General features: G+C 35.7%; 2 protein-coding genes across 3 annotated transcripts; one reads left to right on the top strand and one right to left on the bottom strand.

Annotated features, from left to right (window-relative positions):
• Window positions 1–3,287: 3,287 nt before the first annotated feature.
• LOC109086073 (FERM, ARHGEF and pleckstrin domain-containing protein 1-like) lies at window positions 3,288–26,018 on the top strand (the record flags this gene model as incomplete). Its single annotated transcript, XM_042745120.1, has 13 exons — window positions 3,288–3,449; window positions 10,865–10,998; window positions 12,236–12,317; window positions 12,684–12,921; window positions 12,998–13,128; window positions 13,215–13,283; window positions 14,131–14,220; window positions 14,747–14,829; window positions 18,998–19,110; window positions 20,339–20,502; window positions 23,796–23,903; window positions 24,062–24,213; window positions 25,149–26,018. Coding segments are annotated over 13 exons (1,608 nt in total), but the record flags the coding sequence as incomplete, so codon positions are not given.
• Window positions 26,019–27,463: 1,445 nt separating this feature from the next.
• Window positions 27,464–29,329, bottom strand: LOC109086039 (gamma-glutamylaminecyclotransferase B-like). 2 transcript variants are annotated; one of them, XM_019100526.2, is made up of 3 exons: window positions 29,136–29,181; window positions 29,050–29,103; window positions 27,464–28,104 (listed from the first exon to the last, which is right to left on the bottom strand). In XM_019100526.2, exon 3 carries the CDS (start codon window positions 28,069–28,071, stop codon window positions 27,604–27,606), a length of 468 nt encoding a protein of 155 aa, XP_018956071.1. In that variant the 5' UTR covers window positions 28,072–28,104; window positions 29,050–29,103; window positions 29,136–29,181; the 3' UTR covers window positions 27,464–27,603. The 2 variants fall into 2 exon arrangements, with proteins under 2 accessions (XP_018956071.1, XP_018956070.1); XM_019100525.2 differs by lacking the exons at window positions 29,050–29,103; window positions 29,136–29,181 and adding an exon at window positions 29,187–29,329 and having other exon boundaries at window positions 27,465–28,104.
• Window positions 29,330–60,948: the final 31,619 nt, after the last annotated feature.

The raw sequence follows: 60,948 nt of genomic DNA, 5'->3' as shown, positions 1-60,948 counted from the left end.
GTGTTGGCCTGAACACATCTGAAGGTCATTATTCCACTATAATCATAGCGCCACCTGCTGGCAACAGAAAATGTCTTGTTTTACACTAACTTAAACATGCAATGTCCAATCTGCACCAAACTTCAATTATTTTATAGGAGTCTTGTGGTGAAGATATATAGAGGCCAATGTTCAGTTATAATCATAGCGCCACCTGTTGGCAATAGGACACAACATGCTTTATACTAACTCAAACATTCCATGTTCAATCTGCACTAAATTTCATATGCTTGATAAAAGTGCTGGACTGAAGAAATCTACATGACAAAATCCAGTTATAGTCATAGCGCCACCAGCTGGCAGCAGGAAGATTGGCACATATAAATGACTTTGACATATTCCTCTTATATTTACCACATTAAACGCATATTTCTCGCCGTTCGCTGTTTTACAAAAGCCAGCCGGTGGTGGTGAGCCCGGGTGCGAGGGCCCGTTCATCGCTGCTTGCAGCTTTAATTCTCGCCGTTATTTTTTTTCTTCTTCTTCTTCTTCTTCTCCAAAATGAATTGCGAGGGCCCGGGGCCTAAACATGCTCGAAAAGTCCTGAAACTTTGCACACACGCGTCAGACCTGGTGAAAATTTACCTCTGATATAGGTTTCAGAAGAGGGTGTGGCAAAATGGCTCGACAGCGCCACCTATCGTAAAAAAATCAACAGCCCTCGAGCTGTGTTTCACGTACATGCACGAAAATTGGCACACATATGTAAAGCATCAGTACCTACAAAAAAGACTCTTGGAGCAATATCCGAAACCCAACAGGAAGTCGGTTATTTTTAATTTTATGAGCAAAATTTGCATCATTTTTGTCATTTGCATGCCTTGTATTTTAACGAACTCCTCCTAGAGATTTATTCAGATCAACACCAAATTTGGTATGCCTAATCTAAAGGCCTTTGCGATGTTAAATTGCGAAGATCTTGAGTTTTCGTTGAAGGGCGTGTCCGTGGTCGGCCTGACGAATTTCGATGATTCGCCATGAAAAATGAAGTTGCTATAACTCAGACATACATTGTCCAATCTGCCACAAACTTCACATGATTGATAAGACTCCTGACCTGAACAGATTGATATGCCCTTATTCAGTTATAGTCATAGCGCCACCTACTGGCAACAGGAAGTGACATATTTTACACTGTAACAAACTACCCCGAGAAATTTTATGACATGCAATTTTTTTTTTTTCAGTCACTCTATTCTAAAGGCCTGTGCGATGTTAAATTGTGAAGATCTTGAGTTTTTCGTTAAAGGGCGTGTCCATGGCGCCGTCACAAAGTTCGATGTCTCGCCATGGGAATATAAGTTATTGTAACTCAGGCATAAAATGTCCGATCTTGCCCAAACTTCACATGTTCGAAAAGAGTCTTGGCCTGAACACATCTGAAGGTCAATATTCCATTGGGTGTGGCAAAATGCCTCGATAGCGCCACCTATACATTTTCAACGGAGTGCGCCTCGAGCTACGTTTCATGTACATGTACAAAAATCGGTAAACACATGTAACACACCAATACCTACAAAAAAGTCTCTTGGTACGAAATTCGAATCCCAACAGGAAGTCAGTTATTTTGAATTTTCTATGAAAAATTTGTGTAGTTTTTGCCAGTTTTCAGGGGTTGTACTTTAACGAACTCCTCCTAGAGATTTATTCAGATCAACACCAAACTTTGTCAGTGTAATCTAAAGGCCTTTGCGATGTTAAATTGCGAAGATCTTGAGGTTTCGTTTAAGGGTTGTGTCTGTGGCGGCCTACAAATTTCGATGTTTCGCCATGAGAAAGGAAGTTGCTATAATTCAGACATACAATGTCCAATCTGCCCCAACCTTCACATGTTTGAGAAGACTCCTGACCTGAATATATCTACATGCCAATATTCAGATATCGGTATAGCGCCACCTGCTGGCAACAGGAAGTGACATGTTTTACGCCGTAACAAACTACTCCTAGATTTTTTATGACATTTTATAATTTTTTTGGGTCAGTCTAATCTAAAGGCCTTTGCGATGTTAAATTGTGAACATCTTGAGGTTTCATTAAAGGGTGTGGCCATGGCGTCGTGACAAAGTTTGATGTCTCGCCATGGGAATAGAAGTTGTTGTAACTCAGGCATAAGATGTCCGATCTTCCCCAAACTTCACATGTTCGAAAAGAGTCTTGGTCTGAACACATCTGAAGGTCATTATTCCACTATAATCATAGCGCCACCTGCTGACAACAGAAAATGGCTTATTTTACACTAACTTAAACATGCAATGTCCAATCTGCACCAAACTTCGAATATTTGATAAGAGTCATGGCCCTGAAGATATCTAAAGGCCAAGTTAGTTATACTATAGCGCCACCTGTTGGCAATAGGACACAACATGCTTATACCTAACTCAAACCTTCCATGTCCAATCTGCACTAAATTTCATATGACTTGATAAAAAGTGCTGAAATGAAGAAATCTACTATGACAAATCAGTTATAGTCATAGCGCCACTAGCTGCAGCAGGAAGGTTGGCACATTAAATGACTTGCACATATTCTCTTATATTTACCGCATATTAAAGCCTATTTTCTCGCGTTCGCTGTTTTACAAAAGCCACCCTGTGGTGTGAGCCGGGTGCGAGGGCCGTTCATCGCTGCTTGCAGCTTTAATTCAATTTGTATGCTGGCTGTTGTGGCAGAAGGTCACATTTAGAGGTTGATTACATTGTGCTTGAATTAAAGGCACTCTAGACAAATGAAGGTTACAATGAGAAGTGGAAAGGCTGCTTTGAAAGCGTTTTATCATCAGAAGTACCACTGCATTTTGGTCAAGTGTCTCTGTGGACGCCTCAGAATAGGAGACCTAGATAAACTCAACCCAAATTCCATTCTATTTAGGGCAGATTATGTAGCGGTGGAGTGAGCAGCTCAATAAACAGTGAGAGTTTTACTTTACTGAGATCTGTGTGTGTGTGTGTGTGTGTGTGTGTGTGTGTGTTTGCGAGGGTCAAGTTTGGTTTGTTATAGGTGTTGTCTAGTGATTTGCTACTTGCTATCAGTTGTTGGCATGTGATTTAACAGCTTTTTATTGGTCTAAAATGCCCCTTTATGTTTATATTTCTATATTATTTTCTATCAGAAAAGAAAAATGTTATATTTGCTGAAATGTATTAGAAGCCAAAAAATCCTGTTTTGGTTTCATGGCATCTTTAATAGTATAGAAATATCTCCTGTCATTCTTTTGTGAATGTTTAATTTAATTTATGTCCTCGTAATTGTTAATTCAATTCAATTCAATTCAATTCAATTCAATTCAATGTAATTTAATTATTTCTTTCTTCTGCTCACAGAGGTTCCCGACTGATAAAGCGTACTTCATCGCCAAAGAGCTCTTGACCACAGAGAGGACGTATCTGAAGGATCTGGAGGTCATTACTGTGGTAAGACTGTAAATACCCAAGCAATCTCATATAGCCGTTATGTTTACAGGATGATTGTTGTTTTTGTGTCAGCATTAGCTTCACATACACCTTTTCCACCAGCATGAACCAGGTGCTAGTTCAGAGCCAGTGCTATTGCTGGTTTGGAGTTGGTTCAACTGACGAGCCTTATAAAAACCGGTTTGCCTTTCCACGGGCTAGAGAGCCACCACAGAGCCAGGTCTATCTTTCCCAGTAACGCTAGTGCAGCAGTGCCAAACAGAACAGGCTTGTTCGAGATGCATCGGCGCCATGCAGACCGACTGGCGCACGACACCAAATCACAGGAAAAGCAATCCAAAAGCATAGAGAGAGTCGTCTGCTATCCAGTCATTCCCGCGGCACACCAACTGGTCCGCGCAGCCCGAACAAGCCTAAACACACTATCAGCAATGGTGGACATTGCATTCCTATTGATGTTCATGGCTTTGTAAATCTACATCAGCATCCAAACACGGCAAATTCAACGTGTTCGTGTTTAGCTGCTATTTCAAAAATGGTGGTCAAAAGTTTCTGTTCATCTTGTTGGTCACAGTAACCCCGCCCCCAGCCCTTGACGCAAGCAGTTCTTACTTCTAGACAAGCAATGTTTTGGTGCTACTTATATACCACTTTTCCTAGTTCGGAGCTGGTGCTTTGGCTGTCAAAAGACAAAGAACCGATTTGAAACTAGGCTCTGGCTCCAAACCAGCACTCAAACTGCCTTGGTGGAAAGGGGGTAACAGTAAATACCTCAATCTAAGTCTAATTGATTATCTGGGACATTCCAGCTGTGACTTATGCTGTTATTGAAGTTTAATATTAGTTTTTAAATACTCACATATACAGAGACAAGTATAGGCCGCTAACTTTCTCAGTATTTTTTAAACCTTGTTTGGAACCTTGTTGCTAGGCAGTTGCTATGGTACAGTGTTGCTAAGCAGTTGCTTAATTGTTTTTGTGGTTGCTACTAGTGCTGGGCGGTATACCGGTTTACACCGAAAACCGGTGTATATTTTCGTTACGATATTCATTTTTAATATACCGCCATACTGATGTATTTAATTACTCAACGTTCTGAACGTTATGCTGCGCCGCGGCCGCGGCACACTGTTTCAGACGGACCCTTTACAATGTTGCACTTCTAAGCAGCGACAGCGAGGCGTGGTGAGGGTAAACACAGTAGTGCTCTGGTTTTACTTTATAACGCCTGTTTCACACATACTCCGTCTGCAGTGCATATGCGTTGCGTAATTTTTTTTACGCACCCATGTTAACGGATTCCAGCGTTCGTACTGCACGAGGTTGCGGTCCGTCAGTGCGTTCCAGGAGCGGTGCGTCTATTTTTGCTGTGCTGCAGGCGCTGAATTGTGAAAGCGCATTGTTCGCGGGAAAAATGAACATGGATTTACACGGAAATGCAGTCATTTCACAATAAATGTATACTAATTAAAGCTGTTTCACACGCAACACATGGGTTTTTGGCTAGGTTTAAAACAAGAAAAAGTGCACTTTTAGATAAACAAGGAAAACTATATATATATTCACTTTTATGGAGGCAGAAAAACAAAGTTCATTAAGACCCGTGCGATTGCTTGTGATACAGATTTAAATGCAAAAGGCACGAGACTGTTTCTGTCTGTGGTGTTTTAATTTGAAATATTTTAACAAGAAAAGTAGGCTAATTGTTGTGTTTAAATGTTTTGCCGCTTGCTTGAGCAGCTTATTATACAAACCTAGAATTCAAATGCATGAAAAATATGTTGTTTATATTTAATGAGTTAACTAATGTCTATAACTATGAAAGATTGTTACTGTTCTGTGATAAAAGACTCACAATGCTGATAAAAAAAAAAAAAAAAAAAACATAATATATATATATATGTATATGTATATGTATATATATATATATGTATATGTATATGTATATATGTGTGTTTTTTTACATGATATGAAAATAAAAAAATAAACTAATGTTGTGTTTGTGGACTAAACAGCCGCGGATCAGTAGCGGACTGCAAACGCGTCCCACTGCAGACGGAGTATGTGTGAAACAGGCGTTACAGGGAAGATAGATGCTGCAGAACTAGTAGAACATGACACAGAAGAACTTGTGCCAAAAAGAGGAGCCTGGTCTGTTGTTTGGATGGTTTTTGGTTTCCAAAAATCCGACGTCGACCAAACAACCATTTTATGCAAGTGCTGGTGGGCTAAAAGCACGTCTTGGAATATCAGCCAGCAGAAAATGCATTGTACACCTGATTATGCATGAGAAAAAAAAAAAAAACGTCATAAACCGGGAAACCGGCATAATTTAGAAAAAAAACGTGATATAAATTTTTGGTCAAACCGCCCAGCACTAGTTGCTACGGCATTAATAAGCTGTTGCTAGATTGTTTTGAGTTGTTGCTAGAGTGTTGCTAAGCAGTTGCTAAGGTGTTTTTGGTTGCTAGGTGGTAGTTAATGGTTTCTGGTAGTTGTTAGTGCATCTTTAGGCTGTTGCAAAAAATTTTGGTTGTTGAGTAGTCTTGCTCGATGGTTGCTAATTTTTATTATTAGTTGTTAGAGCTAGGGCTGGGTATTGTAAAAAAAAAAAAAAAAAAATAAATGATACCGATATCTTGACTTCGATACCGGTTCCTGAACTATACTTTTTCCGATAACAATTTTATGGGAGCGATGTATAATCCCACTGTTAATCCGACAAAGATCAGCCTGAACCAAGGCCTAAGACCACACCAAGCAGGGGGTAGAACATACAATTTCCAACCAATAGGTGATGCCGCATGGGAAGCCCGTAGCTGGTAGGTGGAGCTAGACCAATGAGCACCTTAGCTTAGGTATTCTAAATTATCATATCTGGCCAGAATAAACAAGCTGCACTAATACAGGACAGACACAACAACAGAAGCAAGGAAGCACCATGCATTTTACATAACAAAAGCACACATATAAAAATGTACATAGGCTGGCACATTGTCAACTGCTATATTCAGTAACAAACTGTGACCCAATTGCAGATAGCAATAAACTAGGAGAATAAGTGAGGTTAGTGACTCACTGAAAGCACTTGAGATGCCAAGAACAGCACATCCAACTTGTAAAACCTGGGGATTCTGTGAGGACCTGTCAGCTGCAAAGCATATGTGACCCTGGACCACAAACCAGTCTTAAAGGGTTACTCCACCCAAAAATGAAAATTTCGTCATTAATCACCAGTGTTAATTTTGGCAGGCGTTTTTGATTTAGTCTTAGTCTTGAGACGAAAATGCTTAATAGTCTTAGTCACATTTTAGTCATTTGAGTCTTTCATAGTTTTAGGCTAGTTTTAGTCTACGAAAAGTCATTGCATTTTAGTCAACTTTTAGTCACTACTTTTAGTCAATAGTTTTAGCCAAACTGTAGTTACCAGAATTTATTTTGGTAGCGATTTTATATGTAGTTTTCAAATTAAAATAATCATTAATTCTTTCTCTCTTCAGACCAAATCAATTAAGCTTATGAGGAATTTGAATCAAGGACTGAATTTGGAAAATCTTGAATAAATTGTGACAATTTTCATTTTTGGGTGAACTTTCTCTTTAAGTGAAAAAGGAGCAACTTATATAAATAGTATATATATATATTTAAAGAAGCACAATAAGACAAATACAATAGAGATACAAATTAAACTCATTTTTCAGATACTGTAGGTTTTACTTAACATGTATACATTTATTTAACATCTTTTGTTGGTTAACATTAATGACAGATAGGTATTTAATTTGGAATGGCTGTCCTTTTAAGACAGAAGGCATGCATGAAATACTGACACACGTTCAGTTTTCACCCACCTGTTCACGTTCACTTAATCCATAACCTACTGTATTTACGTGAGATACTCTACACGATAAACATTTAGACTGCTGTGTGTGTATTTGAGCGTTGAGAACTGATTGCGCGCTGTATATGAGAACTGAGGAAGTGGAGCGTGCGCGCGCGCGAAAGAGAGAACACTTCTATCAGCGTGATTTCGGATGTCTTTTATTAGCTAGATTTTAAGTTAATCGACAACGAATTGTGACTCCGGGGAAAAACGGGACGTCTGGTTACCTTATCCATACCCCTTCGGGTGCTGAGGCCATTGTTTCAGATCGCTAGTTCGCGTTTTTGTAGTCTATGCATCCACTGCGGCTGCTATACTGACTAGATATGCAAACGCCCCTTATCCGATCGCAATCCAATGACAGGGACGCACATTTTGAAAGACAAAAGCCTAAAGAAATGCATTTTGAATGTCTGGTAGTCCTCAAATAACATTATAGTCCAGACTCGTCTAGTTAACGAAAATGCGGCATAAATTTCGTCATAATTTCGTGATCAGATATTATTTTTAGCTCGTCAACGTCTCGTCTTCGTCACAGAAAAAATGTTCGTTAATGAATATTTTTCGCCGTCGTCTTCGTTAACGAAATTAACACTGTTAATCACTTAACCCCATGTCGTTCCAAACCCGTAAAAGCTTTGTTCATCTTCGGAACACAATTTAGGATATTTTGGATGAAAACCGGGAGGCTTTCATCCAGTAGCTAAGGTTTTCTAGGAAAGTGTTTGGACAGTGCTAGGGTTTCTTTCTCTTAGTTTCTTGGGCATTGCTGTGCAGTCCTTAATGTTTTCTGGTGGTTGTTAGGACGCTGTTAGGCTTGTGCAGAGATGTTTCGGGTGTTGCGTAGGGCATTGCCAGGGTGCTTTGGGTGTTTTTTTTTTGAGTGTTTCTTTTTTTTCTTCTTATTTTGGTTGGTTGCTAGGTTTTTAAAAAGTTTTTAGGGTGTTCTGGTTTGTTGCGAGGCAATTGCCTGTAATACATTATGACAACAAGTCTTTTTTATACCATTTTGAAGTCTTTTTTGACCGAAAGTTTATTGTCATTTTTGATGTTTATATCAATTTTTTCTGGAGGTTAAAGAGAAACATTTACACAAAACATAATACAATAATCAGGATGTTTTAGTGTATATTGTTAATTGATCCATTTACAAATGAAAGGTTAGCTTGAGCCTTTAAGATAAGGTGTAGTGGTTGTTGTTCTGTTGTACTGTTTGCCTCCTCCTGTCTGTATGTCTGCTTTGTAACGCATCTCTTTGATGTCTTACAAGGTAGTGGAAAGAAGCAGCAGGGCGATGCATTTACACATCTCATAAATATTTCCTTTTGGCTTCTGGATCTGAGGCTGCTGTTTGGATCCCAGACCACCAAACCCACCCATTCGCCTGCTCGCATTATTACAGCTGCATATGTTTAACAGTTTAAACATCTTCTAGATCTCCACACAGCCATCTGTACTGCTAGTGAGTTGAGCGCCACAACAACACTACAGTGTTCCAGTACACAGTACTTTTTTTGGTCTAGGTGTTTGGGTGGGGAGTTGTTAGGGGGATTTAGGGGGATGCTAGGCCTTTTCTAGATGGTTGCTAGGGTTTTAGGGTATTTTGGATAATCGCCCAAATGTTGCTAGGGTTAATAAGCAGTTTCTAGGGTGTTCTGTATAATCCCCAGCACGTTTCTAGGTGGTTGCTAAGGTTGTTGCTAGGGTGTTAATAAGAAGTTGCTGTGGTGTTTTGGATAATCACTAGCATGTTTCTAGGTGGTCGCTAAGGTTGTTGCTACGGTGTTAATAAGAAGTTGCTGTGGTGCTTTGGATAATCACTAGCATGTTTCTAGGTGGTCGCTAAGGTTGTTGCTAGGGTGTTAATAAGAAGTTGCTGTGGTGTTTTGGATAATCACTAGCATGTTTCTAGGTGGTCGCTAAGGTTGTTGCTAGGGTGTTAATAAGAAGTTGCTGTGGTGTTTTTGGATAATCACTAGCATGTTTCTAGGTGGTCGCTAAGGTTGTTGCTACGGTGTTAATAAGAAGTTGCTGTGGTGCTTTGGATAATCACTAGCATGTTTCTAGGTGGTCGCTAAGGTTGTTGCTAGGGTGTTAATAAGAAGTTGCTGTGGTGTTTTGGATAATCACTAGCATGTTTCTAGGTGGTCGCTAAGGTTGTTGCTAGGGTGTTAATAAGAAGTTGCTGTGGTGTTTTGGATAATCACTAGCATGTTTCTAGGTGGTCGCTAAGGTTGTTGCTAGGGTGTTAATAAGAAGTTGCTGTGGTGTTTTGGATAATCACTAGCATGTTTCTAGGTGGTCGCTATGATAATAAGCGTTTGCTAGGGTTTTCTGAATAATCACCAATATGCTACATTTTTTGTTTGCTTGTTAGAGTGTTAATAAGCATCTGCTAACGTAGTCTGAAGAATGTTGCTAGGTGCCTGCTAAGGTTGCTGCTCAGGTGTTAAAAGCAGTTGCTAAGGTTTTGTGAATAATTGCTAATATGTTGCTAAATGATTGCTAATTTTTTCTGATTGGTTGTTAGGGTGTTAATAGCAGAGCTCTGGTTAATAAGCAGTTGTTTGAGTGTTCTGAATAATTCCCAGTATGTTTTTAGGTGGTTGCTATGGTTATAGTAAACAGTTACTAGGGTGTTCTGTATAATTGTTAGCATGTTTGCAGAGTTTTTTCTTTTCTTTTTAAGTTGGTTCATATACTGTGTACTTAATAAGCATTAGGGCGTTGTGGATAATTACCAGAATGTTGCTAGGTTGTTGCTAAGGTTTTCCAGTTGTTAGTGTGTTCTGGATAATCACCAGCATGTGGTTGCTAATGTTTTTGGCTGGATGCTATGGTTTTAAAAAGCACTTTCTAGGGTGTTGTGGATAATTGTTTACATGTTGCCAGGAGGTTCCTAAGGTTTTTTGTTTGGTTGCTAGGATGTTAATAAGCAGTTTCTAGGGTGTTCTGAGTAGTTGCTAGGTGGAATCTAAGGTTTTTTGATTTGTTGCTAGGGTGTTAAGCAATTCTTAGTATGTTCTGAATAGTTGCTAACATGTTGCTAGGTGGTTGCTAAGGTTTTTGGTTGGTTGCTAATATGTTGCTAAGGATTCTTGGGTGGTTTCTAGGGTGTGTCTTGGTGTAGAATATTTTTTGCATGGACTGAAGTCGCAGTGGATGTTTTGCAGTGTCCAGAACATGAGAATAAAGAGACAAAGAGTCTTTATTCATGGATTCTTCGGCTATCACATCACACAGTCTGTTTGAGATAGTCATCGCACTGTGTCTGCTGATCTCATGTTTGGATCTATATCAAGAAGTCAAATGGTTTTATAGTGTTTGATGTGACGATAGAAAACATCTACAAAAGCTTCAGGGGGTTGATGTGTTCCTCCATTTACTGTAGACAGTTTAAAGGCTCATATCATGGATAATTGATTTTGAATAAGAGTTTGATGAGCTACATTCTTCTACAACTCATCCAGAACATAAATGCTATGAAAATATTATATTCTTATGCTTCTCTTCCCTTTCTGTATGTTTTCAGTCCTTTCAGAAGTCTGTAGGGAAGGATGAAGCCTTTCCGGATTCCTTGAGGAATCTCATATTTGCCAATTTTGAACCGGTGTACAAATTTCACGAGACCTTTCTGAAAGACGTGGAGCAGCGACTGGCTCAGTGGTGTGTATTTCAGTTAAATGTGTTTGTTATATTGGTGTCAGGAATGTGTACCAACTGCTCCAACCATAACAGACACACCTCAATGTGTCATTCAGTATTTTAATACATTGTTTGATGCCTTTTCATCTGCAAGTCAAACAACAGTTACACCAAATCAGATCTAGTTGGTCATAACATGATATGAAATTAACCTCACATGATTGAAATGCCTAGGCCATGTCAACCAGCAAAAAGTCTAATAAAAATAAAAACAGGAAATTATATTTTACATACAGATAATGTGAAAATGACATTATTTTAATAACAGTTAAACATTTTCTGCTACATTTTGGTCCTAACAAAACCCTTTATGTTCATAATATTGCATAATTTGATGCTTGTTTTCTGGTGTCCCCCTCCAGGTTGCAAGATTTGTTTAGTCAACAGTCTTCACAAATTAAGAAATTAAGTTTTTTCTAGTCTCTAGATTGACCAGCATTTATCAACCTTGACCATGATCAATATTATTTGTAAAATAAATTAATATCAATATTTATTGATAGTATTTTTTAAATAATTTTTAAATAATTATTTATATAATATTATAATTTGGCAAATTACTATAGTATATTCGTTTTATATATAAAAAAAAAAAATTAAGTGTATTTATTCTATATTACATTAAAAAAAAAAAAAAATATATATATATATATAGTGTGATTCTATATCTCCATATTATCCAAATTAACATTGTACCATCAGCCACACCTGCCATCTCATGTTTTTTAGAGCATAAGTCATTAGAAATGTTGTAAAAGCATTAAGTCATGGCACACAGAACAAACCTGTAGTATCAGACTATACACATAATGTTGCCTGACAGTAATATTGCAGCTCTGCCGACTTAAATGTTCTCCAGTGCGGCTGTAATGTTTAATTCTGCTCTGTGGGGAGCGGGTTTGGACCCGTGTTAAAGGACGGGATGATAAATGGAGGTTTTTGTGTGTGGTGGCTGGTGTGATGGCTCTTGGTGAGGAGCAGGGAATTGCTCAACAGTGTGATAGATGACACTGAGTTCACTGATGTTCATGTACTCAGTAAGTCTGCATGGTCCGATGTTCAACAGAGACATCTACTGGATGACATAAGAACTTCAGTTCATATATATTATATATATGTGTGTGTATGTATGTATGTATGTGTATATATATATATATATATATAAAAATATGAAATTAATTCTATTCACTGTTCCCAGGGAAGGCAGATCAAACGCACACATCAAAGGAGACTACCAGCGTATTGGAGATGTCATGCTGAAGAATATCCAGGGTTTGAAGGTCAGAACATCTAGATCTTTCTGTGATCCTCTTTGATATCAGTGAGATATGTGTTTTGGACATTGTGTTGTTCTCTAGAGCTTGGCTGTGAGGTATAACATGGGAATATAAAATTGGATATTAAATAGGAAATAAAAATTGTCATCCAAATGTTTGAAAACATCTCTTCAAAATAATAAATGTATATCATTTTTACCGTTGCATTCTTTGAGTATCATCATCGAGTATCATGACACATCAAGATAATGTTTTTTTGGCCATGGTGTGATGGTAAAACTATTGTATTCTTTGAAGTGCCATAATATTATTATTATTTGATGCCACCACCACAGATGAATTAACTCAATGAACTCTTTGGCTTCTCAGCTGCTGACGGCTAATTTTCAGAAGCATTCGGAAGCGTTGCTGGAGCTGGAGAGGATGTGTCGCTCGTCCCGGAAGCTGGAGGGTCTGTGTCGAGACTTTGAGCTGCAGAAGGTCTGTTACCTGCCGCTCAACATCTTCTTCCTGCGGCCGCTGCACCGCCTCATGCACTACAAACAGATCCTCGAGCGACTCTGCAAACACTATCCACCGACACATGACGACTTCAGAGACTCGCGAGGTACTACATCCGACAGCTGCTTCAGCCTTCAATCTCAGTCCTTTAATGATCTAAAGATGCTTTTCGTCTGTTCCAGCTGCGCTTGCTGATGTTTCTGAGATGGTTGTGCAGCTTCACGGCACCCTCATTAAGATGGAGAACTTCCAGAAGCTTCTAGAGCTCAAGAAAGACCTCACTGGCATCGACAATCTTGCACTTCCTGGACGGGTTAGTTCTTGAAATCAAAAATGACTCAATCTTGTTCCTGAATGCTTTGATCTCTCTCGTTGACCTGGTTGTGTCTGTTTTGTCAGGAGTTTATCAGACTTGGTTGTCTCAGCAAACTCTCTGGAAAAGGTCTTCAGCAGAGAATGTTCTTCTTGGTGAGAGCTGCTTGCTTCCATAAACTAGTTACATAGTACTAGACTTCTATCACAGCTAGATGGTTTGTTAGAATTATGACCCATGCAGCATCCTTATTAGAAGTACTGTGGTGGTTTGATTGCTATGATTGCTAAATGTACAGTGAATAGTACAAAAGTACTTCATACTAATGTTTTATTTCATAATTTATTATCCTTTGATTTCTATTATTTGTTGTTGTTGTTTTATTTGATAATTTATTATTTTCTGTTTAATTTCTAGATTTGCAATATTTGTTTTATTTTGTTGTTTTTAATTTTATATTTGTTTTCTTTTAATTTATTTAATCATTTTATCTTTTTTTTATTTGGATTTTTTATTCATTAATATTTTATTTGATCATATTTTTTATTTTATTTAGTTTGTTTTTTAAATTATTCATATTTTAGTTTTTGGATATTTTTAATGTTTTATTTTAATGTTTTTACTATATGTATTTTTTATTTAATAAAATTTATTATTTATGTATTTATTTATTTGTTATGTTTGTTTTTGTTATATTTTGTGTTTTATAAAATTATTTATATATATATATATATATATATATATATATATATATATATTATATATATATATATATATATATATATATATATTGTTTTATTTAATTGTATTATTACTAAAGTATTGATTTTTCTTAAAAAAAAAAAAAAAAACCTACCATGATATTATATTATTTGGAACCGTACTAAAGTATTACTATGATGATCTTGAAAGTGCCTTGGAATGCCAATTTAAGTCAATCATCTTTCTTGATGTTTTTAGGAGAGGTAAAATAATGAACATTTATCTTGAATTTGTTTTCAGTTCAATGATGTTCTGATGTACACGAGTCGAGGGATGACGGCTTCCAATCAGTTCAAAGTGCATGGCCAGCTTCCTCTGTACGGCATGACGGTGGGTAATACTGTATTTGATTCATTTTTGACTTGGACAAACAGTGATGCTTCTTTCAGGTTTATACATATATTATATAACTCTTTTCATTGACAGTACTTTTCGATATACAACAACATTCCCTGTATTTTAGTGCACTCTGACTGTTTGTTTTGGCCACGTTCCCGCTGCCTCCATCTCTAGTTACTAATTGCACATTCACACAAACAGGAGCTCTATTGTTCTGCAGGCCGCAGCTCCAGCGCTTCTCCCAAAATTGCATATTGCATGTAAATGTAATTATCCAGAAACACGCAGCATTCAGATGTTAAATTGTTGTCTTGATGAGGTTTTAATTGAAAAATAATGAATGCTTATATTCAGACCTCAGTACATTAATGATGAGATTAATTTATGCAAAAATTGGTTTTATTTTTCTTCTTTTGACTTTGAGGTGGAATATGTGTGTTTCTGTGTAAAATGCATCCACATGGTCAGCATGTTTCTAACTGATGGGTTAATCTGTCATGTTGGTCTGTTTGTGTAGATCCGTGAAAGTGAGGATGAATGGGGCGTCCCACATTCCTTCACTCTGTTTGGACAGAGACAGTCCGTCGTGGTGGCTGCCAGGTAATTAACATATTCACTAGCTAACATGTTCAGGGTTTAACTGGTTAATTATTACATTGACGGCTGGCTTTATGCTTATCGGTGTCCATGCTGTCTTATGTCCTTGTCTGTCTGAGGAAAAGGGTTAAAATATCAAATGCATGTTCAATGTGCAAATGAAAGATAAAATAAGTTGGCCTACTTTCCTTTTTATTGTGTGCCGTGCTCAAGAAACCCATGGGAGCATCATGATGATTATATAAATTGTGAAACGCAGTTCCAAGGAAATCACATTCAGTATCAGCAGATTATAAAGAGTTATGCAATGTTATTGTTCTGTGATCTAGTGCAGTTGTATTGCAACATTACATAAAAGCTGTTTCAGAAACATTTACTGAAATGAGTTTGAGGAAAATCTATACTGAATGAATACAACAGCAGAAAAAAACAACAACAAAAAAAATAACAACAACAACCGGAAATACTACAGGATATTTTAATGGATAGACCTGTCATTGAATTCTGATAGTACAGACCACAGTTCAAGCCAAAAAGTAACTACAAGCCTTTTTAAAAATACTACTACTACTACTACTAATAATAATAATAATATAGCAGCAGCAGTAGTAGTTGTAGTATTATATGTAATAATATGAATAATAATATTCATAATACTAATAACAATAATAATAGTTATTATTTATTGTTGCTGTTCTATTTATATATTTACATAATTATATATTATTATTTATATTACTATTAATATTAGTAATAATAGTAAACAATTTTAACAATTATTGTTGTTTACTATGATGTATAAATAATAATAATTGTACTACTAATTATAATCAGATAATAATAAGACTTTTTTGTTTTTAACAATAATAATTAATAGCAGAAGTATATTTAATAATATGAATAATAATATTAATATTACTAAATCACCATAATGGTTGCATTTTATTTTACAGTACGTGTACTCCCCTGGTACATACATGGTAAATATCTTGTACCTACAGGCAAATGAGTGGAGACACAAGGTACTTACCTGAAGTGTATGTACATGGTAACAGATAAGAAACACGGCTGTACTTAACATTTGTACATGCATGGTAATTAGTTTGTACATACAGACAAGTCTGGATAATAATGGTCAATAACAGGTAGTGTCAGTACATGGTAACTAAGACACATTACTATACTTACTAATAATATGTTCATGGTAAATATGTAGCACCTACAGAACAATGTGGTATTATGTGGTAACAAACAAGACACACACTGAACTTGCTATTTACGGTACACTTGGTAAGTCCTAACCTTACTTAATAAAAAGAGGACTATTTTTCAGTTGCTTGTGTAGGACTTTTAATGCTAAATTGCTCTCCACAACAGTGCTTACAAAGTTTGAAGAACTGGTAATTCCTGTATAATATTTATGTGAAATGGTGCACTTCATTTTACCGTCCTATTTCCATATGCTTCCTATGTATATACTCGTGTATGTACCTATTAGTTAATGTACAGAGTAAGTTATGCGGTACTCAAGTTGGGGGGTATAAACATGGACCAAGGTACATATTGAGTAATTGATGGTAGATGCCATTGCAGTTTGGAACTTGGTTGGGAACACGGTAGTAACTGTGCAGCACTGCATAGTGTTAATGCTTAGCAGGCACAGTCCTTTTACAAAGGGATTTAGACACATGATAATCAGTTGCAAGTGCTGATGAGTCTGGTAGCTACTATATAATTCCAAAATAAACCTGTCTACATACATAATTATTAGGAATGTACGTCATCAAAAATCCCTATTGGACCAATTATTTAAGAGAATCAGTGTTGTTAAAGATAAGTCAAGTTAACTGCAATGGCATCTACCATCAATTACTCACCAAGTACCTTGGTCCATATTTATACCCCCCAACTTAAGTACCGCATAACTTATTCTGTACATTAACTAATAGGTACATACACAAGTATGTACATTGGAAGTATATGGTAATAGGACGGTAAAATAAAGTGCACCATTTTACATAAACATTACACAGGAATTACCAGTTCTTCAAACTTTGTTAGACTTTACCATGTACAGTAAATACCATTAGTAAGTATCGTAATATGTCTTATTAGTTACCATATACTGACACTACCTGTTAGTGACTGTTATTACTCACACTTGTTGGTAAGTGCTACATATTTACCACGTGTATACCAAGTACAGTAAGTGTCTTGTTTGTTACCACATAATACCACATTTTTCCGTAGGTGCTACTCATTTACCATGTACATATCATTATGTGGCTTATTAGTTACCATATACGGATACTGTAAGGACGTGCCTGTTTATACCCACTTGTCCGTAAGTGCTACATATTCACCGTATATACATTAGTAATTACAGTAAAGTATCTAATTAGTTACCATGTACTGACACTACCTGTTAGTGACCATTATTACCCAGACTTGTCTGTATGTACAAACTAATTACCATGCATGTACGACTGTTAACTAGAGCCGTGTTTCTTATCTGTTACCATGTACATACACTTCAGGTAAGTACCTTGTGTGACCACTCATTTGCCTGTAGGTACAAGATATTTACCATGTATGTACCAGGGGAGTACACGTACTGTAAAATAAAGTGCTTCCGGGCCAGTGGTTCAAATTATTACTTACCCTGCCAACATTTTCACTGGCCCTGCCACAAAAAATTTATAAATAAATAAAATAGTTGCCATTTTCATTGTTTTTGATTTATGTTATCTTGTATTCTAATAAATAAGCTTATATGACACCAATATTTTAGATGCGAATTCAATTTTACAATTCTCGATTTCAATTTCAGCCAAAACTACTAGCCTGACAAATATAAATTTCAATCATTACTAAAGACAGGTGAACAGTCAGTAAATAGGAACAGATGAACAAATTACAAGCAATAGCACAACTGAATATATAGAGCAAAGATACAAAATAAATGATTTACAATTTTATGTTTGTAGGTGTCCAGGTACAGAAATCGAATAATCACATGTAAAATAACATTGCATTTTCTTCACTGTTTCACCTTGATTTTTCATAGCCATTTGAAATGAGTGGTAGGCTTGCCGCGATAGATGGTGCTGACAGTGATACTGGTGTTAAGCCCCAACACTGGTTACGTCACTTGCCCACCGCAGCACCGACCCCCACCGTTGTTTTGATTTTTTTGTAGTAATAAAAATCATTTAGTTCAGTAAAAGAACAGACACTAGCATGTGCAATGTTTGATTTAAATTAGATGGTATAATTTCCAAATTTAAAGCAAAAACAGAATGGTCTGACTTTAGCTTTGTGAAATTATGCTACATAAAAGTCCTGCATGAAACTGAAACAGCAGATGGGCTGAATGAGACGCAGATTCACTCTCTGACAGCAGGTGGCGCTCATGGAACAGCAGCGTTTACCTGGTTACTGCTGTACACAAAGCAGCGCTGTGCATATCACCAATACTTTAAATGCATTATACTGAGCCAAGATAAAAAGGAAATGCCATGTAAACTTTTCTGAAAACAGTCAGTTCCCCTCAGAAACACATCCATATAAAATCCAATATTTAGGATTTTCTTCCTATATTTTGCACAAAGTGAACCGCGATCTTGCTCTGTCTACTACTGTATTTTCTCCTCTTTGCATTCATCTTCAGCGTCGCTAGCCTCTGTTAATGGCCATTTACAGACTAGATATAATATTAACATAATATTTCCACACAAATGACATTTTGACAAAAAAATCATTGCGATGAGTGGAACAGAGGTAGTCTGAAATAAAGCAAAAAATGCCCCGATCAGTGCTCTACTCCACTGTATTAATTAAATATAGGTTTAAATATAGATTAATCATTGTTAAAGCTACGAAGTTACTCGCAAAGATGGGTATTTTGATACACTTTTGTATGTATTTGTTCATTCAAGTGCAAGAAAGATGTGGAAAGATACTTCACTCGGGGCTCGGGCGTCAGAGACGCGTCTCTCTTTGCGCGCGCTGTCTTCTGTGTGAACTGAGTAAAATGAGTACTGAATTACATTTTAGTAAATATTTATTGGTCTACTATGTGCTGTGTCCCTTCCCTGCAGTAATAGTATCACTGTCTTAGCACTTTAATTGACAGTAGCTGCAGTACTAACATCCACAGTTCCCTCCACAGTTCAGCGTCTGAGATGGAGAAGTGGGTGGAGGACATCAAGATGGCCATTGAACTGGCAGACAAATGCAATGGCCCCTCGGCTGAGATCCTGTCCAGCAGTTTCACTGACAGCAGTAAGTCACTGACCGTTTTCATTATCTGATCTGACACAGGCCAGTGCTTACAAAGAGCTTCATGACATAGAAATATATGTTTTATATGAGTAGTGCTTTGATGTTTTGTTGTCTAATGCAATGACATCCGTATGTTTTTGAGTGTGTCATAAGAGCAGTAGTGAACAGTGTATGCACTGGATCTCAGCTTCATGTTTCACAGGTTTCCAGTCCTGCAGTCCTTCAGCAGCTCTTCTTCGTGTCAGTCTGATACACACACATGCTTTTTTCTTCTGCTTTATTCACATTAGCTAAATCTTTTCTCCTTTTTTTCATCATATTGTTCCTGTCATCTAGACATGGAGTTTGAAGTCATTGTGAAGAAACTGTTTCCTCTCTGTTCTCTCTCGTGACCGGATGCATGAGCTCACACCTGATTTCAGTGTATTGATAGATTGTATTGCCTGTCATTGAAGTCAGAAAGATTTTCATAAGGTCAAATATAAGACACAGAGGAGAACGTCTATCTGCTTTATATTGAATGTTTTCATTTTCTGTGAAATATGTTTGTTTGCTTGCTTATTAATTTATTATTATTATTATTATTATTATTATTATTATTACATATATATGGCATACATTATTTATTTACTTTATTTATTGATATTATTAATTTCATATATAAAATTATTATTTTTTATTATCATTATTAGTTTTAATTATTTTAGAATATATTTATATAAAGTTTTATTTCTTTATTATTGTTATTTTAAATAAAAACTCTAAATAACCTTACAAAAATGGATAATTGTAATTTGGTAATACAATGGTATAATGGTAATACAACACTGGTAGTAGTTGGTACTTCCAAAAAAACTAAAAATGCTATATACATAATAATAATAATAATATTAAATAATAATAAATAACATAATAATATTAATCGAACATGGTAGTTTGTTATTACTATGGTATTCATGATAGTTAGGAGTACCATGTAAATTAATTTTAGTACCGTTGTATTACCATATCTGTACCATAGTACATCCAAAAATAGAGAGATGAAATCAGACAGTAATACTATAGTACTTTGATATATGCCATGATTACCATATTTATATACCCCTGATATTGCCATGGGACTCTGCAGTACCTGGAGGAAAAATTTGATTTATAAACATATAACCTATCGATATCACAACCTTTCATTCTTTTCTTGTTAAATGGCTGCTCTTCCCATATTTCCCAGAATCCCCTGAGGAATCTAGCGCTGACCAGGAATCAGAAGATGACCTGAGTGCCTCACGGACATCTCTCGAGCGGCAGACGCCTCACCGTGGTAACACCACGGTTCACGTGTGCTGGCATCGCAACACCAGCGTGTCCATGGTGGATTTTAGCGTAGCGTTAGAGGTACCGGAGCACAGCCGTCCTGTTTCAGAGCTCCAGTCTCTGTGTTTGTGTTTAACCTTCCTCTCTTTCTCTTTCTCTCCTCTGGGAACTGCGACTGTTTTCAAGGCATCACTCGTAATTGGTCCCACATGGAATTTGTGCACCATTCAACATTTTTACGATTATAAATCTGAAATGAAACATGTTAAATAAAGCAGAGAGTTACATTGGTAGCTGAAAGCCTTATCAGATTCAACTCAACTTGAATGTGAAAATAATCACGTACAAGTGTGCAAACACATGAAGCTGAATAAATTATTACAGAATTTACATTCACTGCAGAAAATCCAGTTCTTAATGAGTGTCTCTGTCTAATTATCCAGTTCAAATATCTACAAATCCTTAATACAGGATCATTTTTTACTTTGAGAAGCAGCACCGCATAAGTTAAATTTAGATTCTAAAAGAAATATATATTATTATATTTTACAATTTTGTATTTTATATTTCACTAGTACTGTATTTATATATACATTACTGTTAAAAGTTTGAGGTCTTTGAGATTTTCATGTTTTTGCGCATTAAATAATGCATAATTTATTTGATCAAAAATACAGTAAAAAAAACAGTAATATTTTGAAATATTATTACAATTTAAAATAATTGTTTTCTATTGTAATATTAAATGTAATTTATTCCTGTGATGCAAAGCTGAATTTTAATATGCTGATTTGCTGCTCAAACATGCATTAATGATTATTATCAATGTTATAAACAGTTGTGCTGCTTCATAATTTTTATATAAAAAAAAAAACCTTGATAGATTTTTATTTCAGGATTCTTTGATGGATAGAAAGTTCATATATATATATATATATTATATATATATATATATATATATATATATATATATATATAACATTATTAATATTATTATTATTTTTTTTTTTTTTTACAAAATTACTGACCTCAAAGTTTTAAATATATATATATAATAGATTTACCTTGTTTTAAGGATTTTTAGATGTTTTTAATGGAAAGACTAATTCTAAACTCATTAAGAAGTGTTTGTGCAGTGTTTTTGTGTTTTGTATTAGTTGAGTCTTGAACATTCAGGTTCCTGCTGTCGTCTTCCTCGTGTTGTTTCCTCTTCAGATCTTCAGGCCGTATCATTTCTTCCTCCTCGTTCGGATTCTGTCCTGTCCCAGTGTGTCTCTCATGTCTCTCTCTGTGTTTCTGTGTTTCTCTGTCCTGCGCTGTGTTAGAGGACCCTAGTCCAGTCAGTCGGTCAGAGGCTCCCATTGCGGCCCCACTCAGGGCCCAGGGGCCCGTGTCTCTCTCTCTGGTGTGTTGGTATCGTGTCCAAAGCCTCTGCTTTAGTGAAACCTGCAGGAATAGAGAGGTAAAACATGGACGCTGTATAACGTACCATTTCACTTACAATGATTTGTTTGTTGAGCACAAGAAAAGCTAATTGAAATAAAGCTGGAATAAAACAACAAAAACAAATATTCTTTAAAAATCTAAAAAATGTTTTGACACTGCAACTAACTGAAAATTAGTTTTAAGTATTTAAATTATTATAACTGAAATAAGAAATTAAATATCAGTATCACTATATATATATAAAGCTGAATAATAAATGCTAATATAGTTTTTTTAATTACAATTAATTTATTTAAAAATAAATACTTAAATTACTAAAACTAGAACTGAAATAAGAAGGAATTAAAAGTAAATACATATATTAAAAGATCTAATAAAAATAAAAGTGCATTTAGTAGCAACAATATTTCATTCTATTTTTAATCATAATAATAATATGCCATGTTATTTTATTTCACTTTAATTTTACAGTTTTATTTATTTGTTGTGAGAATAATAATAACAATAGTAGTACTACTAATAATACAAATAATAATAATGCACATAACAAAATTACTTGTATAAAACTAAAACCTATTTCAAATGATTAATATATACTACAATAATATATGAATAACGTTAAAATAACACTGCTTCAAATGACAGCAGTGGATTTGACGTTCCTGCAGTTTATCAGCAGAAATGTCACACATCAATGATTTGTTCAGGTGAAAGATGGTTTGACGTTTATATTACTGCCCTTAATTGAACAACCTGCTCGTAACTGAGCTGGACTTTCTAGATCTGTGCATATATAATAACTAATATGGATGCATTTATCAAACGCCAATTGGTTTGTCGTGTCCTCTGAACACTGACTGTACTTTGGGTTGTGATGGTGTTTCAGTTCAGTGCCTTTCTCTCTTTGAATGTTGTTGAATGTCTTTGAATGATCTTCAGTTGTTCACTAACAGCACAGGTGTGACGCTGTTTATCAGTGTTTTAACCTGCTGCTTGAAGAGGACTTGAGGGACATTTATATAGGATGCGTTCCTGCATTTAAAACAGTTAGAATGGAGTTAAACTATTTTAATTGACACTACAACAAATAATGCAGCAATCATACCATGAAATGCTGAATAAACTGAGACGCAATTACATGGCTGAAGATGTCTGTCTGACGCATGTGTACATAAACTAACAATTAAAAGGAGTGCAGACAGTCCACAAGAACACATCCTGTATGAATGACTCTATTTCTGTTCAGATGTGCAGTTTATCAATAGTAAAATTAAATGAATATACTGCCAGTCTCATACCTTTGTTGTGCCCAGGGTCCAAAATATACAGCTGTACAAAAAAACAAACCTAGTAAGAAATTGCCTTTGGTAAATAAAAACCAAATAACTGGCCTAATGACCTCTAACCCTTTTAGAAACTGCAAACTGCAATTTTTAAAATTGTTAAAATTGTGATTTGCATTGAATGCATGATTTAAATCACAATATAAGACTGACATCAGTGATGAGACAATCAAATATACTGATTACTAAATACTAACTCAATATAACAATCATTAATTTAGTATCATTGATGTACTGTTATAGTTTTTAATATTTTGAATTAGATTTTTATATTTTCTGTTTTCACTTTAATTTCAAAGTTGTTTTTTTATTAATTAGTTTATATATATATATATATATATATATATATATATATATATATATATATATATATATATATATATATATATAGCCCCAGATATATACTTTGTAAAAAATTTAATATATTATTAAATTAAATATATTAATAATATAGATGATGTTGATTTTAGACCCTAGTTGTATCTGAAGCATTTTCTCTGTTTTCTCTCTCTCTCTCTCTCTCTCTCTTTCACACGCTCCTCTCTCTCTCTCTCTCTCACTCTCTCTCTTGTCTTTATTGTTCAGAATCAGCTGTCTGGGAATCTGCTGAGAAAGTTCAAAAACAGCAACGGTTGGCAGAAGTTATGGGTGGTCTTCACCAACTTCAGTCTGTTCTTCTACAAAACACACCAGGTCAGAAATGTTCATAAGATATTACTATTAACATTCAATTATTTATTAATATTAAATATTATTAATGTTTTCCACAATTTTGAATTGATTCTCTGAGCAGAATGTGAGTAATGTGGCAGGAGTCTTTGGCCGTATTTAATCTAAGAGTCTCTCTGCAGGATGAATATCCTCTGGCCAGCCTTCCTCTGCTGGGATACTCCATCACCATTCCCTCGGAGTCTGAGAACATCCACAAAGACTACGTCTTCAAGCTCCATTTCAAATCACACGTCTACTATTTCAGATCTGAGAGCGAGTACACGTTTGAGAGGTACGGCAACAAAGATAAACCAAAATACTGAAAGACTAAGTGATACTACACAGTATACAGAAGGTCCAACAAATAGCCATTTTCAGAATAAAAGTTAGTTAATTTAAATGAGTAAATCAATTAATTTAAATGAATAAACAAAATTAATATATTTAATATATATATATATATATATATATATATATATATATATATATATATATATATATGCATTTATGTTGTTCCATTAACAAAATATATTATACTTTTATTTTTGTAGTATGTTTCCATAGTAAAAATACTCTATTACAGAAACATGCTACAAGTACTACATGTAACATGCTAAAAGTACTTCTAAAAATAACTAAAAGTATAACATATTTTGTTACAGAAACATAATACAAAATATTGTTTAATGTATAGGTAGTGCCAAGTCAGTTTAATCACTGTTCTGTATTAATGGATTGCTTTAATTGACACGCACGCGCACACACACATCAGTCGCACACAGAGAGCGGAGATCACACAGAAACATTCAGGAGCACAGAAGCTTATTGTCAACACTGCCCCGTAACTTTTATTAGTAAAATAACTTTAATACTGAATCGCTACATTATATTTCTTAGCAACAAGGAGGTAATTAAACTCACAGCTTCAGAGACGTGATACGTGTGTGTGTGTGTATGTATGTAATATATATATATATATATATATATATATATATATATATTATTAGATATATATATATATATATATTATATATATATATATAATATCTGTGTGTGTGTGTATATATATAATCTATGTATGTGTAGACAGTCCAAAGAGTTGAGATGTTAAAACTTGATATTTCTTGTGGTCTATTCAGAACACTGGAAATTTAATCTCAAGTCCAGTTGCATTGCATTATGGGAAGCTTTATTGTACTCCATGTTTGTTGATATGTTGTGTTGTAGGTGGATGGAGGTGATCCGCAGCGCCACCTGCTCCTCCAGTCACATCCGCTCACTGAGCCGCAAAGAGCCGCACGTCTACTGACCAAAGACCCTCGACAGTCTGCCTGAACACACACACACACGTCAGGTTCTCTATCAGGTCCTCTCAACACACTAACATGTTTCTTATGGAAGTTTTTTTGTGTGCTATATCGTTGTTTCACTTTATTGAAAAATTTAGAAGGCTTTGAATGGGTTTAGATGTGAAGTTTTGAAAGTACAGTAGCTACACGAGAATATGGATTCAGTGCCAGGAAATACACACATTATCATAACATCAGGTCAAAGGGAAACACTTCCAGTTTTACAGTTCATTTTAAATTTACAAAAGACACAAAATCCTTGTAATTAAACAACAGTCCTCGTTCATGAAATGCAAGAAATTATTTGTGTAAATCATTTGTAAAATTTGTAAGAATGCTTTATTGAATTGAATGCAGTGGTTATGTTGAATGCGATGATTTATTCTTTTGAATGTTTTATTGATTTGTATATGAGAGTGTTCTGTAAATGGTTTATTGAAGGCTTTAGTGAACGTGAGACTGGTTATGTTGAATTGAATGTGACGTTTAATCTGAGAATGGTTTTACGAACAATTTACACATGAATTTCTTCTGTTGGTGTTTCATGAATGAGGCCTAATGCCTGGAAAGGTTGTCAGTGAAACATCTCTGGACTGTTTTTAAATGTAGTAAGTCTACGCTTTTATTACTGACTTCTGGTCTGATGTTTTTAAATGGTTTTTGTCTACATCTCAGTAAAAAAACAAAAAAAACAATGTGCAGGTCATATTTCACTCCAGAATTGCTTGGAGAAGAAAAAAAAAAAAAAAAAAAAAATTATAATTAAATTGTTTTTTCTTTTTGCATAAAAAATTTGATTTTTTTTTTTTTTTTTTTTCACAATTTAAAGGGGTTTCGTTTTTTTTCCATGACTATTTGCCCTGAATTTTTTATTATTCTAATGCAAACGCATATATAGTACAATTGTTAGTTTACATAACATTGCTAGTTATGTTAGTTTACAATACATTGCTTTTTGTGCAGAATTAAAATTTCTTCTTTCTATCTTTTTTTTTTTTTTTCAGAAAAACTGATTTTCACTAATTTTGAGTATTTCATGAAATTTTTTGGGGGGTGAAATGACCTGTGCGTCTCAGCTCACACCTGTAGATGCATCTATGCACACGCTGGATTTGTAATGTTTTAGGTTGGTTTTACGGCACATGCTGCCTTCAAGCGTTTTTACCGCACTCAAACCTTTCTTTTGTAGGATGTCATTTTTATACAAGTTTTGATACTAACTGTGAACCACTCCACACTAGTTTTGTGAGGGATTCGCTACACAATCCCTCAGAGTTTCACATTATTCTGTCATGGTACAAGAAAAAAAAAAGAAGGAAGCTGCCTTTTCGTCAAACTGCTTGAGTGCCAAAATTCTTCTCTTCCTCAACCTTTTTTTTAAGCATTTTAATTCTTTCTTAATGCGCATATATATATATATATAAAAAAAACAACGACAAAAAAAAAACAATATGGATTATATGTTGGCAGAAATGTATGTTTGACACTGTGTGAATGTTTCAGAATAAACAAATCCATATATATATATATATAGATGTGCTGCGTTTGTCACTTACATTTTGAAAAAAACAAAAATGAAAAAATGTAATTATTTTATTGTAAAGTGCAATTTAGAAAACTCATAATAAATGCTTCTACAGCATATTGACAAATATACCTGATCTCTAGATATACAGCACTAGTGTGTTATGCTAGAGCACTACATTTATTCAAGATTGTGTCCATAATTTTTTACATATTATAATAGATTGTACTCAGATCCTTTTACAGTTGACTCTATTAATGTCCCTTGAATGAATTTCCTTATAAATCTGTCCTTTGAGCCTGGTACTTTTTATGGTATCACATATTTATATACCACAAATTTAAATAAATGTCATCTGACACCACATTAACAATAAGGGTCCACAATTAATACTTGCCGAGTGCCAATAAATAAAAAAAAGGGGTTTCAGAATTGAATAAAACGAAATGAGCTGTGATGTTGTGGTGGGTTTCCCTGAGAGACGTGAAGACATCAAAGACCAGTATATTTCCTAATTGTTGTCTCCCCTCTTTAACAACAACAACAAAAGTTTTTTTTTATTTTAAATAATAGTTTGTTTATTTATTTTTGTTTGTTTTATTTAATGTATGGAATTTCTGATTTTTTTTTTAATAGTCACTAATATGCAAGGGAATAATTAGCTAAATCTCAGTGTCATAAGATCAGAAATATATTTATCTATTAAAAAATAATTTTTGTAAAACATCTGAATAGAAAGTCACGTGACACTGGCAGGTGTGGTAAAATGTGAAATTCTGGACCCTGTTAACTGATACCAGTACAGTGTTTACTTAGGGCTTCTGTCCTCACGAGATACATATTCCAGTCCATGATCACCATTCGCATCATAACTCTCATATGTTGGCTTTTGGAGCCACTCAGGTTGGTATGTAGTCGTGCTGTACACAAATGTCTCCACAACGCTTCCAGGCTTCAGTGTGTTTTCCCCTTCACCGTCCCCGTCCTGCACCTCCAGCTGGACTGCAGTGCGCTGGTACATCTCTGGACAGCCTTCAAACCTGTCCAGGAAGTGCAGCATCTGCTGGTCCACGCTGTAGATTTCACCGTGGACACGCTGACCCGTCCCGGGCACGTTCAGCAGGAAGGGGATATTGTCTTTGGTGGCGATCACGAGCGGGTATCGCTCTACGGTTCGAGCGTGAGCGAGGAACTCGGCCCGGCCGTTGGCAGCATCCAGCATCTTGAAGTTGGGCTGGCCTTTCTTCAGCGTGCCGTAGACGAAGACAAGATACATGTGAACGGCAGGAAAGACGACACTAACAATGCTCTGTGGTGAAAGAGACACATCATCTTTCAAAATTAACTCACTGACAATCAAAGGTCTTTTTGACCGGTTTTCATCCAGAGGTGCGTGGAAAAGATCAATAAACTGAATTCGACGTCTCATGATATTTCTACAACTACTAATTAATTAAAATTTATTTAAAGAAATTAATCTTGTGATCCGTTAAGCATTATAGAAGTTAGTAATTTAAGCAAATGTTTTTGTTTAAAAGCAACTGATCTAAAATCTCAAAAGTTTTTTTTAATGCTGAGGGCCAGTGTCTGGAACAAAATATCTAACAAATATTAGGCAATGAAGTGTATAAACATTTGTATGGTTTTATATCACCTTTGACAGATATTTAAACAGACATTTAATTTTTTCTATATGATTTGTTGCACACAGCAGAAAAACAGCTGTAGGAAACCTTAGCATTAAAAAAAAAAAAAAAAAATATTGAAATAAAGTGTCAAATGTTGACCCAAACAATATTTATCTAAAAGTAAAAATGCAGAATGACAGATGTTCATGTCTTTTACATATTATTTACATATTTATTGTTACATGCATATTTATGTATAATTATAATTATACAATAGAATTAACAGTTAATATAATTAGATATGCTTATTATATAAATCTGACAATTTGTTGTTTATCGCATAATAAAAGCATGAAAAATACAAATATAGGCTACAGTATGCATATGTAATAAATTGACGTTCAAAACGTTTTCGGACGGTAAAGTTTCGAGGAAATTGCCTTTATTCAAGCCAAGCTGTCTTGTACGCTCATTTAAAAGAGCAGATGATCAGATATGACCGCAGTTCACATGAAAACACAGCAGCACTAAGCACATAAACTCTTATCATATGATGCACATAGATACTCGCTGATGTTAAATCAGTTCTCCAAACATCTAAACGGGAAGAACACGACTTATCTTACCAATAATATAATGAATCCCTAACAACCGCTGAACGCTAGTCCACAAATCAAGACCTGTTTTTATACAGTCTATGATCAAGACAGACTGCAAAATACTAGCCTCATTGTTCAGTGGATATAGCTGAATTGTCACTCACCTGCAATTAATGTTGCGTTTCAAAGCGGGTCCCGCCTTCTGAATGTTTGCCGTTGCTAATGAGAGATTTTCGGTTTCTGAGATTTTAGTAGGCGGAGCAAACATGGATATTCATGAGTTTCCCGGACATGCGCGTTATTTTAATGTAATATTACAAAATTAGTAAACTGAAATTCAGGCTTGTCAAACTACACACACTTATTAATGACACTAAATCTTAAACACTTTAGTATTGAAAAGTTTCCCGACATTCACATGAACGAGGATCAGTTCCAGTGGCTGTGTGCTGTTAACTGTTATAGTGGTGAAATGACGCCATCTAGTGGTTAGTCTGTGTATCTGCGTAAAGGCTTTTCTAAATTAAAGTAACATTACTTGTACTGCACTAGAAATAATTAAAAACACATTAACATTTTTAAAAGTTTTGTTTTGAATTATACATAATGCACGTATAATCATAAATGCTTAGTTATACAAACGTTTTTGATAATGAAAACATCTCCACTCCAATCTGTTCCTTGACAGGTCTTAGATGAACCTTAGATGAGGAACATCACATGACATATCACGCCATGTCATTATTTATTTAACAAAAATAAAGCCAAGATGTAAAAGCCATGTGTGACAAAGTTGCAGCAGTCCAGCCAAAGTCCAGACTTTATCCTGACGAAAATGCTGGGCAAAGCTGTGCATAAACAAATGCCCTCAATAAACCTGAAGAGTGAGCCAAAATTCCACCAGAATGATGTGAGAGACTGATAAAGTCATACAGAAAATGATTACTTCAAGTTATTACTGCTAAAAGTAGATCTACAGGCAGCTGAATCATAGGGGTGTCCTAACTTTGTCACACATGGATTTTTCCCTCTTGGCTTTAATTTTTGTCAAATAAATATTGACACAGTGTGATATGTCATATGATGTTTTTCATCTGAGGTTTTAGTTTCAGAAAAATTTCAGCAATAAGTTTTAAGAAAAGTTTACTTTCATTACCCTACTGTAAAGAGATCTTACGGAAGATAAAAAGCACTAGAACAGAAAAGATCAAGTAGCAAAGAACTGAATATGAACACACAATAGAATATACAGCAATTTATATTATTTGTCAGACTTTCTCTACCTCCAGACAATCATCTCTCAGTTCTGCAAAAATACAGTAGGCCTACATGTAAGAAGTGCTTGGCTACAAATCAGTTTAACAGTTACTAGTAAGAGGATGTACTTGTGCTATAGTACTAACTGTACATAGAAAAGTAAAAGATGTCTCATCTAAAGTACTGCCATGTACTGTAATTATACTGTAAATAGTATTGAAACCCTATAGATGAGTCTGTAGGCCAGCTGTCCTCATACACAAGAACATGGTCAACTATAGTGCTTTTGTGTACCATCAGGAACTATAAATGTCCTTTGACCCTGTCCCCTTCATTTTTCTTTCCCCAACCTCTTCCTCTTTCTCTCAAAGGATTCATTTTCCAAAGCACATAATCACCTGTGTTCATTTTACATTATCCTGACTTGTGTGTCATCAGTTTTTCTACTCAGTATTCATGCATGGATAATTGTGTGCTATTTTGAGTTCATATTCTGAGATTCTGAGGTAACTATATCATGTGTTTGTGTTTTCTGAATGAGAAAATGGTTTCAAATTTAGATCATTTTTTGTGCCGATTTTTGCAGAAAACACGAAGCAAATTGGAACGTGTGTGAAAAACAGGTGAAATATGTTAAATGTTTTGAGAAACCTGTCTTGTTTGGAAAACAGAATGAAGGGTTTGGGAAATTGGGCCAAATGAATCAGTTCTAGTGTGTTATAGAAAAACTCTAATGATGTGGCCGTCTGCAGACCATTTAAGCTTCTGAGACGTCGTATGAGACAAACGCAGCAGGAAATGAGATTTAAATTTGCTTATTTTAATAAAAGTCTTAGAGCTTGAAAAAGATGGATAGAGCACATTACACGATGAAACGGCTGACAGTGCAAAACATCACAGGAGTTCAATGAGCCATTTAATGTATATCTGTATATCTGTATATCATCCATCCAGTGATTTATGAATATATATGATGCACTATAATTTAGCAGTGTCTCAGTGACAAACACAATCACAATACGAGTCACCTGATAAAGACGCTCATAAAGAAAGTTTCAGGATTTTGACACATGATACATACATATGATTTTTTTAATTTAAATATATTATATTTGTATATATATATATACATATATTCAAATTTTAACTATATATTAATTATAAATTAAAATATGTATTAATATCAATTTAAAATGTTGGTCAATCGTAATAATAATAATAATCTAATGTTATGATGTTTTTTGTTTTAATTATATACTTTTTTAAAGGCATTTTAGCTATAAAAATGCTTTTAATAAATGAGTAAAACATCACTCCAAACAGAAAGGTTTATGAATAACTTGCTTTTATGTATGTAATATTTTTCTGAGATTTAAATACCAAGGTGTGCTATAGAAAATTAACATTATATTAAAAAATAATAATAATTCACATTTTATTTTATATCCTATATATTTATTTTATTAATAAAAATTACATTTTGGTCAATACACTGCTTTTATTCAGAAAGTTGAATTGACAGTAAAGACATTTATAATGTTACAAAAGATTTCAAATAAATGTTGTTCCTTTGAACATTCTATTCATTAAAGAGTCCTGAAAAATTGAATGTATCATTGTTTCCACAAATTATGAAATTGTAATAATATTTCAGAATATTACAGATTTTACTGTATTTTTGATCAAATAGATGCAGCCTTGTTGAGCAGAAGAGACTTCTTTCAAACTGATATAGTGTTAGTTGCGGTTGTGGACAGCTGGAACACAGATGAGTCAGTCACACTGTACAGAAACAGGAATCAGAGCAGAGTCAGCCGTCTGTCAGACAGAGACGCTGTACATCACTGTGACCCCACAACACACGGTCACACGGTCACACCCCAACAGCACAGATGACAGAGCAGAATATTATTGCAATAATAGTGTCATTTTATACCAACACAATGGTGACCACCCACATACTGAATACCTTGAAAATGGACCTCAGGAAAAAAATAAATAAATGAAGCAACAGACTGAACCCTTCAGTGTGTGATTCTCTCTCTGTGTGCTCTGAGTGCGGTGAGGGACGTTATGAGTTTGTGGTTTGTTGGACACGAGCAGTGATGATGCAGTGTGGGAATGTGATATTTTTATGAGGATGGTGGGGAGCAGATGTGGAGCTTTAATGGGTAATCAGAACAGACAGATGCATTATTGTCCCAGAGCGATGAACATGTCCTACTATTCCAGAGGACAATGACGCTTCTGCGTTCAACATCAGAGTACATCAGCCACACGACTCATTTAAACAAAGAATTATCATCAACTACGACAATTTACTTCCTCTACAGGGAAATGGGGTACAAAATATGACCTGAAAAGTGGTGGATAACCTTCAGAAATCACTGAATTTAGGAGGTCTTATGCAGTTAAGCATTTAACTGCCTGGAGGAAGAAGCTATTTTTCAGTCTGCTTGTTTTAGATTTTTTTAGTCTGCATCTTCTCCCGGAGGGTACGGGGTTGAACAGATGATGTCCAGGGTGGATGGGTTCTGTAAAGATGTAGTTGGCCTTCTTCTAAAGTCGGCTAGTGTAGATATCACTGAGTATGGAAAAGTGACGAACCTCACTACCCTCTGCAGGTCCTTCCTGTTCTCTTCTGTGCAGCTTTTGAACCACACCTTGCAGCAGTAGGTTAGAAGGCTCTCTATCGCTGACTGATAGGAGTTGGTCGGCAGGTTTTGAGGTTGGTGGGCATGTTTCAGTTTTCTAAGAAAGTAAACGTCTCTGTTGGACCTTCTCCATCTGGTGGGAGATGTACGTGGACCAGGTGAGGACTTTAGATGCTCTATACCCTCTCTACCTCCTTCTTGTGTATGCAGAGAGCAGAGTGCTCAGTGCACTAAAGTCCACAATCATTTTCTTGGTTTTAGTGATGTTTAGTTCCAGATTATTGTGATAGTACCATTCTGTGAAATGCTGAACCTCCTCCCTGTAGGCTGTCTCATCAATCCTACTATGGTTGTATGATCAACAGACTTGACGATGGTATTGCTAGGATGAATGGGGGAGCAGTCATTGGAGAACATTTAAGGGCATACAGCATTAGAACAACACAAGGGTGAGTAAATGATAACTTAATTTTCATTTTCGGGTGAACTATCCCTTTAAGGATTCTTCCTGAGACTCCATCTGGACAAAAACGCTGTAACATTACTATAACACTGGTGAGTCATTAATAATGGTATAATAATATTACTACTACTAATAATAATGGTTATGTTGGCTTCGTGCTTCTTCCAAGCTCATGAAAATTGTGAAGAAGCACAAAGCCAACAAAACCAAGTATTCCCTGATGATGAAGGTGAATGAGATCTGTGAACACTATGGTCTACCCAGGCATGAGGATCATATAGAGAGCGTTAGAACCGTGGGCGGAAAGCCAAGCATGAGTTCTCTGGATGAAAGTTGAGCACTGAGAGAGAATATCGAACAAGATAGGATCAAATGTGTGAAGGAGAAGGCTCTACATGGCAAGTTCTTCAAATGCCTGAATGATAAAGCGCAGAAGATCATGCTTTGTGGGACCGCACACATCCTATGCAAAGTATTCTCTTAGAGAGGAACTCCCAAGGACTCTGGTTGAGTCCCGGATGGTGTCAGAGAGACTCTTGAGGGGGAAAATAAATAAATGAATAAATATACATTTTTTATGTTGAAGTATAAAAATAAAATAACAATAATTATAACAATAAAAATTTATTTTAGTAAAATCATTAAAACTGAAAATAATAACTAAAATTGAAATTAAAATAGAAAACATAAAAACTAATGTAAAATATTACTAAATACTAGCATATTAAATTAATCGTATTAAATCAACACTGAGCCAAACTACATATTACAGCAGTTTATTTTATATTTGATTTTAGAAGTAGAAATTATGTAACATTACAAACCAATATGCAATATGAAACTCAGAAAAGAAGAAATACATGCCGCATATCATATCACCACTAAAGCATGAAGAACGTAAAAACCAATTACTTGTTGATGTGTGCTTGATGATTATAGGTGCTCATGATCTCCAACATGAAATCAGATGTTACACCTTCACAAAACAGAGTAAAATAATAACAAAATAACAGCTCGTATTGAAACATCTGCTGATGTGTCGCTCAGGGCTTTGAGAGGTGAGACGGTCGCTGTGCCGTGATGTTAAAATCATTATTACAAACACACAACCAGATGTTTTTTAAAAGTCAAAAGCAACAAGGACACGGCTGTACCATCAGGTACACTGACCGTCACATAATCGTTCATTTATTCATGACCTCCATCCTGCAGCGATAGCCTTCAAACTATTTTTATATTTACTGGAAAAATAAATTGGGGTTTGACTGTGCAAAACTCACTTCTACAATGCAAACGTGTTAAGAGTGTGCTGCTATGTGGTTACTAGGGTGTTCTGGGCCATTTTGACTTGTGACCACCTAGCAACCACCCACAACACCCTGGAAACCACACAACTCCACATCAACTTAAAACCATTCAGAACACCTTAGCGACCTTTTAGAAAAGCCCTAGCAACCACCGACAACATCCTGGCAACCTCACAGCTACACACTGAAGGTGATGATACACGGGGCAATGTTCTGCACTTTCACGTTGAGAATGGGCAACAAATTTCTATCCGGATACTTTAGATCGGCCGTGGGCCCTGAGTCTCATTACATTAAATCATTCAGAACACCTTAGTGACCATATTATAGAAAACTCCTAGCAACCACCCTCAACACCCTGGAAAAAGTCAAAGTTGATCTTGTTTCGACTGAATTGTCAGGGCATTTATTGCATGCTTATGCTGCCTAATTTCACTAATGAACTCATAAGGTTTAAATTTATGATAATGTATTTTCATGTTGGGTTCTAATGAATCGCAAAATCTGTTCTCATCCGCTCCTCCTCCAAAACACACAAAAAGCTTCAATCAAGCCCTAAAGATGTTTAATGCATGTTGGATTGCACATGATTTCAGTCAATCCTCTGAGGAGAGACAGAATAATAGATTCAGAGAGAGCTGGATCTCGTTTTCCGGCCCGGCTTAAAACGATGGGAAATTAGGGCTCATTTACAGGGCAGTTTGTCTATAAAAGCAATTAGTCTTTCTTTGCTAGAAATCAGATCACAAGGGAACACATGAAAGAGGAAGAGCTTTGTTTTCCTCTTTTATTGTCCGTGCATAAAGAGAAAAACTATGGAAGCCCATTTTTCTACGGGACAAAAAAAAAATATTTTAAAAATAATTATACAAATATTTATTTTTATCTCAGAATTCTTTTTTTTTTATTAGATTTTTTTTACTTGCAACTGCGAGTTTATATCCAACAATTGGGACTTTTCTGAAGGGAAAAGTCAGCTCACAACTCTGACATTTTCTTACACTAGACCACTTTCGGTGTTTGCAAACAGTGATGACGTTTTTTGAGTCTATCTGCTGGCAGAAAAATCGCAATTCTGAAATGATACCTAACAATTCCGATTAAAAAAATAAAAATAATAAAAATTATTTCCCCTCGGCTCAGAATCATGAGTTTATATCCCACACTTCTGGCTTTTCCCCCCTCAGAATCGACAAACTCGCAATTGTTGAGTTAAATCGAGTTATAAAGTCAGAACTAGGAAATATAATCTTGAATTTGCGAGAAAAAAAATCAGAATTGTGAGATAAAATAGGTCAATGTTATGTAATATTTTACAGGTTTAAATAGTATTTCATGCTGTAACTGTTGGTCTTATACAATATGTCCCTTGTGAACTGCATATGTGAATATTGTTTAAATCAAAATTATGCTTTGAAAGTAGGGTAATCATAGCAGGTTTCATCCATAGTCTGTTCGTTTAAACGTCTGCGTTTTGCTTCAAATGGCTTCTTTGACGACAGTATTCTGTAAAAATTCTCTTATTCACTTGTTACCAGTGTTTTTCTGCCACCACAGCTGCAAGTGATGTAACGGTGATGTCTACTCCAAATTGGTCTATTCCAAGTTTACAGCTCACGATTCTGACTTTGTAACTTGCACTTGTGTGTTATACAGTCAGAATTTCAAGATAAAAACTTGAATTCTGACAAAAAAGGCCAAAATTTTAGATAAAAGGGAGCTAAATTAAAAAAAGCCAATTAACTTATTTATTTATTATTATTATTATTTTTTAATTCTGTGGCAGAAACAGGCTTCCATATATAGGCTATGGGATTTGAACACACAGACTTCTGATTTGGAGGGAAATGCATTGCAGCTGGAGTGTGAGAAATGGAGAAATGGGATGATCCAGAATGATTAGGCCTATTTCTGGGATTGTGTTCAAGTGTAAATGCAATCAATACAATCAAACATACAATCAAAACCAATCTAATTCAGATTAGTTGTTGCCGTACCAGCTGACAGGAAGTCAAATTGGAACGTGACGTTTCCATAGAGACCGAATGAAGACATGAGTGATGAATGGCGCAATGTAAATCAATATGCAGTTATGAGAGCACGCTAATTGATTTTATTAATGAAGTGCGCCACACTCCACAAGACAAACACACTGATAATTATCATCTGCACTTGAGCTTTACAGAGCAGAGATTAGATGAGGTCAGCGGTCACATCAATAGGCTGTCAGATATAAGCGCCAGAACCATGTGTTTGTGAGACACTCATTTATCTGCATGTACAGACACTATAACAAACTCAGCGGCTAATGTCTTTATTTTTACTTAATTTTCTTCCTTACAACGATGGCCTGGCAGGTTATTTTAGTATTATACTATTCCTAATACTATTTATATACTTTTATTGTTAATATTTTGATCTAACTTGTGTATATATATGTCATTCTACAGATTAAAAAGTATATATATATATATATGTATACATATATATAATTTTTTTAAAGTTGAAATTCCTTCTTATTAATACAGTGTCTTATTTTTGCTGATTTATTTATTTTTGTCATTTTTGACAATTTGGTTTGTTATTTTAATATTTCTACATAGCTCTGATTTATTTTATTCCATTAATAAATTATTTAAATAATATTTCAGTTATTTAGTTTTTAGTAATTTTAGTATTTCGTTTTAAGTTTTTTTAGTTTTTTTGTTGAGGATTCAAATTAAAACAATGTGTGTTTTTTTTTAAGTTTAGGTTTTTAATCCAATATTTGTATTTTATTTTATTTCAACTATTTAAATTACAGAAAATATTTTGAGTTTGAATTAGCTATTATATTATATTATTATGAGTTTTAGTTAACAATAACATTACTACAGGACACAGAAGTTGCACAAGATGATCTTCGAGCAGAATTGGTATTTTTGTGATGATTGATTGCTAAACACAAGTAAAAAGAAGTAGCTAAACATTAATATTAAGTAAATACAAACATTTATGCATGAAACATCATGCAATATGAAATGATTAAAATGCAAGTGTTGTGCATTTTTATTTTGCACATTTAAGTTGAAAATTAAAAAAAAAAAACATTTAATGTTTAAAAAAAGTCAAGTCAAGCGCATTGCATTGTGCGATACAGTATTCCATGTACAGTTGCACATTACTACACATTCTGACAGATGAATTAGATCATGCTAGTATTCATACAGAAAAATGTATACTAAGCACAGAAAATGTACTATGAACTATTATGTTTAAAAGCAGATATTAAGTACGAAGACGTTTGAAAAGAAATGATTTTGCATTATGAGTCACAGTATGTGAGAGCGGTAGAAAGCTCACACCACAGGCAGCGTAAATGCAATTTGTTTTCTTATGCTACGAGTTGTTGCTCCGCCTTGTTGTGAATTTCTATGAATATCTAAACAGCATCAGGCACAGACATTGCATATATTAACATGAGGCTACCATTACCGGTTCAAGCACTAGATGGCGCGAGACATCCTTGTTGAGAAGTCGGTGTCGTAAAATGTTGGCGAGCAAGAGAGGTTTCTGCTTTCTCAAAATCTGACCAAATTATTAATTAAAGCCCAAACCTTCCCCTAAGACTCGAAAAAAAAAAAAAAAAAAAAAAAAAAAGGCCATCCTCTGACACTGTAACAAAGTCTGTGGAGCTTCTGGAACTATGCTGATAACATCATCAACAGCAAAGATATTTGTACAATTGCACAAATTGATTTTAGATTGGGCATGAGGGCCAGAGCATTTCAACAGCATGAAATTATTAGATGGTGTGAATAGGGCCAGACTGCAGGAGAGGTCATGATTAATACATTAAAAGCTGCAGAAATCAATAGCAATTGAGCAAAGGGTGCTTATGAAAGGCCGGCCCTTGATGCTTTTTATCTGAGGCCACTTTTCTTTTCGGCGGAGCTGCTAACACGAGCACTAAATGACCACATGATAGATTAAAGTCTATTATAATACAGATAGTTCAAGGCTGTACAGTCGGATTGGATGAGCCTCATTCAAAGGTGCTGGAAAATAGCTGACGTAAACAGAGCTACACATCCGTTCAGGTCTATATTAAAGCCTCCAGCTCTTCATGTGTCTTGAGGAGAGTGTGCTTCTGCTTTACAGAGACATCAGATGCACCATTTTCACCTGTTGGACCAGAAAATCCTGAGCCGCATCTAGAGAGCAGAAGACCACTGAGACTTGGGCCAGTTGCTAAGCAATCACCAAGTGACCGTCGAGCAATGCCCTGCTACCCTCCCATGATCTCCTATTTCCTTGGTGACGACTTTTGCACAGCCAAAATTAAAAAAAAATAATTCATTTAAAATGGAATTGAATACATTCAATGTTCACTGATAATCTTAAAAAAAATATATATATATATAATAATAATAATAAAAATTACAATTACATATAATTATAAGAATTGTTCATCCAAAGTGCACAATTAAAAATTATAATTATTTTTAATAATGTATCATCATTTTTATGATAAATAAAAAATATTATAATTGCATTATCTATATGATAATATATTATCATTTTATAAGATATTTATAAATAAATATTTCAATGATGACAAATTGGTAATTTTAGTTACATTACGTACATGTTTGTAAAACATTTTACTAATGTTTAATGACCAGGGTTGTGTACTTCCGTGTGGTGTGGAGTTTTCAAAAACTGGGGCCAAGATTCAGTGGTCTGGCCAAATTTTGACCATCATATTACTCAGGAAAATATAACACATGAGTCATGTTATATTGTCATTTGTCATTTTAGAGCTTGACATTCCCAGTCCTCATTCACTTTAGGTGGAAAAGAGTTTCCAGTATATCCTAAAATTCTCCTTCAGGGCTTCACATCATTTTTGGTAGAACAATTCCCATTAAAATCAGTAGTTTCTGCACAGGTCGTGCTCACTGACAGATGGGCCGTGCATGCCACCGCAGACCCACAGTCCCCCGGGCTGACCGGAGGAGAGAGGAGAGTACGAACACACAAACGCTCTCTAACTGATGTAAACAGAGTAAAGCTGAGTCAGCCTGTAAAAACGCAGTGCGTGCGTGATAGCGTGCATGTAATGAGCTCTTCCATTACGCGTGTGTGTGTTTTATTCGTCAATCCCTTGGGTAGGTTGCTTGAATTAATGTCAGCTTATTTGCCCTCTATTTTTACATTTGCTAATTAGACATGAGACTACAGAAATGTAATTAGAATATCCAAATCAATTAGAGCACACTATTCCTACTGCATCAAAGCCAATACAGATTTTCATAATTTTATAAACCATGTTGTACATAAACCCCAGCCCTCCTCCTGTGATATTTCCATTAATGTGTGTAGTGCTTAAAACCTTACGACCACACTATTATCTTTACAGCAGCTGTATTAATTCATAAATGTGTTATGTGTCTCAGTCTGCTGATTTGCCAAGGCGACAAAACTGTGATTGGTCACTTCACTTGTCAATCAAATTGTCTCATCCTGTCTAGTGTTATTGTAGTATTGTTTATTAGTTTTTGGCTGCTGAACATTGTCAGCTTTGGAAATGTTAATTTGAGACAGTTAACTAAAAAAAAAAAAAAAAAAAAAAAAAAAAAAAAACATTTCAAAAATACAATGTATTTGGCTAAATCCAAATGCCTGAAGTGAGTGTATTAGAGCAGAACTTGCATTTTCTTGGTCTTGCTGGTTGGAGTTGGATGTTTCAATAGTTAAAGCAAGAAATCTAGCAACACATACCTACGTGCTAGAAACCACCTTAGCAACCATGTAGCAACCCTCTGGCAATCATTCTGTTTACTTCCGTGTTGAAAATAAGGTGGATGCGAACCCTAAAGGAAAGTATTTTGCATAGGAATACTCATACATCCAACTTGTTTTTTTGAAACTTTGAAACAACAGAAAACACATCTCAAATAATAGGGCGGATGCAAGTAAATTGTATGGAGCCCCGCACATGACATGCAAGAAAAAATAAATTAATTGTGTGCACGATTTACTAATTTGTTCCCTCAATGTACTAAAACGTGCACACAATTACTATTTCATTCCCTTGATTTGCTAAATTGTGCGCACAATTTACTAATTCATTCACTCAATTTATAAATCGTGTGCACGACTTAGCAAATCGTGGGAACAAATTAGTAAATCGTGCGCACAATTTATAAATCGAGGGAATGAAATAGTAAATGTGTGCACGATTTAGCCTACTATTTTTTTCCTGCATGCCATGTGCGAGGCTCCATAAAATTGGGATACAAAAGTATCAAATTTAATGCTTCTTTTTTGTTTGTTTGTTTGTAAAGCAGATTATGTGGCAATTAAAATAGCATTGAAGTTTATGTTGAAGCACTAGAATTACTATATAGATAGATTAAACTAAAACTACAATTAAAAAATTTAAAATATATATTATTTTACCTAAACAGTAAAATAATAATAATAAAAAAATACTAAGAATGACAAAAGCACATATAACATGTGAATACTCAATATTTCACCCTAATTATGTTTCCCATCTTCCTGCCATCTCTCCACTTTCTCTGAATTATGATGTGCCAAAAAAGCCTGGTTCACAAACAAAGGTGAAGGAGATTGAAAGGAGTGTTTGTAGAAAAGCAAACACAGACATACTTTTACACGATACATCCAGCTTCATATGGAATATGTAATTGAATAAAGATGTTTGGCCAACAGCACAGTGTGTATCAGAAAGGCCTGAAGGACCTCATGAAGATACAGGTAAATTTTTTTTATTTTTTTTCTGGACGTAAGAGGAGGCAGGTGGATTTGAAACTCATCTCCTGTAGAGGAAAAAAAAAACGCTGCAGGGACAAACTGAAGTGTGGGACGATGAGAAGCCTGAGAGACATGCAAGATTCAATCCTGTGCAGTGCTGCCATGTAGGATCTAGACCCATTTGAACCCCATGAGTACTATGAGTACTTATATGAATTTTTATTTGGTACCTAATTACACAATATAATTTGATGGTTTATGTAGTCTTAACCATAAACCTATGACAATTTACGTTTTTAACTACAGTATATATATATGTCAGACTCCTTGTGCATGCAAAAATCTCACTGCATGGATTTTTACATGGCATTAAGGAACTAATGGCAAATAGAATGTCTGGAAAGGTAAACTGGTATTTCCTACTGACACAGTACAGCAAATGACAGAAATAACTGGCTTAAAACATGCGTGTGGTGCTGCTGACGGATGTGCTGCATCTTGTTTACAAGCAAAGTAATGCACACATATGCGTCATAGTACTCTCATGAACGCATGTCGAAGACTGACACGGAAGAGAAATTGTTGAATAAAGTTTTTTTTTTTTTACATTTTTTAATACACAAAAAGTATTTTCGCAGCTTCATAACATTACAGTTGAACCACTGATGTCACATTGACTATTTTAACGACATCCTTGCTAACTTTCTGGGCCTTGAACGTATCAGTTGCATTGCTGACTATGCAGGGTCAGAAAGCTCTCGGATTTCATCAAAAATATCTTAATTTGTGTTTCGAAGATGAACAAAGGTCTTACGGGGTTTGGAATGACATGAGGGTGAGCAATTAATGACAGGAATTAAATTTTTGGGTGAACTATCCCTTTAACTATTTGGACTGAAGTACTGTTTAATTATGACTGTATTCATATAAAAAAATATGACTGGAATTATGGCTACATCATGGGAAAGGGTCGCTACTCAAAGGTTCATTCTAAATGAAAGTGAGTAAGTGAGAACAAGATAAAATAGAGGTTTATAGACTCATACACAGACCATCTGAGCTGAAATGCTTTCTTACCTGAATCCAATGCCCTTGCACTGCTTTAGGGCAGTTTTTGTCTCTTTTACACACTTGATGATTGAACACTTCAGATTCTGTTTAGCCTGTAGATGTTACTCTCAATGACATCTGCACTGACTGACTTCATCAATTATGCTCCAATGAAGCATTTCATACTAACAATGAAGCTATAAATGATAATCAGCAGGTTGGTAAAATGTTGGTCTGATGCGTTAGAGGTTAAAGGACAGATATCAAAACAACTGGACAAGATATTTTCAAAAGAAAAAGAAAGAATGGTTCACAAGCCTTAAAATAAATGGACACAAATGAAGATCCAGACAGGTGAAGCCTTGTAACGGCGTCATATTTAACTGGCCTACATTTCTAAATCACTCTTAAACCTCTCATTATGGTCTGATATTGTTGAGGATATAAATTAATATAAATCATTTGATATAAAAGCACTATAAATAAAATGTCAAGAGCAGGCATAATATTGTTTTTGTCTTCATTTATTCTTATATGATTAATATGATTAAGCATACATAAAATTTAAGAAAGTATAGAAGATTAGTTTCCTAAACTACATCATGTTGACGATGATTATATACTGTACGCATAAGGTGAGGCCGTTGTCCTGTGAGCTCTAATGAAGCTTCATAAGTGTGTTTGTGCTTCAGTGCAGTGGTTTTTGTGTTTGCTGACACATCTACAGCATTACTGATGGTCCCTTCATAAAGTAGTGATGCTTGCTGTGATACATTACCTCTATTTGTGCTAAGATACCTAAAGAAGACTTTGGCGAAGTGGAAGTCATTCTTTCATTTAGACATTTTTGCTTCCTGCAGTATTCGTGCTGGATGATAACATGTATTAGCAGAAAGAAGAGCTCAGAGGAATTTCTGAGGAAGGTTATCATCAAAGACCATTTGTGCAGATATGCCACTGTACGATAGCTGCGAGTGTGAGCAATTGCTTTTGAAAGCTCCTCAAGAAAGTTCTCAGGAGGACAGTGCTTTTACAAATCCTCAAGGAAGAGTTTTGCTAAGAGATTATTATGAAAGGTTTGCAGCCTGCGTTTGAAATGTCTGAATACAGTTTAAAAACCTGATCTGTGTTATTTTCTTGCAAAAACATGAAAATTAAGCAATTTTATTTAAAATAAAATACATGCAATTTAAAGCTGCCATATGACGTTGCTAAAAATAACATTATTTTGTGTATTTGGTGTAATAATGCAATGTGTTTATGAGATTTAAGGTTAAAAAACACATTATTTTCCACATAATGTACATTATAGTTGCTCCACTATGCCCCGTCTTTCTGAAACATGATTTTTACAAAGCTCATCGTTCTGAAAAGTGAGGTGTACACTGATTGGCCAGCTATCCATTGCATTGTGATTGGCTGAATACCTCAAGCGTGTGATGTAAATGTTAGGCCCTTACCATACTGTGATGCAGTGTGTCCCACCACGACAAGACAAAAACAACAAAACCCATTACAAACGAGGCATTTGTTGCATCCAGTGGGGGCATTATTACTTATTATACTGTCTTTTTATGCGTTGAGTTGCGTATCGCGCTGCGTAAACATAAAACCATAAAACCCACTTTATAGAAACAGACACTGGCATTGTAACATTAGGCTACTCTCACAGGAAACAGTCCTTATCCTCTGCAAAATGCGCTGCACACATATGAATATTTGGAAAATCACATGATTACCTATTTCTCAAAATTAGATTTTATTTGCTTTGGAAAAGTACACCAATTCTTACCCAATTTGTGGAAAGTGTCAGTAAGTGCTCATTATGAAAAGCTAAATATGTGAGCTGAGCATTGGCACTTCTTTTCTCTGTCCTGACCACACCTCATCATTCATTTAACACTTTCGCTGTTTTCATCTTCGCCTGTAGCTGTTGTATTCACTGATGTCTACACTGAGAGCTAAATGAGAGACTGTATAATTTATGCTCCATTGTGCAAACGCTTCAACCTGACAATGAAGCCATAGATGATAATCATTTGGTATTCATCTTTAGTCGCTGCTGCACAAATGTTGGTCTGATGCTAATATCATCGCTCCGAGATAAAGAGGCACTTGGGCAGGCCGATCACATTTACCAGCCAAAATATTCAACTTTCCTGAATGCATTCGTCAGACATTAAAACCACATCTTATCATTGAGAGGAGGCCAGAGATCAAGGCACATGAAAATGTTATTATTGAGTCAGAACATTAGCATCCCAAATCAACCTCAGAGATATTGAAGGTGCTGATTTGAAGGTGATGGAACAAATAATGTTACAAATATACAGTAAAGCCCGCAGTGAGGCGAGCTCCGAACAGACTTCTACCCAACAGTCAAAGTGGCATTATGTCACGAAAGTGTGGACTCCGCAAGGGTTTAAGGTGCGATTTGGGACAGGGCCTGAGTTGAACTTGAGAACTGTTTCAGTCCAATTTGTGGACAAATCCATTAGTCAGTGAGTTGAATTGCAGAACCAGATCAGTCAGATTCATTCAAAAGATATGACTCAAAAAAAATTTTTTTTTTTAATGATACTTCTAATGATTGACAGCCTCAGACTTTCCTTACATTTAAAATAGTGGACGGACATTCCTATACAGTGCAATATTATTTTATTAATATTTAGTGTCATAAATTGGAAATTATCTAAGGCAGATATTATCCAATTCAAAATCTGACTTGTGTTAACTCATGATTAAATTCTAATTAAATATTGAATCTATTGGCAACCATAAATAATACACAATTTAATTTATAATTTGGTATAATCAGAGATGTGTCTGTATTAACACTGAACTCTGTTTTAAAAGATTCAGCTCGTTTAAAGACACCTGACAACAGGTCAAACTATGAAGATGGAATCTCAAAGAAGCTCCATTTGACAGCTGATAAATGTTTTCAGAAAACAGCCTCCTGTGCTCAGGATTGCATTATCATCTTGGCAAGGTCAGGAACCGTACAGTCATAACACGACTGCAGGTTGACATTAAGAATGACAAAACCTTGGGAAATTCCAAGGCCAAGTTTTGATTGTCTGATTACTTCTTCATAATCAATGGCACAGTTTAACTCCTTGTAGCTCAACTTGCCCTCTCCCCAGGCTCAATTCACCCCACACTGGAGGCAAGTTGAGCCAAGAGACCACTTTTTTATTTGGAAAGCCATATTTTGAAAGCAGTTTATTTGAGATCTAAACTGATTATTCCCGCTACACCACATCCTGAAATTTATATACATATTTAAGTTGGACCCATTACTCGTGTGTGCCCCCATTAGCATTAGTACTCTTATGGGTGAAGGCTAACCTGAGTTCTTTTAAGATCTGATATCCACTCAAATGTATTTTATTTATTTTAATAAGGGCAACACATTAATTGGGTTGCTGTTGTTCTCAAGTAGTCATATAGTAGTAAAAGGAAATAAAATAACTGAATAAGCATCAACCATTAAAGCAAACTGATAAACAGTTTATTGCAGGGATCTCCAACCCTGCTCCTGGAGAGCTACCATCCTGCAGACTTCAGTTCCAACCCTACTCCAACACACCTGTCTGTAATTATCAAGTAGCCCTGAACACCTTGATTAGCTGGTTCAGGTGTGTTTGATTGGGGTTGGAGCTGAAATCTGTAGGACAGTAGCTCTCCAGGAGCAGGGTTGGAGACCACTGGTTTATTGAATATAAAATAGAATAAAAAACACAAATATATGAATTGGCAAACAATCAAAAGACAACTGACAGTGTAACTCTTAACTCTAATCCTAAATAAACTAACAGCTGCAAGAAATCAAATAATCACATAAAGTTCTCGGCTTGGGTGGATTCTTGGGTTCGTAGTAGCCTAAACTCATTGTGACTCCTGTGAGCAAAATGAAATAAAATTCATGTTTTCATGTCGATATACACATTTACATTAAATACTCCACTCACATTAATGGCGATAAACACTGAAATTACATAATTTTACAAAAAACATAATTACATAATTTCATTAACAATAAACTAAATAATTTTCCTGTGGTATGCTATGTTTTAATGACAGCGAGGAGTGTTATAGGTGCACAATAATTAATCTTTAAACTAAACTACAGATCACATGTTATGAGAAATATTTTAGCTAGAGCAATGATCAATGATGGCCACTTACTTCGAACAGTCCATTGTTCGGTATAGGACCAATGATAATAGCGTACAACTGCAGCTGCACAGAGGTGTTGATGCCGTGTGAATGCATCTCAACAACATAATAAAAAAATACCACTATATTTGAAGGATATAACTAGGAGAAAACGGTAAGATTTGCACGTTTACTTTTTAAAATACTTTGTCAGTGACGAGCTGAATCAGACAATTGTATTTACACTGCAATAAATATGGGCCTATCTGTTTCCACTAATAATAGCTAAAAGATGTTCATCAGCAAAACTGCATACATTTAATTGTGGAAAATAATGAGAGCAACTCTATTCTAAAATATTTATCTGAGAACTATTTTAAAGTTTTGTTTTTATGAATTTTTATTTTTATATATTTATGCTAACAAGGATACTGGATGATTTTTAGCAATAAAAATTGTGTATGGCACAAATGGTATTTATAGTCCATATCTCATATTTCCTTAATGTCTTGTACCTTTAACGGTGTTAAATATGGTGTCATGTGGATGGGAATACGCATGGAAATGATATGCAGATGAGGTTATGCATAGTAAAACTAGGCGTTGTAAGCTCCATATATGGTGATTTCCCCTGACTGGGATTTATAAAGGGATTTTTCCGCAGGTTCTGGTGTATGCATGGTTTTATAAATGAAAACTTTTGAGAGTACGCAAAATCTAGCTTTTGTGTGTACATACTCTTTTAGGATGAAATCTACGGAGAGTTTTATAAATGAGACCCCAGGCCTCTATGAATAATAATTAGTGGTTCATCTTTAGATTTTCCTGGTTTTTCATAAGTAAGCTTTCACATTGGTTTTATCAGTCTCTTAGACCAAGTATCAGATTCCCCTGACAATTTACTAACCGGCTTAGAGGCTAATACTGGGTCTTCTTCAGCCACTACTGTCACTTCAGGAACGTTGCCCTGACTCTCACAACTGTTAAGACATTCCCTCCTGTCCACAAGTTTCATCAGCAAATAACCTATTGTCAGTGGAATCTTATTCGACTGGCTGAATATCTTGTTTGTTTGTTATGACCACTCTGTTATCTCTCTTCATCACACATCTAATTTGATCTATCCCTCTTCAAATTGCTTCTCTACAATGAGCCTCATTTCTCCTGGGAGTGAAATAATCAGAGTCAGAAAGAAGATTCAGAGAAATCTTTCTTTTATGGGCCCCTTCTCTCACTCTCGAGAGACATTCTCTCACTCTTTTGTTGAACCTTAGACCTAGTCACACATTTCACAGTCAAATCGAGCTCAACATCAGCTGTAGGGACCCTGACCAGATCTCCAAAAGAAAGGAGATGATCACGGTGAATAGTCTTAATCCTCCCTTTCCAATCCTCATGCTTAATTTCGTGCACTGGCACATGAGACAACCTCTCCACTACAATATAAGGATCAGGAGCCAACTTGCTTTCAAGCTTGTGTTTTCTTCTCAATCCCAAATTCCTTAACAGCACTCTATCACCAACCTCAGGTGCCTGAAAAGAAACTGGTTAATTATATAATTTTTTTGTTTCTTTGATGTCTCTTTGTTGCCACTTCTGCCGCAAGCAGATAACTTTCCCGCGTAGTGAGAGTGGTTAACCTTATCTGCGTCAGAAATGACCCCAAAACACAAGTCGACTGGAAGCCTCGCCTCCCTGCCAAACATTAAATAATGGGGTGAATATCCCGTGGCTTCACACATAGTACTGTTGTAATGCATGCACTAAATGAACAATGTGCTCACTCCAGCAATGTTTTTTCTCTCGACTGAGTGTCCTGAGCATGGTCAGTAAGGTTCTATTAAACCTTTCGGGTTGCAGGTCCCCCTGGGGGTGAATTACGAATTCCCATCAAAATCAGCAATTCCCGAATCAACCGACTTTCAAAATCTCTACCATGATCAGAATGGACCCTGGCAGGCAATCCATAATAAAGTATTTGTCAACAAGAATCCTCTTAAGCTTTATGGCTTTTAGTAGGGAAAGCCTGAGAGTATCTTGTGAAATGGTCGGTGACACTTAAAACATTGCTAAATACCTTAGAGTTGCGATAAAACTATGGTTATAGGTACAAAAGTCTAGGAATGACTGCAGTGTTTTCAAATTAGTAGGCATGAGCCATTTCATAACTGCCTCAATCTTGGCGGGTCTGGAGAAACACCGTTGGCTCACACGAAATGTCCCAAGTACTTTTCCTGTGTCGGGCGAGAGATTAAACCACTCTTCATATTCCTCCAGAGATCAGCCAAAAACAATTAAGTCATCTAGGTAAACTAGCACTTACAACAAATTCATATCGCACACGGCTCTCTCCATTACCCGTTGAAAGGTTGCCGGTGCTTTTTTAAACTGGAAAAACCCAACTGGACAGATGAAGGCAGTCTTTTCTTTGACTTCCTCTGCCATGGCTATTTGATAATAGCCACTCCTGAGATCAAGCACTGAAAACCACCTACTATCAGACAGGGCATTTAAGGCATCCTCCATAGTAGTTTACTCTACAGTTGTGTACTGATCGGGCACCGTATGACTGTTCAACAGCCTATAGTCTATGCACATCCTAATAGATCCATTTGTTCTTTTTCACAATCACAATAGGAGATGCATAGGGACTTCTTGATTCCTTAATGATCCCTGCCTGTAGCATTTCTTGAAGGTGTTTTCGGATGCCCTTGAAATCTGCAGGGGCCAGTCTATGAGATCGTTCCCGGGTCGAAGATCAGACAGTTCAACACCCTTAGCTAACACAACATCTCACTCCTGCGTGGAAAACACATGAGCTTGGTTGGCTAACTTCTGTCTAAGCCTAACATTTCACACTTCAGGAACCAGGAAATATCCAAAATCAATCAAATTTTGATCAAATTCAGCTTTGTCCGAAGGGGATAAAGTACAAACAGATTCTGCCAGATACATGTCCAACCACTGTTCCCGTCCAGCTAGATGCTTGTGTAGTGGACTCACTGTTGATCAAGACCCAGAAACGGTCACAGTCCGCCACTTGCCCTGGCATGACCATAAGCTGAAGTTATACCCTGCCAAGTAATGGAGACTCGTTGGAAGAATCCACCATTAGTATTTCCTTGTCAACATTTTGTTTCAGCTCAAGTTTGCAATCCACTTCTGCTTCCCGCTCCGGATCTATTATCAGTCAATCAGATCCTTTCGGAGTATGGGTCACCATACTTGGCTGTTTGTCACGTCACTTTTTTTTTTCGTCCTTTTTTTTCCCAAACTACACACTTGACATCCTGTTCGTCATTCACCTCAGCAGGTATGTGATCAGCTATGGCGGCATCTTCCTTGAGACTTCCTACTTTAATGCCCAATGTTTGTGCAAGATTGACACTTCTCTCATGACACTGCTGCACTAAGCACCTGACTTGACTAACATTCTGATCTGTATTCTTGATACTCGGACAAATCAAAGCAACAACAGCCACAGTTTGGTTACTGCCTCAGGGTATTCTAGCTCTATTACTACATAACCACTATCAAGCAATGCTATGCAGGGGTGTCTGTTAACCTTCAACTGAATCAGGCTAGGTGGACCCACTAACTCTTCTGGAATAACAGCAGAATTCTCTGCTTTCAACAGACTTCTCTTCACAGAGCAGTCAACTTTTTTGTTAGCAATACCACCTGTCTGCTGCTGTTTCCTACTGAGTTTCAAAGAGTGAATCAGTCTTGTAATCACTTTGCTTGGGTTCTGTGGGTTTGGACACTTATTAGCAAAATCTTCCACACATCGATTGCAGAACTATTCCTCTGAGGGTTTTTGAGGTTGTCGTTTCTTGAATGATTTTTTTACTTTCAAAACTGTGACATCAGATTCAGTCTCTCTGTTACTAACTTTTTGTTGTAACCTTTTCACTTCTTTCTTTAAGGCTATCAGTTCAGCATCAAGAGGGGTCTGACAAAGTGTAACCATTACAGGCTTTTTTTCAACACACTCTGTGTTCCTTTTTACAGAGGCAACCACTCTTTCACCTCAGCCTTTAGACTCTGAATCTCAGCTTGTTTCACATCTATTTCCTGTTTAACTTGAACAAACTGTACAAAGGGATTGACCTTTTTCCTTGAAGCTTCATATTCCTTTTCAGAGCTTTCCTCCTTCAACAGTTGAAGGAAAGTAGGTGGTCTCTCTCTTCTCTCTTAAGCAAAGTTTAACCAGCATAAGGTCAGAAGCAATAGCCCCTCTCAGTACTTGTTCTAGGCCTGGCTCTGTCCATGTCAGTGGTGGAAATACCTACTTGCTGCACCACTTTGACTAATAACTGTTCTAGCTGCCTCAGAAACTCAGACAGCTTCTCAGTTGGTTGCTGTCGCATCAAATGAAAGACAAAATATAAGACTCTGCACTCCCAAAAGCATTTTCAATGGCTTCTAAGCACTTCGCAGCACTTATCTCAGCATCATTGACTCTTGCAGACTTGACTATTTCAAAAGCTGGCCTTTTAAGATTCTCCATTACGCTGTGTCTCTTCTCTTTGTCTGCACATTCATTTTCCTCAACCATTAACTGAGTTTGCTCTAGCCAGTTATCAAACTGCTCTTCTCCATATTGAGTTGGCAACACACCACTAAATAGTTCCGCACAAACTATTTAGGATGGATAGTATGAACACTGGGATGCAGTGCCCATTCCTTGATAAAAGTTGGTCTCAGCAGCTTCGTGAATATTTTTTTAAGAGGAAACTTTTACCTAAGAACCGTTTCAGCTTTTATTTATTCACAATACAGCACACCCCGAGTACCTTATTGCTTTTGGAAAATGGATACCTTGCAATAGAAATATTAAAACCACAAAATGCATGTTACTTTTTAAAATAAATTCATTAAATGCTATCTTTCTGCTAAGAAATAGTTACTGACAGTGACAGTAAATGGCAAAAGAATCTTCCTTGGTGTAACATGCATCATCTTATGGAGCCCAAATAGAAACATAGAATAGGAACTGTTGTCATCCACTGTGGTGTTGAATGATTACCATATTCATGCACCATTTTATTTTCATAAAAGTATAATACTAATACTAACCAAACAAAAAAAAAAAAAAAAAGACACAGTATATATGAACCTTTTGTTGTAGATTTTTTTTTATTATAAAAAAATGTTTTTTTTTTAAGTTTTGTATATTTTTGGGTGTGATATAAATATTCACTTGCAGGCCTGTAGTACAAGAAAGAATTAGTGCCACATCATTTGAAGCACAAAACAGCATGTCACTGAATTCTCCATCATTCATTACTTTGAGTAATTGCAAACAGCTTTCAGATAACACAGACTAAACCAAAGTCACTTACCAGAGCAAATGTTTTTGCACTCACCGGTCATAGCCAGAATTATTTCACTGTTCACTCAGGATTACAGAGAGAAAAACAACAGAATACAAGCACAACTTGAAAGTAAGGCCTAATGCATACTGCAGAAATTCACACTGGGTGTTTGGTGCGAGGAAAGTGCAGTAGAGACTTAAATCACGTTAAATGATTGAAAGCATCTAACAGCGATGGTGCGTTTCTGAAGCTCAAGTCAATCAATAAGTAAAGAACAAGAAATTTATCGCTCTCAGACAGTGCGCAAAACTTCTTAAGAATCTCTTACTTTGAGAGCTGATAGATGAAGACTGAAATAGAAACAAGCACTTGTGGGTAATTAGATGTAATTAGTTTCATTGCGAGAGTGGCAGTCGGTCCAGATGATTCGTATCCACCTGTCAAGAACCTCAGCTTGAGAAAGCACTCAATTAGATCTGTCTTCTGCCCTTCAGAGGTACAATGAACTAATAATTACTGAGGCACAGCTCCGTGTTTTTCTCTTAATCACCTATCAGAAATATCTAATGATAAGATATATTTAAAGTAATATTTACATTCACATTCAATTGCAAGGCAGATGCTTTGTTTTCAAAGCAGCACACAACAAAGTAAGGACACAGGTGGATGCTAGCAGATGGTAATGCCATGGTATTACTAGTACAAGACGTTACTTCTAAGAGCATGTTGCCTGTTCAAAAAATATAATATTTTATGTTGAAAACATAAAAATGGCATAATAAATGGTACCAAACATAATAAAATAAAATAATTAATATAAAATAGTTATATTATTTAAATATTGTTTGTTTATATTGTTAAATATTTATATAATTTTGATCTAATATTTAAATATTTAAAATATTACATCCATCCATATAGATTTACTTACTAATTCTGCTTTATATATTTTATATTAAATGTTTAAAAGATATATATATATATATATATATATATATATATATATATATATATATATATATATATATATATATATATATATATATATATATATATAAGCGTGTGTGTGTGTGTATGTGTGTGTATATATTTACACAGTTTGATATAAATTATTTCAATTCTATATTTTATAATAATAATAAAAAAATTATGCTAAATTCTAATTCTAAAAATATTATCCAACCTAAGGTTTTTGCTGGTTTCTAGACCCCATGAGCTAGTCTGGTGTTCACCTGATTTACTTGGTTGGCCAGCAGGTCTCTCAGTTTAACCAGTTCACTAATGGCCAAAAACACTTCTCGGCTAGAATTTAATAACAGGGTTACACACTGTAGTAGGGATGTCACGATATTAGATTTTTCATATCACGGTTATTGTGGCCATAAGAATTCACGATATCGATATATCATGATATCTATAGAAACCTTGGGGGGAAAAGATATCAGTCAAATTATTTTTTACTTTGTTTATTGAGTTTTTCTTTTTCACCCAATGAACATTAGGATACTGATAAATACAGGGCACAAGATTCTGGTTTTCTCCGTCTTCTTTGAAGCTCCTATGAAATAACAAGAGAGAAAGTACTGTCAAGTTCAACAGTATGATGAATAAATATTAATGGTAACACTTTACAATAAGATGTCATTTATTAACATTAATGTATTAACTAACATGAACAATTAACAATACATTTATTACACAATTTATTAATCTTTGTTAATGTTAATAAAAATAGAGTCATTCATTGTTCATGTTTGTTCACAGTGCATTAATGTTTACAAACACAACTAAGCTTAATAAATGCTATCGAAATATTATTCATTATTATTTATGTTATTTATATACATTAACTAATGTAATTAACTAACGTTAACTAATGAACCTTATTGAAGAATGACCGCAGATGAGGCATTAAGTGCATGGCATTGCGACCAACTAAATATTTTACAGAGTTTAATGTAGCAATGTGGTTGCTCAGTTTTTCAAGATCAGTTTTAATCGTGTAACTGTGTAACTGTAACAAAGAAATAAAGTGTTACTACGCACAGGCCATATTGATTGCAAATACAAAAATAAGACTAGTAAAGACAATACAGTAATTATTTATTTAATTAATCTTTATTTATTTAAATATATGAACACAGAAAACCGCTGTTAACAGGTTAATATAACGTTTCCCATTCTATGACTAGTAAAATAATGACGTACTCTGTGTCTTCTTCTTTTGTGACAGGTGTCAGCGTTAAGGCACAATACTGCCACCTGGGAGCTCAACCAGGTACTGGTGCTGGAGTATTACATGTGGTGTTATCATAAGAGAACTGTTCATTTTAAATATTGCGGTATATCGTCACACACTAAATTAACACAATATCGATAATTGTTGCTTTGAATACCGGTATATCGCGACACCCCTACACTGAAGCATTCCTGGACTACATTAGTTTATATTACACTATAGGATCAAAATCGCAGACGTCTGAGAAAGATTGAGAACTCAGTCTACAGAGTTTGGCGTGATTCAGATTGACTGAACTACTTCCTGAACTACATCCTGAAGCAAGCAATGAAAGAACTGCAGTTCACTTCTGTTAAAAAGCAATGATATATAAAGCCACTGTAATACCAACAATTTTTCTGCCTTGGGGGGAAACCAAACTTGACTGGATTAGATTAGGCGTCTCACCTGCAGAATCCTGCCGGCAGCAGGAGCGGTTAAGACTCAGTTAGCGCGACTGATCCCAGGTGAGATCTTTGATTCTCTCTGTGTCACTATACTATCCTCCCCTGCCTTCCTACCGGGACCGATGGCGTATGATGGGGGAATAAACGGCTCAGACCGGCGCTGAGTAGATAAATGAATGAACTAGCAGACAACTTAAAAGGAGATAATGGAATGCAATGAGCTTTCTGGGCTCTGTTACATACTGTAAACGGCTGTATGCATGCTTGAGGAAATTGCTATCAGTCTGTGAAGGAGAGAGAGAGCTGGAAATAATGAATGGCTTTGCTAGTGCTTGATGCATGGGAGGAATTCTTCAGGTGGTAATGCATAGATATGACAGTAGTGTCACAGTGAAGGGGACATATTAGTATTAAAGGGGCTGCTGCAACCTTTTATGCAGAGGGAGGTCTAAATAATGTTATCATCAACAGGCTTCATCTCAGAAGCTGAAAAAGTACAAGAGTCCAGAAGTAAAAACTCCATTTACTTTCTCCACAGGGAAACTGATTTGTAACTGATAAACCTTTAAAGATCCACTGAAGTGCATTGAAATGCGCAGCGTTATTCTGTGTGTTGATGTAATTGACCCTTCGAAGGGAGTTTGATTGACAGGTGATCTGACCAATCATAATGCCGAATTTTCCCTTTATTTTCCGACAGACAACGAGAACAGATTTGAACTTGAAAATGGTGTGTATTGACGAAAAGCTGAGACTTTGTTTCATACCAAAAGTAACCTGCTCCATCTTGTCTGTCGGCTTGTTGTCAGTTTCCTCTTTGCGCCACAATGTATTTTTCACTGTGTGAGAACAAGGTGTGGGTGATGGCTTGTTGGACGTAGCAACAGTAATAAAGAGCAGCAGGTCTTTGTGAAGGGTCAATTTCAACTGAAACAGCAAGACTTATATCACAGTTTGGGCCAGAGCCGCTTTCGACAGCTTATGACAGCCACAGTCTAATAGACTGAACGAAGAATGAAATGGGGCCCCTCCCACCAGCAGTGATGTCATGTATAAAAAATAAATTTTGCACCTGCTGCAACTTAATACTGAGTCTGACTACTCATCTCCCCCATTTATATAACTGATTTAACAGTAATGAATGTGGTGAATTATCATTGCATTGATGCATTTGATGTTATTATTGAATAGCATTATATAAAAAGTGCCGCTGTTCTGATTTGATTGTTATTTTAGCATAATAGCATATTTTATTTAACAGTAAGCTCAATAAAATTCATACAGATGTGGCTTAATGTTGGTCCTGGAGAGCCACAGTCCTGCAGAATTTTGTTCCAACCTTGATAAAAACTCACCTGCCTGCTGTTTTTTTAGTAACCCTTAGACCTTGATTAGCTTATTCAGGTGTGTTTGATTAGGGTTGGAGCTGGAGTCTGCAGGACTGTGGCTCTCTAGGACCGATGTTGGCCACCCCTGATGTAGACTAATGGCCCGAACATGTCTCAGTTCAAACACTGGCCTACATAAGCATTGCTAATTGTAGAAAAAAAAATTATACAAGCATCCATGTCTTGCAGTAAGAAAATTAACAGTAAAAATTAGGAAAAACATATATCAAAGGAACAACTCTATACTTTAGGATATACAGTACATGCATTTTGGGAATATGAATTTTCTATACATATTAACATACCAACTTTTGACGTTTAACTTATTTATTCTTTTTACCAACTGAATACTACAAAACAACAATGACAAAAACTCGAATCCTTTGCACTCTCCGAGCATTTTGGTGCGCTAAGTCTTTACCTGCAGCTTTAATGTTGATGTTCCGAGCACGGGCATTCTGAATACTCAATACTCAGGAGAGATAAACTGGACTGTGTTTCTTGTAACATTGTGCTCCAGTGAAATGTCTTGATCACTTTCAATTTCGAGAATGAATGGCAACAAATGTATGACAACTCATGGTAACACTCATGGTAAGACATTCTAAAAATCCTTATTGGAAAAATGAATGGAAAAATGAAAAATACTTCCGGAACCAACAATGCTAAAAAAGCGGGAGGGAACTAATGCACTCTATACTTCATAAAGATTTTACCCAATCACAGCACAGGGTATTTACATTTAATTCTTTAAAGTGTCACACCCATTTAAAAGTGTTCAATCAAACGGCTAAAATCAGAAAAGAAAATGATCTTTAATTTCTAAATGATGAAAGTTTTTGATGTAGGTATTCTACTAATGTTATAACTGCACCTGCAGTTGTAACCCTTTTAATTGCATCCGATTGTATCGATTTCTTCAGGTAAACAACAGCAGGATTCACAAGGTTAAATAAGGTTCACTTAATGAGGTGTTTACGGCTGTTTTCACACACTGTCTGGTACAGTTCCATTGCTTTCAAAAACTAAAGTTTGTGTTCACTGAAAAATCAATATCAGTTGTATACTGATATATATAGTTTACTCTTCAATTAGATGTATGTCTCTTAGGATGATTTTTGAAGAAACCTAGTCTTTGAATAAAATAAATAAATAAATAATTCCCTTGATTTAGCAGCTTCCACAAGTTTTTCCCGTGGTTTAGACATCAGAAATGAGTAGAACAACGTCTTTAGTAGTACATTAACTGTGCAGTCCATGCTGTTGTTTATATCTGATTATCTCCAATATGGCTGCGCATGCTCTATGAATTCTGCAAGCAAAATAGAGATTTCTGACTCAGTGCAGGAGAAAACAATCATTTTGAGTAAAATGGCCTTGAAATCTACAGATGCAAATAGATAAAAAAAAACAACACTTTTTGAAAAGCCAAATAGCCCAAAATCTCTAAATTAACTGATGCATGAAAATATAGTGCTTGCATCCATTGCCAGGTTTGAACCAGTAACCTTCTGGCCCCAGAACTTCAACCAAACACCACTCTATTACTGTCGGGATGACTTCTAGAGAACAAAATCCAAGATTGGAAATAAATCAAGCATGCCAGATCTGAAGGACATAACATTTTTACAAAGTGAAATGCCTTTAGAAGCATCTTTAGTGTTGAAGATTTGCAAAACATATGATTACTACAAAAGCTCTTGAGTCACTGCAACTGTGTGCATTCAAGCCCAACACAAATCATCAAATGCGCTCTTAATGGCCTGTTGTCCATCAGATTGTTGAAGCGACTGGAAAGATTCAGTCAAGGTCCCTCCAAACCAATCTACAAATAGTTCTGATAAACCTAAAGTATTTAAAGAGACAAGATAATGAATTGTTCTTTACCTGCATATCACAACACTTCAATCACTGTCACACATGCACAGCGTGAAGGTATAAGTACAGACCTGGGAAAGTTCTCCAACAGAGCACCGGCTGTCGTCCTATTCAGCTGAAGCAAATCTAAATTAAATTAGCCTGAATAGGTGCATGCCACCTTGAGAGAATCACAATTCAGTTCCCGGTCCTTTATTTAAAGGAATGTCGGTGGTGTTGTTTCAGATTGGATTCTACAAGGTGCCGCGTTTGCATGGAGCTTGAGGGAATTTTGCCACCCAAATGTAATCATCCAGAAGCACATTTAATTGCTCCCACACAAGTGAATTAAGGCAGAGATGCGTACACACAAAGAGTAATATGATAAGGGAGAAAATGGGGGAAAAATTCACTGAGGAAAATTTTTAATGAGATGACTGTCCAAATAATTAATTTAATGAACTGTTATCAGAACGTACAGTCCTGTAAAATTACAAGACAATTATGGCTGCAGACCTTCTTTTAACAATTTCATAAAGTTCAAAGCTTCACAGATCAGTATAAAAAACATTATTTATTTATTTATTTCAGTTTGCCACTGGAAAATGCTTCTAGGTCATTGGTCAACTGCACTGAAACCTTATTAAATGCAAGAAAACACTTAAGGATAGGTGATTTTGTTTCCATCTTTTATGCCTGTCTAATTGTACAATATGAGTTTTGATGGAAGTCATGATAAAGTTTATGTCAGAATATAAAAATAATTGAATGGTTAAAATAGATTGGTCATGACTGTCAGCCAGGGCCACATTATCCTAATGGCAACATGGGCTGAAGCCCAGGGCACCGAACACTAGGGGGCACCCTAGTCAATTCTCTTTTGTACTTTATATAGGGTTGTCAATCATTCCGTATAATACGGAATTGTCCCGTATTTAAGGCATCAGTTTGTCCTTAAATATGCCTTATGACCACCTAGACCATACAAATAACAAATAAATTATTCTTTTTTCAAAGCATTGTTTGAATTGACAACGTAGCCACTCAAGGAAAGCTTTAAGACTAAGCGGAATCCTTTGCTACCTAGTTGCTCCCGCTTCACAGCGAGTGGGACTCGTGTGTTGATTTCTGCAAATCAGTTTTGGTCGAATGCAAAGACGTGATTATTGATCGTAAGCACAACATCCAGCTAGAAAGCTGAGGGCCCCACAAAGGCTAAATGTGGCACTGCTGACAGCGCTAAAGTTTTCACTGGGAAACCTGTTTGAAAACAATCCTTATTTTTGAAATTCTATTTGGTGCCACATAAATAATGATTATTTTTATCACTTTTAAAATCAAACACTGAAATGAATAAATTATACATTTTATTATTTCCAAAAATATGACAATTTATTGATATGCCTTGAGTCATTAGTGACAATTATAATTTTTTTAATGACTTGAATTTCAGTGATTTTAGACATTAACTAACACATTGTGTTCACACTCACTGCAAGTGAACATTAGGTTTATTTTATTTGAGCATACAGTTTTGGTTTGTCATTTCTTTAAGGATGAGGATATGCCACACAACCTTGTTTGCATCTAATTTGCCAAGCTTCTGAACATGGCAGATGGATTTGATGGAGTAGAAAATGCATTACAATAATGTATGTAATGTCTCATTTGTTTGGGTTCTGTCTTTGCACTCAGAGATGCAGATATTGGGTTGTTCAACATTGTCTTTTTCAACTAAACATTCAGATTTCTATTTTCTTTTTAAACAAATTCATTATATAATGCCTAAGCCCCAGCTGTCCTCAACATTTTTGGGTCGTGACTCACCAGTTAACCCACTACTCAACAGCATATACTAGTGATGAATAATTCAAAATGGTGAAATGTCATCCCAGACGGCACATGCACTTTTTCTTTTCTCTCTTTTCTCTTTCTCAGAGATGTAGACGTTCACCTGCTGTTAAACATTAAACATATATCTTTTCATCTAAGCTGAATCAGATTTTTTCAAAGAGTTGTTTTTCTTTAGTTCAAAAGCCCATCTGTGATGGTACAAAATACCACGTCAGATAATTAATCTGACAAGTTGTACAATGCAAGAAAAAGCAGCTTAGTCAACCTCTTAAAACAAACGTACAGAAACTGTTGGTATTTGAACAATTAAACATGTCTGTGCGAACATATGCTAGGGAGACAGCGGAAATCAGAGTTATTAGACAGATCAGGAAATATCACAATCATACAAGATTTATATAACATATGGACAAACCCATCTGCAATTTGATGAAAACAGTGACAGGAACAAGAGGCCCCTGACGTACAGCGGCTCGGATCTTGAAGTATAGGCTGATGAAAATGTATGTCTCATCCCAGGACTTCCCCAACACTCTGCCCTGTATCTAATGGCACTGTCAAGGCGAAACAGAAAAAAACACGAGACGGGAGATCAGGGTTCGGATGGCCGAGACAAATGACAGAGGTTAGGAGTTACAGTACAGAGCATCTTTCATCGCGTCCTTCCCAGCAACTGAGCTTTTGGCGAAAGGAGAGATGAAAAAGAGAAGAAAAATTGAAGGTATTGTAGAGTGCTCGCGCTATGTGTGTGTTAGAGAGGAAACCAATATGCACTTTTACATTTGATGAATGACTCTGCTGGGATATCTAATACTGTTCCTCCATCACCTCTCTGGGAAAAAAAGATTAGCGCAGGCTTATTTTAGAATTCAACTCCCTTAGTCAACATCTATTTTATCCATGCAAACGAAACGGGAATTAAAAGAACATTCATTAAAATATTGCACTGTTGGATTTGTAATGAAATGATAATCATTCACGTTTGCCAGACAGTGAGCTGGTGCAAAGATACACCGACTTTTATATTTAATGGCATGAAAAGACTTCAATTTAATTCTGCTTCTCATCCCAGCAGCTAATAGAAAGTTGGGACTTTAGTGTAAAAACATAGATAGCAGTGCTAGCGAAGCTACTCTGAACTACAGTTTATGCAAAAATCAGTTAAACTCC

This window comes from Cyprinus carpio, chromosome B19, assembly GCF_018340385.1.
Source record: "Cyprinus carpio isolate SPL01 chromosome B19, ASM1834038v1, whole genome shotgun sequence".
Lineage (NCBI taxonomy): Eukaryota > Metazoa > Chordata > Actinopteri > Cypriniformes > Cyprinidae > Cyprinus > Cyprinus carpio.
The sequence above is the reverse complement of the archived record's forward strand: the minus strand, read 5'-3'. Positions and strand labels throughout refer to the sequence as shown.

Excerpts from the sequence above, each read along its gene's own strand:
- LOC109086039 (XM_019100525.2), bottom strand. The coding sequence starts at position 28,071 with ATGTATCTTGTCTTCGTCTACGGCACGCTGAAGAAAGGCCAGCCCAAC.